Source organism: Erythrolamprus reginae, unplaced genomic scaffold (assembly GCF_031021105.1).
Source record: "Erythrolamprus reginae isolate rEryReg1 unplaced genomic scaffold, rEryReg1.hap1 H_1, whole genome shotgun sequence".
In the NCBI taxonomy this organism is placed as follows: domain Eukaryota; kingdom Metazoa; phylum Chordata; class Lepidosauria; order Squamata; family Dipsadidae; genus Erythrolamprus; species Erythrolamprus reginae.
The window spans coordinates 1,685,667-1,757,755 of NW_027248462.1; the positions used below are offsets into that span (position 1 = coordinate 1,685,667).

A 72,089-nucleotide genomic window follows, 5' to 3' on the forward strand; every position below is an offset into this window, starting at 1 on the left:
TGCAGAGAATAATGCATTTCATATAACATTTAATGTAGCATTAAACATAATGAAATCAATTCCATGATCAATTTGTCCATTTCTGCGCATTCAAGTATTTTCCTAATTACAGTTTATCTGAGGGCATGTTGCTTTGTTTCCAATTTTGTGTGAATGTGGTTCTATCTGCAGTGAGTATATGTAATGTAAGGTATTGAAGTTTTTTATTCATTTTTGAGTCCAGTATTCCTAACAAGAACAATTCTGATTTCAAATCTGGTTTTTGTTTTGTGAATTCTTTCAGCCATTTCTGAATTTTGCACCAGTATTTTCTTGTGGTGGGACACATCCACTACATGTGGTAGTATGTTCCAGATTTATGATTGTATCTCCAAGATTTGGGAGATAAATTTGGAAACATTTTTGCCAATCCCACTGGGAGAAAATGTCAACATTTTATAGAGGTTTTCTTTGTAGGTTACTGCTGTCATATATCCTTTCCCATAGTTTATCCCACTGTTCTAACTCTTTGACTGAAGTTTCTGGCCCAACTAATCATTGTCTTCTTTGCAATCTCTTCCTCCATTTTATATCTTAGTAAAAAGTTATATTGTTTATAATAATTCCTCTCCCCTCCAATCCTAATAAAATTTTATCCGGCTCCAATTGTTTCACATGAATGCCATATTGTTCTTGATCTTTTTTGAATCTTGTTTTAATTTGTAGGTAGGGCCACCAATCTATATTTATTCCTTGCTTTTCCAATGCTTTAATTGATTTTAATTCTCATTTTTTCTCTAACAATTCTGAATATCTTACCATTTTACTGCGGCAATACTATTTGAGTATGTAATTGCTTCCATTTTTGATAACGAGCTTTGAATTTTTGTGTAATGATTATTTTTAATTTTTACCTAGACTTTTTAAAAAAAGTCCCTTAATATGTGTATTTTTCCCAGAGAAAATCATGCCAAACTAGTTGGAGGTCATGACTTTCTAGCTATAATGTTCTTTTATTTTTGAGTTGAATCCAGTCCCTGAACCATGTCAAGGTGGCTGTCTGGTTGTAAAACTCCCAGTCCGGGACTCCAAAGTCACCTTTGTTTCTATTGTCTTGCAAAAGTTTAAATTTGATATATGGTATATATATGAGCCGGGGTGGCGCAGCAGGTAGAGTGCTGTACTGCAGGCCACTGAAGCTGACTTGTAGATCTGAAGATCAGCGGTTCAAATCTCATCACCGGCTCAAGGTTGACTCAGCCTTCCATCCTTCCGAGGTGGGTAAAATGAGGACCCGGATTGTGGGGGCAATAGCCTAGCTCTGTTTAAAAAGTGCTATTGCTAACATGTTGTAAGCCGCCCTGAGTCTAAGGAGAAGGGCGGCATAAAAATTGAATAAATAAATAAATAAAATAATTTTCCCCTGCCCATGTAATTTGGATGTTAGTAATTTATTTGTTCAAAAACATTCTTCTCTAATTTTGCCAGTATCGTTTGAAAAAGGTACAGCAACTGGGGTAATATGTTTATTTTTTAGTTAATGATATCTGTAATTTGTTCCAGTTTTCCAAATCTTTTTGTATTTGTCTTAACAGTTTATTATAATTATCTTCTGGGACAATGGCAAAACTTTTGAAGAAAAAGATTGAAGAAAAAATTTCAAAACTATTTGGAAAATAGGTGTTATTTTAATTGATAATGATAATAATAATAATAATAATAAACTTTATTGTCACTGTATGCACAGTATACACAAACAACGAAAGTCACATAACACCCAGAAATCAGTCCAAACACACATAACAATCGAAACCCCACCCCCAAAGCCAACTATGCCCCATCAACCACAGATTCCCCACCCTGAACCACCCAAACATCTACCAAGTGATACTGTTCCAACAGCTCACTAGTGGTGACCCTTTGATTCATTGTTAAGCATGAGTATAGCTCTGGAATAAAAACTATTCAGGAAACATGTGGTCTGAGTTTTAACATTTTAAAAGATTGTAAGCAGGATAAGAAGAATGTCTGGGAATGTTATGCACCTTCCTTGAACAGCAAGATGTGAAGATATCATCCAGGGCAGGTAGCTGTAGCCCAATGATATTCTGGACAATTTTAATAATTCTCTATAGAGCTCTTTTTATTCACTGCAGAGCTGCTCCCATACCATGCAAGAAGCCCGAATGTCAGGACACTCAATGGTGCCGTAGGACAGCAGTAGATGCTGAGATAAATTTATCTTCCTGAGCATTCTCAGGAAGTAAAGCCTCCTTTGTTTCTTTTCCTGGGTAATCTGCTTTACAGAATAAGAAAAGCAATAATTTATATTCTGTTTCTAAATAGGCCACAGATCTTTTAATTCTTTGAATTAAATCTCTCAAGATGTTCTACAAATAGTAAACATTGCTTTTATTGTTATGATAAATCCGAGGGAAATTTTACAATGATAGATATACTTTGCTCCAGGAGCAGCATAAAATAATATATAAGGAAAAATATCCAGTAGTAATACAGTAAGAAACAAAATCACCTATTAAAATAAGTTAGAAGAGAGAAACAAAGGGATGGGAATTAAGTACAACAATTAAAGGAAATTATTAAATTACAAGTTTTATACTAAACAGGATTCCAGTTAAATGCTGGCCTCTGACAGCAATAGCTATTCCTTTCCTGAAAAACTCACTTAGTAAAAGAAGACTTGGAGATTTTCATTTCAGTTGAGGGATAGAACATTTCTTTAAACAGAGCCAGGAAGCACCCTTTTGAAGATTTCAAAAATCTTATCTTGTTCTTTTTGTTGGAAAATTAAGTGATGTTGGAAATACATTTTGATGAGGAGAGTGGAAACTTTCTTGTGGGTGAGGAAGAGCAATAACATGCTATATGATATTAGGAGAAGGAAGAGTAGTACCACAGTCAGAAATCACAACAGAAAGGGAAAAGACAGTTTAGCACTGGCAGGTGGCCTTTGAAGGTTATGGAAAGCTGCTGTCAAGGTATTCCTGGGTTTGGTACTATGCAGTTCTTATCATGATTCCCAGCCAAAGTCTGAAAAATGGTCAGCATTATTTAAATAATTTTATTATTGATTTAAAACTAATTAGAACGTTAATGCTAATCTGCCTCCAGTTTAGAGAAAGTATAGATTTCTATGTAGAATTGTACCGGAAGCATTTTTTGTAAAAAAGATTTGACCTGGGGACATAGGTGAGCTGAAGTAAGTATCTAAGTATCTCAGAGGAAGATCAATTTGACAGATATCAGAAAAAGCACAGTATTGTGCTCTACACTAAAAGCAGAGGTATTGTGCCCTACACTAAAAGCAGAAGTTTCGTGCCCTTCCCTATTACTTTCATGTGTACACTCTGAAAATTTTATGTGGGGTAACTGCAGCTGGATCCAATCAGCATAGTGTGCTACAGAAGTATAGACACCAGGTAGACCTGCTATGCCGCAGCCTAACCCCCAGCTCACAATCCCAGTCAAGAGCCAATTTTCACTTCCATCACATTTGCAAACCATAGGTCCTCCAGAATCGCCCTGGAGAGAGAAAGATGTATGTTATCACATGTTTATAGGAAGGCTGCTTCATTCCGATTTTGAGAAATTGAAATGTAAATTTCCTTGCATCAAACTATTTGTTTCTTTAACTAAACACCTCAACTTTAATCTGGGAATTTTCAGTAAGTAAGTTTACAGTTTTGGAGTAAATGCAATGTATTGATTGATAATTCAGTAAAATGAGTCAGAATTTGCACCATACACTAACTCCTACAACCCTCTTCCCCTGAAAAAGCTAACCCTATTTAATATTGTTAACAAACAGCAGGATATTAACTGTCCTGCAAAACATAAGCACATCCATGCCGATAATGATATTTCCTTTGTCATGAGACCGATCAATGGTATCACTATGTCATTTGGAAAATGGGGGAAACCACTATTGACACCCATCATTTTACTACTGACTACTTGTAATTTTCATTTTAATCACATCGTCTTGTACAGAAATTGATTAAATATAATCTGAAGAACCATAAGGATGACACAATATTTTAATTAAACATGTGAAGTTTGCATTTGATGCCTTGTGGGAGAAAGAAAAATACTGTTTCTAAGATGGTAAATACTGCTACAACTATGTTGATCATTTTAAATATATTTTTGCTCTAAGTTCCATATTTACTTTGTCTTCTAAATGAACATACATACACTATTCTTTCCTTAGCTGGACGACAGCTAGTGTTCTGCAGCAATTTGCATTCAGGATTATGATTTTAGGCAGTCATGGGAGGGGGATATAGTGAGGGTAGCGAAAATGGAGTTGAGGGAAGGGTAGAAAGGAAGGGAAGGGAGGGGAGGAAAGGGAAGGAGGAAAGAAATTGAACAGGAGAAAAGAAAGGAAAAAAAGAAAGGGGAAGAGAAAGGAAGGAAGGAAATAGAAGGAAAGGAAAGGAGGAAAGGAATGGAACAGAGGAAAGGAAGGAAGAGAGAGAAAGAGAAAAAGAAAGAAAGAAAACTTATGACCACAATTGAGCCCAAAATTTGGTTGCTAAGAAAGAGCAAGAGTGAGATTGGCAAGAGTGAGATTCACCACATTTTAATCCATGACATTTCCTAGCTCTAACAGTGATGTGCAAGCTAGAGAAGTACATCTGCAGGCATGTGCAAAGTTCTAATGTGCTTACGGTTAAATGTGTGGCAGAAAGTGGACTCGGTATGTTTTCCTTATCACAGTAAATGAAGTTGAATGTGTATAATTTTAGAAGAGCTCTCTCTCTCTCTGTACATATAGTAGGTAATATATATTTTTGAGTGCCTGTGTATAATATATATGTACCGTATTTTTTGATGTATAAGACACAATTTTTTACCTCAAAAAAGTGGGGCAAAAAGTGGATGCATCTTATACATTGAATGTGGTTTGGGGGGGAGTTGGGTGGTGGTCAGCAGTGGTGGCAGCAGCCCTCCCGTAATCCTGCAGTGACGACTTTTCATGTGGTTTGGGAGCTGGTGCCGGGCACCACTGCCAAATTGTGCTAGAAGCCACTACAGGAAAGCTGCTGCCGCCGCTGCTGACCACCACCACTGCAGTATGTGAGAAGCCGCCATGGCCAGACTATGGGAAGCAGCTTCTCTCAGCAGTCAGCAGTGGTGGTAGCGGCTTTCCCATAGTCCGGTGGTGGCAAGCTGCCTCTCTGCAACCCCTTCTTAGAGACCCCTGGACCCGCTTGCAGGCTCCTCTTCCCAGGGATACAAATAAAAAAAGACCCATGCTGAATTCAGCAAGGAATTCAGCAGCGATTCCTCCCGGCGAGCCATGGGATAGTTAGGGCTGCAGATCAGTCTTTCACCACAACCACCACCATCCCAAAAGACCCACAAACTGACACTCGCTGAGCTGACTTAGGTGCCAACTCGTTCCCACGGTAACGTTTGGCGCGCGAAGCTCCCAATCTTACAGCTGCCGCTTCCTCGAATCCTGTCTCCTATGTGAGTTGTGGGGGCCAGTGGTGGCGGCAGCGGCTTTTCTGAGCACACGAGGCTCCCAATGGGGAGGGCAACCAAGATGGCTCTCATTGCAAGTGCCACGCTGCTCTCTTCGGCAACCAGGAGGGGGAAGGAAAGGTGGGTGCTCTCGATCTCTCCACGCGAGACAAACCTACCAAGGGAGAGAGGCACCCATGCGATGTAGGACAGAAACTCAGCTTATCCCCATGCCTGCCAAGTTTCACGGCATGGGGGAAAACCGAGCTTCTGTCCTCTGTCGCATGGGCGCCTTTGTCCCTTGGTAGGTTTGTCTCGTGTGGAGAGATCGAGAGCGCCCACCTTTCCTTCCCCCTCCCGGCCACCGAAGACAGCAGCGTGGCACTTGCAATGAGAGCTATCTCAGTTGCCCTCCCCACACACTTGCAAGCCACCACCACCGGCTTGCAAAACAGGAAAGCCGCTACCGCTGCTGCTGACCACTCAGAAAAGTCGCTGCTGGCCACTGCTGGAAGAAGCCTTTATCTGAGGAGTCACCACTGCTTTCCCTGCCTGGAGCAAGCTGCCTGACAGGTTTGAAGACCAACTTCCAAGTTGGAAGACCCCTGAGTTAGGAGTGCAAGGGTCTACAAACCTGGCAAGTGTAAGGCTTGTGACTGAAGGACTGAAGCTGTCAAGTTTGAAATCCCCTGATTCAGGGGTTAGGAGTACAAGGGTCTTCAAACCTGGTAGGTTTAAGGCTTGTGGACTTCAACTCCCATTCCTGAGGTAGCATGACTGAAAAAGGAATTCTGGGAGTTGAAATCCACAAGTCTTAAAGCTGTCAAGTTTGAAAACCCCTGAGTTAGGGGTTAGGAGTGTAGGGGTCTTCAAACCTGGTAAGTTTAAGGCTTGTGGACTTCAACTCCCATCCCTAAAGTAGTATGATTGAAGGAGGGATTCTAGCAGTTAAACTCCATAAGTCTTGAAGCTGTCAAGCTTGAACTTTGTAAAAAGTATACATGGTTTTAAAAAGTGTACATGGTTTTAAACAGCATACATCGTTGTAAAACGTATTCTGCTACATTGGTATTTTATTAAACAATATAATATTACACCATTTGATTCAGAATACTTTTTTCCTTGTTTTCCTCCTCTAAAATCTAGGTGCGCCTTCTACACTGGTGCGTGTTATACGCCGAAAAATACAGTATACATATGGCATATATACATATAGGATTAAATGTATAAAGATTATAGTTTGGATTTTCAGTAAGAATAAATGTATCTCTTTGAGGCAAGGAGAAGCCAGGCACCCAAACCCAAACTCTTGACGTGAGTGATGTCAAGTTGGTCACCTTTAAGCCAGTCACATGAACTTTAAGCCACCCCAGTCACATGATCGTCAAGCCAATGCTACCTGGTCACATAGCTGGCAAGCCACTCCTACCCAGTCACATGGTTGACAAGCAACTCCCACCAAGTCACATGACCATCAAGCCACACACACAAAATAAGCCATGCCTGCAGCGTGGTAATAAATTTTTTGTGGCCCTTCATTGAGTTTAGCCCTACTCATAACATCTTAAAGAAGTCACATCTTTTCCCTGAATCATCTGACTATCCTAGGTGCTCTGAAAGTCATATCCAAAATGAAATCCAAAGTGCTACATAGTCATATTGAAGGCCATATGAATATATTACTATTCCTTAAATCCTCTTCAGAACTAATCAAAAGAAGCAGATATGGACATCCCTCTTAACTGTTTTGGACTTTAAATCTGGTTAGGGATTTATATTCATTGGAATATGAATTCATAGGAATTCATGTCCAAAATGTTTGGACAACAAGAAGTTGAGCCAGTAATGCATTTTAAAGGTTTGATCTCTTAGCCTATAGCTGAGCAATCTTATGCGGGGCAGTTGGGTATGTTATTTTGCCCCATGTCCTTTAAAATTATTGGAGATGGTAGATCAGAAAATGTTTGGCCGAATTTTTAAATACTTTTTCAAGTTTTGTGCAGTTGTTTCATTAAGTTTCTGAGAGACCTAGTCCATATTTTCCTTTGTCAGAAAAATTCAGAAGCAATCACCTAACTGATTGAAAATCCCCATGAAGCTTTCCATAAAATTTCAGGAGCTGAATCTTGAGGAACTATTATGGACACTATAAGGCCTCTTGCTGATGTTTGTCCTTACTTATCTTGGGAGTTTGAAGAACACTGAACACATACTGTACTTCCCTGAGTAAAGAAAGCTGGGGGAGAACTCTACATCCTTTATGATCAGGTTCATAGGTTTTCCATGTCAACATTGATACAGTTGGTACAACAAACTTAATTTGACTGACTGATTGATTAATTAAGTAATACTCATTCTCAATACATGGAATCATAAACTAACATTGAGTGTTAGTTTTATATAGCTCATCAGGTCCTTAGCAACCACCCCACTATCCAACCAAGATTAAAATTAATCCAGTTTAATACATTTCACAAATTCAATCACTACAATTTTAACGGTCTTGTGTCATAGAAACTTAGCTAAGTTTTTGACCACCATACCTGACAGGAATCTTTGCCCCCTTCTAAGCTACCTGCACAGATCATATCAGGCTCGACAGTGGAATGGGGAAATATTGCAATATTGAGCTGGTTGTAGAGAAAATTGCATAAATTTGAATTGATGATAGACACTTCCACTTCTTGAAGGGTTTTAGGAGGCTCCAGTTCCACTACAAATAAAAGAAAGTTTGCATTATAAAATGAAGAAAACAAGTAACTGAGTTTATTTTTGCTGTAACTTTTGTGCAAAACCTTCAATATTCCTCTATTTCATTTTAAAGAACAAATTTAGTTTTTCTTCTTGTGATTTGCCAGAAGGCAGTCGCAAAACAGATTTATGATTTTAGGGGAGCAAATATTAGTGTTGTGGCAGACCTGCCACAGTGCAATCCCTTAGGAAAGAGAGAACCTTGACTCATTTGATGGCAAGCTGCCAGCAAGCTGCCAAGCTGAAGATGGCAGATCGAACAGGGTTGTTTCCCATAAATTTTTACTGTTCTTATCTCTCAAAACACAAGACAGGAAAGAAACATACCTATGTCACACAGGCACATTAATTGTCTGTTGAAAGTAAATTATGATGGACAAGAAGACTAAAATTTTCCGAGTGCTATGTTCACATAATTATATATACAACAATATGAGATTACAGCTGCCAGTTCTCAGCTGATGTGTTAGAAATTTGACTAATGGATGAGTACTGGATGAATGCTTATATCTGCTCTTCAAGTTGTCTAATTGATGGAAACCAAAACAAACTATTCTGAATAGTGGTGGGCGAACCGAACCCGCACAATTCGGGTCCGTACTGAATTTTGCGGTGTTTGGTAAGCTGAGCATGAACCTGAAATGTTTTCAAACTTCGGGCAAAGTTCGGGGTCGTGTTCGGCGTTCGGAGCTTTGACGTCACATGCAGGTTGCTAAGGATGCCAAGGTGATCACTTCCTGGATTCCATGACATTATATGTAATCCAGGAAGTGATCACCTTGGCATCCTTAGCAACATGCCGGTGACGTCAAAGCTCCGCCCCTGGAATCTCTTTGTGGGAGGGATTCCCCGTTCGGATTTGGGTTCGGGTTTGGTTTGGGTTCGGCTTAATTTTGCGTAAAGTTCGTCCGAACTTGCCGAACCCAAACACTGTTGGGTTCGCCCATCACTAATTCTGAACTGAAAAACATATGAAATATAAAGGGTAGTCCCTAAAATAGGAATGTTACTTTTAAAAAAGAGAAAATTTATTTATTTATTAGATTTGTATGCCTCCCCTCTTCGTAGACTCCGTAGAAAATCTCTCACACTCCTTCAAACCAGCCTGTATGGTTTAACCTGCTTTGTTGCCCTCAATCCCTCATATTATGTGCAGATCCTTACTATGAAAAGAATGACAATTGAGTACCCAAAGGCATTACATCTTTACTTGCACCCTGTTGTTTCACAGCTATTGGTGGATTTAGAAAATCAGAGACAATTCAGTTCAGGTCAATGATTCAATTCTGGTTTGTGACCTCATTCATATTTGCAATTTGGTTTGTTTCTGATTTAATTCGGAATCCAAACCTCTTTAAGGTAATCAGGCCTCTGTGAAGAAGCATGAATTAATTGAAATTGAAGATTTGAAATTTGGTGTGTCTCAGTTCAAATTTACAAAATAAAGTTTGGGAGCAAACTGATTCATTCTGGAGCTCTGGAATGATTAAAAACACTTGGAGTTCACCTAATTTGTGTTGCTGCTTCCTATCAGGTCCCTTATTTCTTCTGCAATTTTGTTTTGATGGGGTGATTCAATTGATCTTTCTGGAATCAAAACACCCCTTCAGATATATTAATGCCATTTTCTGCCAATGGAAAAAAGGGGTCCATTTGATATCTGGGACCTGACTCAGATTTAGCTTTGCTGGTGCTATTATCTAGAATAGAATAGAATAGAATTTTACTGGCCAAGTGTGATTGGACACACAAGGAATTTGTCTTGGTGCATATGTTCTCAACGTACATAAAATAAAATATACATTTGTCAAGAATCATGTGGTACAACACTTAATGACTGTCATAGGGGTCAAATAATGAAGAAGCAATATTAACAAAAATCTTATGATATACGCAACAAGTTACAGTCATACAGTCAACATGGGAGGAAATGGGTGATAGGAATGATGAGAAAAACTAGTAGAATAGAAGTGCAGATTTAGTAGAAAGTCTGACAGTGTTGAGGGAATTATTTGTTATTTGTTATTTTAGTGGCAATATGTTCCACTAGCTACTGTCGCTATTCTGAGCTTGCTGCTAATTCTTAAACTTTAAAAAGAACCTTAAGAAAAAGAAGAATCCTACTACTTTTAAGTAAGCCAAGATGATTTTTAAACCCACACAATGCTCTGCTTTGCTTCTTTTTCCATACTCTCAACCTGGTCTCATCCCACTTTAAATTCTACTTCATTTTCATATACTCCATGCTTCTAACATAGGTTTATGCTATTTAATAACATTTACTATATGAAAAGGGTCCTTTCAGATTCATTCTGATTTATAACTCTGTAACTTTTTGCAGAATTTTATGCAAAACTCTAGTTTGGTTTCAGTGTCAATGCAGAATAATGGCCTTGTCCTCTAATGTTTGTATATGGAACATTCTCCAGCATCTTCCTGGATGAAACTGTGTTCCATTAGTCTTTAAAGTAACTTCAAGTTACTTTGGTGTAATAAGCAAATAGTAACTAAATTAAGATGCAAAGGATGAAAAAGTGTCAGATCAAACACACAGCCCATTTTCCTTGCTCACCATTAGATTTTGTTCTTCCCCATCCAGTGACCCAGCAGCTTGTATTGTCAGGAAATTTTACAGAAGACTCTGGGAGACACACAGGCAAGATGTATTTAGTGAACTCCACAGTATTGTTTAGCTCCACCAAAGCGATGTCATACATAGTGTCATTAACTGTGAAGTTGGGATGAATAATAATCTGTTGGATGGCAAATTTATCTGAGTTATTTGAAGGGTTCATGAGTTGGTGGTCACCTAACCCCACAAAAATGTCATCAAAATCTTCAGCGATCCTGTAACAGAAAATTAAAAAAAAGTCAAAGACCTCCTAAGAGTACTGCAGGATTTTAACATTTGCTGAAATTTTAACATTTGCTGAACATCTGCTGAAAAAAATCCTGAAGTTTGTTTCCAGAGGCATGGGATCTTGTCTGCATTTTATTTCAGCATGTGTCCTCATATCCAGCTCTGCCAACAACTTTGTTGTAGTTTGACAAGAAAGAACAATATTTTATTTCTATTGTTCAGGAATACATAGGCTTCACTTCTCACCAATGTGGAGTTTTGCATTTTTAGAATGATTCAGAAACTATTGGCATTGGCACCCAGAAGCCAGTGCCTATTTAGCTTTAATAACACAGACATCCATGCCTATACCATATTATTAAAACATTCATAATGATATAGGTCTATACAAAGTATCATAAACATATATCTTTAGTGAGCTACTTTTATTTTTTATCTCCAGTCTGCTTTCCTTTTTCATTTCATACTACTCTTCCTCTATCTCCCTATCTTCTCTCTATCTTCTTCCTCCCTCTCTACCTCTTTCCTACTTCCCGTTTTTCCCTTTCCGCTCCCCTTCCTTTCTACTTCCTCTTTGTCCTTCTTATCCATCACTATGTATCTCATCATAATCGATTTCATGATTAGCAGACTAGCAATTCGAGAATCCTAACCCCATTCCAATGTTGAAGCTATTTCTTAAACTTATATCTTTTCCTTTATCTATATTTATATATTTAATATAATATATATACTGTATAATAATATATAATATTTGTTTTCATAGATATAATATAATATAATGTAATATAATATAATATAATTAATATAATATAATATAATATAATATAATATAAGAACAAGGGGACACAATCTGAAGTTAGTTGGGGGTAAGATCAAAAGCAACATGAGAAAATATTATTTTACTGAAAGAGTAGTAGATCCTTGGAACAAACTTCCAGCAGACGTGGTAGATAAATCCACAGTAACTGAATTTAAACATGCCTGGGATAAACATATATCCATCCTAAGATAAAATACAGAAAATAGTATAAGGGCAGACTAGATGGACCATGGGGTCTTTTTCTGCCGTCAGACTTCTATGTTTCTATATAATACTGTATAATATAATATAATAATACAATACAATACAATATCAGGTATATCTACTATTATTTTAATTCGGCCTCCTGCCTCCTATTTTTGTCACCTCGGTCTACCATCTCTAATTTTCAACTTTTTTCCAAATTAGCCACTATAGCTTAACTTCCAAAAATATTTATTATCTCTCACACCTCTTAATTTTAAGCCGTATTACTCCCTCTCTCAATTGATATCTTTGCTCATCATTTCTTCTCTTTTTATCATTTCTAAGTGCCCTAGATTTCTAATTTTTCATCCTTTCATATCATCCTTCCAACTTTCTACTCAATTTTTTTCTATTTTCATTCATTCTCTATATTTAAACAAATACTATTGATTATGTTGGTTATGACCTATAAAGCCCTTCATGGCATTGGACCAGAATATCTCTGAGACCACCTTCTGCCGCACGAATCCCAGCGACTAGTTAGGTCCCACAGAGTCGTCCTTCTCTGGGTCCCGTCGACCAAACAATGTCATTTGGTGGGACCCAGGGGAAGAGCCTTCTCTGTGGTGGCCCCAACCCTCTGGAACCAGCTCCCCCCAGAGATCAGAATTGCCCCCACCCTCCTTGCCTTTCGTAAGCTCCTTAAAACCCACCTCTGTCGTCAGGCATGGGGGAATTGAGATATTTCTTTCCCCCAGGCCCATACAATTTATGGTTGGTATACTTGTGTGCATGTTTGGTTTTTATTAAGGGTTTTTAGTTATTTTAAATATTAGATTTGTTATATGTTGTTTTATTATTATTGTTAGCCACCCCAAGTCTACGGAGACAATAAACAAACAAACAAACAAACAAACAAACAAACAAACGAATGAATACTATTCTTATTACTTTTCCATCCATTTGATAACATTCTGAATTCTCCACAATACAAAATTCAACTTATTAACTATATAATCTTATATAAAGACCTTGTAGTAGTATTAATTATTAAAATATTATATCATTCTAATAGCATCAATAATCATCAAATCCTTTCAATATTACACAAGGTTTGTAAATTATTCAAATCTTATATCTAACAAATCTTACATAATCTTAAATCTATTTCTGAAAGACAAAAATGTCTGGATATACAGTAGTAGTTTCTGGAGGTAGCAGAAGAGAAGAGAAAGGAGATCACTAAATCACTAAATACAAAAACCTGAAAATAGAGATGGAATGAGAGGCAAAATAAAGCAAAGATAGCACCAATAGTAACAGCCACCGTTTGTGCAATCTCAAGGTATCTGGAGGGCTTTACTTCTACATCTTGCAACAATGCCTTTAACACCATCAAACCACAGCTGCTTATTCCATATTCTTGGGAAAGACTTGATGGGTGGATAAAAATGCCAAATCCAGTCTAAATACAGTATCTGGCTATGTGACAAGCGATAATACGCTATTTCCAGGAAACTCTAGTTTATTAAAAAGAACGGCATCATAGTAATAGTCAGTTATTTATTTTTCTCACTTAATGTTATGTCCAGTAACTTACCAGTTGAAGCAATGAGCGGCCGTCAGTACCCATTTCTTGTCTATGAGAGTGCCACCACAAAAAGTTATGTTGAGTACTGAAAGGCCTGCTTGCCATGGCCATGACCCCTCAGAGGCTGGTTCGCCTCCAACAATTCTTGAAGAGATTAGTGACTTTTTACAGCCTGCCAAGAAAGAGCAGAATAGAAGAGATGAGGGAGAGAAAGAATGAGAGGGAGAAGGAGTTTGGTGTAATGGTTAAGGCACCACACTAGAAACTGGGAGACTATGAGTTCTAGTTGTATCTTAGACAGGAAGCTATTGGATAGCTTGGCCAGTCATTGTCTTTCAATCACTTTCAAAATATTGCCTGAACATTACAGGGACTAATCCAGGCAATTGCCTGGAGTCAACCCTGACTGGAAAAGGAAAAAAAGAAAAAATATTTGTTTTAGATTTTGGATTATGATAAGAACAAAAGGGAAGTTTCCCCCGTACTTCTGAAACTCAACAACTGAAACTCCAAAAGAAATAAACTCTCTCTTTTTGAATGAATTTGTATATGGCTTTCAGAAGAAAGTTTCAAATGATTTTGTATCTCCTGAGAAACAAGTTAATTTTTAACATGCATATCTATATAACTTGTCATCTCAGTATGTGATCCACTCCTGTGCTTAAATCAGCAATAGGCTTCATTCATATGTCGATTTTGACCTAGTCCCAAGCAAAAGCCTGATTTCTTTTTTAATAGGAATAGGATAACTAAGAGGATAAATGGTCAAATAATGAATTGTCAAGGAAACAAAACCTTGTAAGATATTTTAACCTTTGTCGTCATTTTTTCTATGTACATTGTCAGAGTTCTAAGTAACATCCTTAATGAAAAGAAACTCTGAGGCTTGTATTTCCTCAAAGTTCCATTTTATTAGAGATGTCATGTTGGCAAATCTGGAAAAATCTGAATCTGAAGACTTGCAGATTTTCCCCACCCAAAAGAAAGCCCAAGTCCCTGTCCCAGCAACTACACGTCCATCACACTGTCTAGTCACTGCACCTTCGCATCTGGAGATGCGTCCTAAACACACGCCTCCTGGTGCAGGGCAGAGTGGTCTTGAGTCTCAGAGAAAGGAATATTATTTTGATTATATATCTCCCAGCTCCATACAATCCCCACTCTCAGTTTCCCATAGCAGTAAATGTGGCAGGCCTGATGATCCAATGCCCAAAATAGCTTCCAGAGATGACATATGTATTAAAAATGAAGTTCTGATGCCCACTCTCAAAAGGATATATATATACTCACACACATACACCATGTCCTGGAAATCACTTATACGCCAGGTCCTATATAGAAGGTACTGAACTTGCAATATTTTCTGCTGTCCTTACCACTCTCTGCACCACCTTTCTGCTCAAAATAAGCAATACCTCCAAGTCAAACACTAATGCAATATGAGAAGATGCTTTTATTAGTCCCTCCGTAGAAAGTGGTAAGGACAGGGGAATGAAGGATGTGATCTTCTCATATGATGTAGAAAATGAAGATACTGCCATGCCCATTCCTCTATGCCTCGCTGTTGAGTGACCCAGCTAACCTACTTGTTATTTCATATTATATCTATATTGGTGTGTGTGTGAAATATTATTATATTATAACACATTTATAACATTTCTTTGTCTATCTCGTTAACAATAAGAAAGTAACAAAATGCAACTGGAGTTGCAGCAAAGGTTCTGAAGATTATATTGTGCTAGAAACAACAAACAGCATTCCTTTTCACCATTCAGTGTCAATTTGTGCAGAAAGTTTCTAGTGTTCTTGGAAATTCCTACCTATTCCCAGGTCAGCAACACCTATTTTTCAAATAATTTTTTTTTTTAAAAAACCAAAGGATTTTTTAAAAAGGGCTATTCTGGCTACAGTGCTGGGATATTGTAAAACTGATAGATCTGTCTCATTTCCCCCCCCCCCCCCATGTCACTTCTTTTGTTTGCATGCAATGGTTTAGGAAGCTTTGTGGTTCAGTACCCTATGCTACTGCAAGGCAAGGGGTGGAGTTTCCCCATGTGCCCCACAGTGGTTTCTTCAAAAACCCCTAACCCCAATCCTTGTTCTTTAGGACTTCCAAACAATAATATAGAAAGTAATCTTATTTAATACCTATTTATAATACTTTGCAGTTATCTGTTTGTCTGAAATGATATAGGGTTTCCAGCCTGAGTAGCATATTGGTTTAGAAGACTTCCAAGGTCCCTTCAAACTCTCTTATTCTGTTATAAATTGCTTGCCCATGTTTCTATGTATGTCAGCCTCACGCCTTCATGTTATTAGCTTGATGGAAAACACATTCCCTTTTAAGAGAATACAGGGGGAAGCTATGAAAAATATGAAATCCAAAAAGATGAGAGCCACATCCCCAACAATCTAGAAACTTGTGAGATGAAGAGAATATTTATTTAACAATCTTGAAAGCTGCAGACAAAGAGGTGTTCTAAAGATCAAGATTAAAATAATAGATTTGTTTGCTCACTTGGCTTAGTTTATAACACCACTTGTAAAGATCTCAAAAGTAGGTTCATCCAGCTCGCAGAAATGATGTTCAGCTATCATTGGAGCTACCAAGAAGAATTTGAAAGAAGAGAAATTAAACATTGAACACCCAGCCCTCCTCCTCATTCACCTTGTGCTGCAGACAGATACAGTAGACAGTAGAGTCCCAGTAAGATGGATGGAAAGCCCATGGTTGCCACTTCTTTGTCTCTTTTCTTCTAATGTGTTGCTTGAATAATTGTGCTCCAGGCAGTTTCAAATCAAACAGCTTGACTCCAATCTTGTTATTTGTACCATAAACTTTAATATCAATGGCGAAAGGGTGGAGCATAGGGCATTTCCTCCTTTCTGAATGGAGAATGCAACCAAGAAGTTCTCATTCTCAGAAGTATCTCACCTTTAGAAATTCCCAAATCAATATCCTTGCCCACTCTTTTGTGATCTCTCCTATCACCTCCTAACTGCCCCAATCTTAGTACCACCATCAGTCATTCAGGCAGAGCTCCCTATTTTCACAATAGCAGAAAATATTTTCCAGATCTAATACCAGGGATAGGGAAAGATTTTCAATCAGGGCAACTCTGTTTTGTTATACTGTACTACAAGATTGTCAATTAAAGAGATTTTGGCAGCAGATCACCTCGTTAAACTTGAATGTTTTTGCAATGGATGCAAAAAAAGAAGTTTCAAAAGTCACAGTCACTTAATGTTATTTGAAAATGCTTTTCTAGTGTGGACCTTTAATCTCTTAGGGATAGCTTTCTTTAATACTTAGGGATAGCTCTTCCTCTACCCTTGCCCTTAGCTATGTTGTGTCTAAATGACACTTTAGCAGATCCTATTCTCAAACCAGAGCTAAAATCGTATGGAGCAGATGATGGAACAGCTCCACTGTCTTTGGTTGCCCTTACTGTAAGATTTCTTACCGAACATCAAAAATAATTGCCATCTTTCTGAATTCGGGGATACATCCCAAATGTTCTGTATCCCTGAATCTTATTACTGAATCCTCAGAAACATCCCAAATCCAGATTTTCTCTCTTGTCTAATTACAAGGTCAAATTGCAAGTAAAGCTCAGGTGACTTTAATACAAGTTAAAGAAATATGAAAGGAGCAGGGTGGGGTTCTCATTTACCCTGCTACCGGTTTGCTTTCTCCTCTTGGATGCATGCATGCTTTGTGTGTGTGCATATGTGCAGTGCAAACAAAATCATTTAAAAAAAAAGAAGCCAAAAACAAAATGGCGACATATATGCAATGCTGGAAACTCAGCTTCTGCGGATGCACAGAAGAAGAAAAAAACCAGGGGGAAAAACAGATTTTTTTAAGGTGGCAGCACCCATAGATTGGCAGTGCGCCAATCAGATGTTCAGATGTTTTACCATGTAAAAATAGTGATTTAATTTAATTTAATTTAATTTAATTTATTAGATCTGTGAACTGCCCAACTTCTTTTGGATTCTGGGCAGCGTACAATCAATAAAAATGATATAAAAATAATATAAAACCCCATTAATAATAACATTTGTACTTCTGGGGGCAGAGCTAGATATTATTGCTCACGGCACCCAGGTCTGCTGGCAAAGCCAGGTTTTTAAGGCTTTCTGGAAGGCCAGGAGGATGGCAGTAGTGCGGCTCTTCGGATGTAGTTGGTTCCAAGAACTGGAGCCAAGAACTGGAGCCATCACAGAGAAGGCCCTTCCCCATGGTCCCACCAAGTTGCACTGTTTGGCTGACGAGACCCGAAGAAGGCTGACCCTGTGGGATCTAACCAGTCTATGGAAAGTGGGAGGCAGAAGATGGTCCTGTAAATAATCTGGCCCTAAGCCATGCAGGGCTTTATAGGTGATAACCAATGCATTAAATTGTGTCCAGTGACTGATTCATAGCCAGTATTTCTATAAAAGATGGGTAAACATCACTCACACCCACTATTAACATTTTATTATGAGCAACCAACAGTTTATGCTGTTGCTATATAGACATATTAGTCTATCTTTCCTCCTTTTTCATTATGTTACAGGACATTATGTGACCTGTTCAGTTATACAAAAGAAGAACAAAACTAATGCATCTCTTTGCTCGCCAGCTAAATGAATGACAATGGTGGTAATGCAAAGATTTAGTTCTCAGATCATTTGACTCCACTGGTTGTCTTTTTCTTTCTATTTGGTGCCACTGAGGAGGCTATGGGTGTGCCATTAAGTCAGTGACCATAAAGACAGTTTTTTTATTAGTTGGAGAGTCTCAAGAAAAAAAGAGAGAAGAGAAAAATAAGAGAAAAAAGCAGAGCTAAGACTCCTCAAAAGTCAGAGGTCGACTCTTATAGGTTATGACCTATAAAGCCCTTCATGGCATCGGACCAGAATATCTCCGAAACCGCCTTCTGCCGCACGAATCCCAGCGACCTGTTAGGTCCCACAGAGTTGGCCTTCTCCGGGTCCCGTCAATGAAACAATGTCATCTGGTGGGACCCAGGGGAAGAGCCTTCTCTGTGGCGGTTCTGACCCTCTGTAATCAACTCCCCCCGGAGATTAGGACTGCCCCCACCCTCCTTGCCTTTCGCAAACTCTTAAAAACCATCTTTGCCACCAGGCATGGGGAAATTGATTCCCTGGGCTGTTCCATTTTATGTATGGTTTGTTTGGGTTGTATGATTGTTTTTAATTAAGGGTTTTTAACTGTTTTGCTTTTTAATCATTGGATTTGTATTTTGTATTGCTGTTGTGAGCTGTTCTGAGTCTTCGGAGAGGGGCGGCATACAAATCTAATAAATTATTATTAATTATTATTATTTCCTAGCATGAAAGATACCTGTTTTAAATCTCTTTATAAATGTTGGGGTGACTTTGGACAGATAAAGTGTGGTAAACATTCTATGAGTGGATTACAATAACAGGTAACAGGGAATTTTGAGATTTTAATTTTGTTTATTATTTTTTATTCATTAAACATGAAACTCAGTCAACTGGACATTTAAAAATGTGTCACAAATACCATTGAATTGTAGCAGGACAAGAGCTACTTGTTGCCAATAAGGGAGCAGAGACCACATGGACATCGAGATGCACAGGTTTATTGCATGCGGTTCAGAACGATTCAAAGAGCATCTGAACGACCCCAAAATTGTTTCTGGGGATTTTATACATTTTTCAAAAATGGATAACAGGATAACCAATCATATATCAAAGAAGCAAAGTTATATGATGTAAAAATACAGAAACAAAATTTAAGAAACGAAAGTACCTGTGGTAAGGCTAAGGAAGAACTTGTGGTTAATATGTGGTTATATTCATGTCAAGCTATATGCCAGTCTATATGCCTAGAGAGCAGGTGACAACTTATCTTACACCATAAAATATATATTTCCTGAGTACATTTCTTGGTTACATTTTTAACACTGCAGCTGTACCCCGTCCGGGATACAGAGGAAGCGAGACTATGTGAACAGATATTGTCAGCAGAAAATGTAAAATGTCAAGTCTGTAAGTAGGACAGAGGTCAAATATCAAAAGAGCATAGTTAAGAGCATAATTCAGGCAGGTATCGCAATGGTAAGGAAAAGTATATATCAGCCTTTAGCCCAGCTTCCTCAGAATGGTGCTAATGGTTGATATGGGTTGCTACCATCGTCCTAGGTAGCAACCAAGTATCTTCTTAAAATATATGATGTTCCAAGTAGCACAGTTTTTTTTGCAATTCCACTGGTGTTATTACAGGAAGCTGCAATTTCTTGATGTGTTTTGTAAAATTCTTGGACATGGTACCAAGTGGCCCAATGACAATGGGCATTACTTTTACATGTTTTGGCCATAATTGTGTAGTTTCGACAGCCAGGTCATGATGTTTTGTGATTTTTTCCAGTTCTTTGTGTCTGACTCTGGTGTCTCCTGGAACAGTGATATCAATAAATTGTATGCTTTTGCCCTCAATAACCACAATATCTGGCATGTGGTGTTCCAAATGATGATCCGTCTGTATTTGAAACTCCCACAAAATCTTCATCGTCTCATTTTTGGCAACTCTTTCCACTTTATGTTCCTATGAGTTTTCAGATATAGGTAGGGCATATTTTTTTACATAATGACCAACGGATTAATTTAGTAACTTGATAACATCTAGCCTTGTAACCAGCTTGTGCAATTTTGTTACACTCACATATTAAATGTGAAACAGTTTCAATTTTGGCTTTGCAAAATTGGAAGTTTGGATTTCAGAGAGTTTTTGTATCTTCGTTTTCAGGGCATTAGTTTGTAGTGCTTGTTCTTGGGCAGCAAGTATTAAACCTTCTGCTTCTTTCTTGATGTTTCCTCTCTTAAGCCATGCCCATATCCAATTGTTATCACATTTTCCTTCAATGTTTTTCAAGAGCTTTGCTTTTCTTTCTTTTTTTTTTTTGGATTTTTTTCTGTTTTTATTGTTGTTAAGAGCTTTGCTTTTCTATCCATTTAATCTGTCATCCAGCTATTTTCCCTTATATTCTGCTTTGGTTTCTGAAAGTAAGTTAAGCACAGGACAACATGTACTAATTGATTATAATAGTGAACATGTGACACACAGAGAGAGATGCTGAGGTCATAAATGTAGACATTGGTCACAAAATTACTTTTTTTTATCAATGTTGTAACTGCAGTGCATTATTGGTAGAAAATGAAGCTGTTATTCAGGGGCAAAATCAGAACAACTAAAAATTAACATTTCCTCTCAGAACTATGTTATGAGCATTTTGGGGCAGAAGCTCATTGTTTCATGCCCTTCTTTAGCTATGATAGGTTTTTATTCCCATATGGTGATTTATATAACTATGGAGTATGGGTAATTCTTCAGAGAGGGGCAGCATACAAATCTAATAAATCTTAATCTTAAATTTTAATTGGATTGTCAGAAAAATAGCTGCCAAAGTGAAGCCTGTAATTTCTGGTTACCAGCCCAGCAAGTTGAAGAGGGAAGGCACTCAGATCATAAATTTATATCAATAGGCACATAAGATAGAAAGAACCACATGAGTAAAATTTAATACATGCAAATGAGCCTAATGTCCAATTCTATATCCTCTTCATGGCAGCCAGGCATAGGTAAATTTTTTCCTCACAATCTCCGGCTTGGCTTGGGATGGAAATATGATAATCATATACGGATGATAGCTCCAGACCTGTGGATATGAGTCCCCATGTTTTTATAACAGATATTAAATATTTATTTAAGTATTTGACTTCTATGCCACCCAATCCAGAAGGAGAGATGATCAAACTTGTGGAATATCACAATGGAGTAACCAGGGCCTCATTGTTCTCATGATTGGTTTATCGCCAGGGCCTGCAACCTTAAACACTCAAAGAGCTATTTGGACCCATTTTCCACAGAAAAGAAAACACTAGGAGCCACAAAACCTGACTGGACATGGTCAATTTAATATCACTCACACCCAGTCACATGACCACCCCCCAGCCACACCTATCTAGATTATATGGCTCCTGGTGTCTTCTAGTCCAACCCCCTGCTTGGGCAGAAAACCCTACATTACTTCAGGCAAATGGTTATCCAACATCTTCTTTAAAACTTGTTGGAGCATTCACAACTTCTGGAGGCAAGCTGTTCCACTGTTTAATTGTTCTGTCAGGGAAGTTTTCTTTAGTTCAAAGTGCATAGGTGCACCTAAGTGCCTTTCGTCCCCTGTCCTTATGTTTCTCTTTTACTAGTATTAGGTATATAAATATTATTATATCTTTGTGGTCCATAAATATGTATGAGAAAAACAAATAAATAAATAAAATTAAAAAGTTGCTTCTTTCCTCTTTTAGTTTCAACCCATTGCTTCTTCTTCTACCTACAGGTGCTTTGGATAATAGTTTGACTACCTTTTCCTTGTGGCAACCTCTGAGATATTGGAACATTGCTCTCCTGTCTCCTCTAGTACTTCTTTTCATTAAACTAGACACACCCAATTCCTGCAACTGTTCTTCATATGTTTTAGCCTCCAGTCTCCTAATAATCTTTGTAGCTCTTCTCTGCACTCTTTCTAGAGTCTCATCATCCTTAAGAAAATAAAAAAGCAAGAATTTACATCCTGCTTCTAAATATCAAGGTTACACATCTTTTAATTGTAAGAATTAAATCTCTGAAGGTGTTTGCAAATGGTAAACAATGCTTTTATTGTTATGATATATCAGAATGAAATTTTACAATGATAGATATACTTTGCTCCAGGAGCAGCATTAAATAATATCCAGGAGTAATACAATAACAAACAAAATTACTTACTAAAATATGTTAGAAGGGAGAAAGAAAGGGATGGGAATTAAGTACAACAATTAAAGAAAAATATAAATTACAAAATTTACAATAAACAGGATTCCAGTTAAATCCATTGGTTTCTGTCAGCAGTAGCTACAGCAAAGTCATTCCTTTTCTAAAAAACTCAGTAAAAGAAGATTTGGAGATTTTCATTTTAGTTGAGTTGTAGAACATTTCTGCACTTTGGTCTCTTCAAACAGGGCCAGGAAGCTCCCTTCTGGAAAATTCAAAAATCTTATTCCAATGAGTGTCAGGTTGTTTGATGCAGTTGGTCAAAAGTTCTCATCTTTGCAGCCATTCGGACATTGAAATTATGTCTAAAATCAGGACACCAACTAGCAACATCCTCTTCTTTTATGAATTTATATTGATAGGAGTGTTACTTGTAGGTCAATGTTACCAAAGAAGGTTCAGATCAGAAACAGTGCACAGCTGAGTACTGAAGAAAACAAAACATGGAGAAAACACTCCACCCTTCAGGTGAACATTGCAGCCTCTTCACTGTTTTAAAGATACATGCCTTTTCATAGTGATTTCAGAAATTATTTGAAAATCTCTGATTATGTTCCTTGAATTAAGATTTTCTGCCAGCCCAATATTGTTGTAATATTTGTTGGCAGGTTAAGTGATGTTGGAAATACATTTTGGTGGGGAGAGTGGAAACTTTCTTGTGGGCAAGGAAGAGCAACAACATGCTATATGATATTAGTACCATAGTCAGAAATCACAACAGAAAAGGAAAAGACAGTTTAGCACTGGCAGGTGGCCTTTGAAGGTTATGGAAAACTCCTGTCAAGGTGTCCCCTGGTTGCGTAGAATGCAGTTGTTATCATGATTCCCAGCCAAAGCCTGAAGAATGATTAGTATTATCTTCATTCTTGTGGTAAGTCACAGGCCTTAAATTATTTTGTCATTGATTGAAGACTAATTAGAATTGTAATGCTAATCTGCCTCCAGTTTGAAGAATGTATAGATTTCTATATAGAACTGCACTAGCAGTATTTTGTGTAAAAAAAAAATCACCTGGGGACATAGGTAACCTGAAGGAGGAATATCTAAGTATCTCAGAAGAAGATCAATTTGACAGATATCAGAAAAAGCACAGTCTTGTGCCCTACACTAAAAGTACAGGTATTGTGTCCTACATTAAATGCAGTAGTATTGGGTCCTACGCTAAAAGCAGTGGTATTGTGCCCTGCGCTAAAAGCAGAGTTATTGTGCCCTGCACTAAAAGCAGAGGTATTGGGTCCTACGCTAAAAGCAGTGGTATTGTGCCCTGTGCTTAAAGCAGAGGTATTGGGCCCTACAGTAAAAGCAGGGATATTGTTATCTACACTATTACTTTCACGTGTGCACTCTGAAAATTCTATGTGGGGTAACTGCAGCTGGATCCAATCAGCATAGTGTGCTACTGAAGTGTAGACACCAGGCAGACCTTCTAGGCCACAGCCTAACCCCCAGCTCACAATCCCAGTCAAGAGCCAATTTTCACTTCCATCACATTTGCAAACCATAGGTCCTCCAGAATCGCCCTGGAGAGAGAAAGATGTATGTTATCACAGGTTTATAGGAAGGCTGCTTCATTCTGATTTTGAGAAATTGAAATGTAAATTTCTTTGCATCAAACTATTTGTTTCTTTAACTAAACACCTCAACTTTGGTCTGGAAATTTTCAGTAAGTTTACCAAACTTAATTATCACTGTTTTGGAGTTAATGCAATAAATCAATTGATAATTTAGTAAAATGAGTCCTACAACCCTCTTCCCCTCAAAAGCTAACCCTATTTAATATTGTTAACAAACAGAAAAACATAAGCACAACCATGCAAAATAATGATATTTCTTTTGCTATGTCATGAGACCAATCAATGGCCTAAAAAAAAAAAATACTGCTTCTAAGATGGTAAATCCTGCATCTATGTTGATCATTTTAAACATATAAGTGCTCTAAATTCCATATTTACTTTTGCCTTCCAAATAAACATACATGCACTATTCTTTGCTTAGCTGGATGACAGCTAGGGTTGTGCAGCAATTTGAACTCACTCTCCCAATTTTGGGGCATTCGGGAGTATGAAATTAGCCCTACTCATAACTTCTTAAAACAGTCACACCTTTTCCCAGACTATTCTAGGCTCTCTGAAACTCATATCCAAAATGAAATCCAAAGTGCTACACAGTTTTGAAAGGCATATGAATTTAATACTATTCCTTAAATCCTCTTCAGAACTAGTCAAAAGAAACAGATATGGACATAAGATCTGTTTAAGGATTTATATTCACAGGAATATCAGTTCATAGGAATTCATGTCCAAAATGTTTGGCCAACAACGACTTCAGCCAGTAATTCATTTTAATGAGAAATAAACCATGGTGGTACAGTGGTCAGGGTTAGGGTTAGCTGAATCTTGAAGAGCTTTTCAAGAAGCCTCTATGTAAAGCCTCTTGCTAATGACTGCTCATACTTATCTTTAGAGTTTGAACAGCACACATACTTCCCTGATTAAAGTAAGCTCTGGGAGAACTCCCTATCTTTTATGAGCAAGTTTATAAGTTTCCCATGTCAACATTGTCAGGGTTGGAACAATGAACGCAAATTGATTAATTAATTAATATTGCTCAACATATGGAAACATATGGGGGTGGGCGGAAAATTATAGTGTCTGAGCGGCAGTCCCTTCGGGACTGGGCGGCACAAAAATAATAAACAAACAAACAAATAAACAAATAAAAAACCCACCCTGTTTTGCCTCAGAGAATTTCAAAATAAAATACTGTACTGTGTGTCTATAACAGTGAGCTCATAATAGGGCAACTCTATCAATATCAAAATGCCACTTAAATAGTTGAACTAGTTTCAAACTAGATTTTGATTTTCTTTCTCTCTTCCTTACTTCCATTCTTTTTCTTTCTCTTTTCTTTCCTCTCTTTTTTCTATCTGTTTCTCTCTCTTCCTCTCTTCCTCTCTTCCTCTCTCTCTCCTTCCCTCTCACTCTTTCCCTCTCGGCTTCGGGCAGGTTTGGAAAACTCTGAGTTGATGATGATTTTTAAGTGAGCGATTGCTCACTGCTCAGCTTAGAGGGAACTATGACATTAAGTGTTAATGTCATATAACTCATCAGATCCTTAGCAACCCCGCTATCCAATCAAGATTAAAAAGTAATCCAGTTTAATACATTGCACAAATTAAATCACTACAATTTTAACTGTCTTGTGTCATAGAAACTTAGGTTTAAGTTTTTGAGGACCATACCTGACAGGAATCTTTGCCCCCTTCTAAGCTACCTGCGCAGATCATACCGGCCCTGATAGGGGAATAGGGCAATACTGTAATATTGAGCTCGTTGTAATTAGAGTTGCATATATCTGTGTTGATGATAGACACTTCCACTTCTTGAAGAGTTTTGGGAGGCTTCAGATTCACTACAGAGAAAGGAAAAGGTTGCATTATAAAATGCAGAGAACAAGTAGCTGAATTAATGTTCACTGTAACTTTTTTGCCAAATCTTCAACATTCCTCAACTTCAACTTCATTTTGAAGAACAAATTTGGTTGGGGTTTTTTTTGCGATTTGCCAAAATACAGAGTCACTAACCAGAGTCATGATTTTAGGGAAGTAAATATTAGTGTTGTGATTCCTTAGGAAAGACAGATCCTTGACTCCAATTGGTTGAAGTAATAGGTTCACATTCTGGCCAAAATTGGTTCCAAACTCTCCTGCTCTCTGATAAGCTGTCATTTCCCCCTCTCAATTTCCTATTACATATACATGCAGGTTGATTGCTCATTTGTTTCTCCTCCCAGGTCATGGTCTTCCATACTATCCTTTGATGGCAGGATGCCAGCAAGGTGCCAAGCTGAAGATGGCAGATATAACAGAGTTGTTTCCCATAAATTTTTACTGATCTTCTCTCCCAAAACATAATAGAACAGGACAGGAAAGAAACATACCTATGTCACATAGGCACATTAGTTGTCTGTCGAAAGTAAATTATGACATGGAAGACTAAAACTTTCCAACTATTATGGTCTGCATATAATTACACATACAACAATGTGAGATCACAGCTCTTAGCTGATATGCTAGAATTTTGACTAATGGATGAGTAAGATGCAGTCTTTAATTATATCTGCTTTCCAAGCTGTCTGGAAGATGGAAACCAAAATAAACTATTTTGAACTGGAGACCGTATGAAATATAAAGAGTAGTCCCTAAAATAGGCATGTTACTTTAAAAAAAGAGAAAAAATCTCTGCCACTCCTCCTTCAAACTAGCCTAATAACTGTATTGTTTAACCTGCTTTGTGGCCCTCTATCCCACTCCATCCTTCATATTGTGTGGAGATAATAGAACAGAAAAGAACAGAACAGAATAGAATTCTTTATTGGCCAAGTGTGACTGGACACACAAAGAATTTTTCTTTGGTGCATATGCTCTCAGTGTACATAAAAGAAAAGATTAAAAATTTCCAACGATTACGTTCTACATATAATTACACATACAACAATGTGAGTTCACCGCTCTTAGCTGATGTGTTAGAAATTTGACTAATGGATGAGTAATGCTTATATCTGCTCTCCAAGTTGTCTAATTGATGGAAACCAAAATAAACTATTCTGAACTGAAGAACATATGAAATATAAAGGGCAGTCCCTAAAATAGGAATGTTACTTTTAAAAAAGACAAAATCTCTCACACTCCTCCTTCAAACCAGCCTAACCACTGACTGTATGGTTTAACGTGCTTTGTTGCCCTCCGTCCCTCATATTATGTGTAGATCTTTACTATGAAAAGAATGACAATTGAGAACCCAAAGGCATTACATCTTTACTTGCTCCCTGTTGTTTTGCAACTACTGGTGTGTGAATAAAATCACAGACAATTCAGTTCAAGTCAATGATTCAATTCTAGTTTGTGACCTGATTAAGATTTGCATTTTGCTTTGATTCTGATTTGATTTGTAATCGAAACCTCTTTAAGATCATCTGGCCTCTGTGAAGAATCCTGAATTAATTGAAATTGAAGATTTGAAATTTGATGTGACCCAATTCAAATTTACAAATTAAAGTTTGGAAGCAAACTGATTCAGTCTGGACCTCTGGAAAGATTAAAAAACACTTGGAAATCTATGTTGCTGCTTCCTAGCAAGTTCCTGATTTCTTCTGTAATTTTGCCATTTTGTAATTTTGCCATTTTCTGCCATTGGAAAAAAGGGTTCCCTTTGATTTCTTGGTCCTGGCTCAGATTAAGTTTTGCTGGTGCTATTGTGGATTTTAGCTACTGTCACTATTCTAACTTGCTACTAATTCTTGAACTTTAAAAAGAAAAGAAAAAGAATGCTGCTACTACATTTAAATAAACCCAAATGATTTTTCAGCTCACACAATGCTCTGCTCTGTCAAAGCCCACTGCAATAACATTGCCAAAAAGGCTTCAAGAGTTGTTAACCTAATCTTATGTAGCTTTTTCTCTGGTGATATCGCACTAATAACTAGAATATACAAAACTTTCACCAGAACAATCTTTGAATACAGCTCATCTGTCTGGAACCCATGCCTCATATCAGACATAAATACATTGGAAAGTGTCCTGAGATACTTTGCCAGAAGAGCCCTCCACTCCTCTACTCGCAAGAGAATACCTTAACACAATTTACACAACAGATTTGAAATCCTGGGCTTAGAAACCTTAGAATTATGTTGCTTTAGGCACAACCTAAACATAGCTCATAAAATCATCTGCTACAGCTTCCTTTCTGCCAGCAACTATTTCAGCTTCAACAACAACAATACATGAGCAGACAACAGATACAAATTCAAACTGAACTGCTCCAAACCTGTAGAAAATACTACTTTAGCAACTGAATGGTTAATGCCTGGAATTCACTACCTGACTCTGTAGTTTTGTCACCAAACCTCCAAAGCTTTAAACTGTCTACTGTTGACCTCACCCAATTCCTAAGAGGTCAGTAAAGGGCATGCAAAAACACATTGATGTGCCTACTGTCCCTGTCCTAATATTCAATTTTACCAGAATCCATCTTATGTATACAAACTATGTTGAATCTATGTATACAGTGTTCCCTCGATTTCCGGGGGGGGGGGGGTGTTCCGAGACCACCCGCGAAAGTCGAATTTCCACGAAGTAGAGATGTGGAAGTAAATACACAATTTTTGGCTATGGACCGAATCCCTTAACACATTAAATCCCTAAATTACCATTTCCCATTCCCTTAACAACCATTTACTCACCATTATAACTGGTACTCACCATTGAATAAGACACTTAGTGATCCTGATATTTATAAACATAATTATTTATTAACAATAATTATTTTTTTTTGCTATTTGCAAAAATTATTAGTTTGGCGATGACGTATGACGTCATCGGATGAAAAAAAACGTGGTATCGGAAAAAACCCGCGAAGTATTTTTTAATTAATATTTTTTGAAAAACCGTGGTATAGGCTATCCGTGAAGTTCGAACCCGCGAAAATCGAGGGAACACTGTACTTGACAAATATAAATAAATAATAAACGAATGAATGAATGAATGAATAATGGTCTTGTCCTCTCAGGTTTGTATCTGGAATATTCTCCAGCATCTTCGTGGGTTAAACTATGTCCCATTAGTCCTTAAAATAACTTCAAGTTACTTTGGTATAATAAGCAAATAACTGAATCTTTAAACATATCAAATTGCATAAATTAAGATGCAAAGGATAAAAAAATGTCAGATCAAACATACATCCCATTTTCCTCACTCACCCTTAGATTTTATTCTTCCCCATCCAGTGACCCAGCAGCTGGTATTGTCAGGGAACTTCACAGAAGATTCTGGGAGACACATGGGCCAGATGTATTCGGTGAACTCCACAGTGGTGTTTAGCTCCAGCAAAGCAATGTCATACATAGTGTCATTAGCTGTGTAGTTAGGATGAACAATAATCTGTTCGATGGCAAATTTCTCTGAGTTATCTGAAGGGTTCATGAGTTCGTGGTCACCTAACCCCACAAAGATTTCGTTAAAGCCTTCAGGGATCCTGTAAGGTACAATTAAAAAAATGTCAACAGTAATTTATGATGTGGACCTCTTAAGAGTACTGCAGGATTTTAACATTTGCTGAACATCTGCTGAAAAAAAATCCTGAAGTTTATTTCCAGAGGCATGGGATTTTGTCTGCATTTAATTTCAGCATTTTTCTTCATACCCAGCTCTGCCATATTTAAAAATACCAACAGCCTTGTTGTAGTTTCGCAGGAAAGAACAATATTTATTAATTTCTATCAGTGCTGGTTCAGGAATACATGGTATCCCTAGGCTACATTGGCCAATGGCTTCACTTCTTGCCAATGTGGAAATTTGCATTTTTAGAATGATTCGGAGCTATTGGCATTGGCACCCAAAAGCCAGTGCCTATTTAGCTTTAAACCAAATCCAGCTGTATTTCCACATACAGTATCCACAATGTACATTAAGTGATGTGCAAATGAGAAAGTACTTTCTATTGAAACTCTGCAGAGTAATGCAATCTTTCATTAATATATAACTGAAGCAGGGTCTGAAGTTTTGGTCAAAAAGAAAAAGCATTGTGTGTCCCTTGGGGCAGGCAGTCCCCAACATATAAATAGCTTGTTTGGAGACTATTCGAAGTTACAATGTATGGAGAAAAGTAATTTAGGACCATTTTTCACACTTATATCAGGTTTGCAGCATTCCTATAGTAACAGCCACCTTGTGTGGAATCTCAAAGTATCTGGAGGGTTATTTGAATACCACTGGCATTGACAAAATCACCATTAGTCAATTGCAAAAAGATAGCTTTACTTCTACATCTTGCAGCAATATCTTTAGCACCATCGAACAGCACCTGCCTATTCCATGTCCTTGGGAAAGACTTGATAGGTGGATAAAAAATGCCAAACCCAGTCTATGCCATAGTATGCTGTTTCCTGGAAACACTAGTTTATTGAAAAGAACAGCATCATTATAATAATAATCAGCTATTTTTCTTACTTAATTTTACAGTCCAGTAACTTACCAGTTGAAGCAATGAGCTGCTGTCAGGACCCATTTCTCGTCTATGAGAGTGCCACCACAAAAGGTTATGTTGAATACTGAAAGGCCTGCTTGCCAGGGCCAAGACCCCTCAGAGGCTGGTTGGCCTCCAACAATTCTTGTAGAGAGTTTTGGTAGTGACTTCATACAACCTGCCAAGAAAGAGCAGAATAGAAGAGATGGGGGAAAGAAAGAATGAGAGGGAAAAGGCACCAGGCTAGAAACTAGGAGACTATGAGTTCTAGTTGTATCTTAGACATGAAGCTACTGATCAGCTTGGCCAGTCATTGTCTTTCAACCACTTTCAAAATATTGCCTGAACATTACAACCCTGACTGGAAAAGGAAAAAAGAAAAAAGTTAGATTGTTGTAGATTTTGGATTATGATAAGAACAAAAGAGAACTTTTCCCCATACCTCTGAAGCTCAACAACTGAAACTCTGAAATAAATAAACTCTCTCTTTTTGAATGAATTTGTATATAACTTTCAGAAGAAAGTTTCTAATGATTTTGTGTCTCCTAGGAATTTTTGCATTTTTAATATGCATATCTATTTAACTTATCAACTCAGTATGTGATCCACTCCTGTGTTTAAGTCAGCAATAGACTTCATTCATCTGTCGATTTTGACCCAGTCCCAAGGAAAAGCCTAGTTTCTTTCTTAACAAGAATAGCTTAATTGGACCATGGTTGAATAATGAATTGTTTTTCAAGGAGCAAAGCATTATAAGATGACTTTTGTTGTCATCTTTTTTCTATGTACACTGTTAGGGTTCCAAGTAACACCTCCAGAAAAGAGGCTCTGAGGCTTGTATTTCCTCAAAGTTCCATTTTATTAGAGATATCATATTGGCACATGGGAAAACTCTAATCTGAAGACTTGCAGTTTTCCCAACCTAAAAGAAAGTCCAACTCCCTGCCCCAGCACCCGCAAGTCCATCACATGGTCCAATCAATGCACTGGCTTATCCAGGTACAGAGCAGAGTGGCCTTGATTCACAGAGAAAGGAATGTTATTTTGACTATATATCTCCTAGTTCCATACACTCTCCTCTCCCAGTTTCCCACAGCAGTAAATTTGGCGGGTCTGAAGATCCAATGCCCAAAATGGGTTCCAGGCCTGACATATATATCAAAATGAAATTCTGATGCCTGCTCTCAGAAGAATACACACCTGCACACACTATGTCCTGGATATTTATATGCCAGATCCTGGATAGAAGGTACTGAACTTATAATAACTTTTCTGCTGTCTTTACCACTCTCTGCACCAACTTCTTGTCCAAAACACTAATACTTCCAAACCAAACCCTAATATAATATGAGAAGATGCTTTCAGTAGTCCCTCTGTAGAAAGTGGCAAGGACAGGGAAAGAAAGATGTGGTCTTCTCATATGATGTAGAAAATTCATTTGGTACTCTGCCCGCTATTGAGTCACGAAGCCAGCCTACTCGTTATTTCATATTATATCTTATTTATAACATTTCTTTGTCCAATTTGTTAAGTTGCAGCAATGGTTCTGAAGGTTATATGGTGCTTAAAGCAACAAAACAGCATATTTAAGATTTTGTAAAAGGCAAATGGGTTTCCTTTTCACCATTCAATGCCAATTCGTGCAGACAATTTCAAGGGCACATAGAAATTCCTACCTATTTCTTCTTCAACAGCACCTGTTGGAAAAAAAAAAGACAGGTAAGTTTAAATTTCCAAATAAGATTAAAGAAAACCTCAAGGGATTTTAAAAAGGGGGTAAAATGTAATAAGAGATTCTGGTATATTCCGTCATGGAGTACAGTGATCCCTCGAGTTTCGCGATCTCGATGTTCGCTAAACGCTATATCGCGAGTTTTCAACCCGGAAGTAAACTCCACCATCTGCGCATGCGTGCCCTTCCACGCATGCGTAGATGGTGGAGTTTCCCCGCCGGGCAGAGGCTTCCCTGGGTCTTCCCCCACTTGCCCCGGTAAGACAGCGGCGGTGCGAGCAACGGGGCGGGCGGGCGGCACGCGCGGGGGAAACCCCTGCTCCGCTTTCCAGCTGAGAAGCGGAGCTAGGGTGTCCCCAAGCGCGCGCGCGCGCTTCGGGACACCCCCGGCTCTGCTTCTCAGCTGGGAAGCGGAGCTGGCAATGGTGGACGCCGCGCGCGAGCGCGGGGATACCCCAGCTCTGCTTCCCAGCTGAGAAGCGGAGCTAGGGTGTCCCCAAGCGCGCGCGCGCGCTTCGGGACACCCCCGGCTCCGCTTCTCAGCTGGGAAGCGGAGCTGGCAATGGTGGACGCCGCGCGCGAGCGCGGGGATACCCCAGCTCTGCTTCCCAGCTGAGAAGCGGAGCTAGGGTGTCCCCAAGCGCGCGCGCGCTTCGGGACACCCCCGGCTCCGCTTCTCAGCTGGGAAGCGGAGCTGGCAATGGCGGGCGAAGGGCGGGCGGCGGTGGAAGTAAAAACACCATCTGCGCATGCGCAGATGGTGTTTTTACTTCCGCACCGCTACTTCGCGAAAAATCGATCATCGCGAGGGGTCCTGGAACGGAACCCTCGCGATGATCGAGGGATCAGTGTATTGTAAAACTGATATATCTTACAAGTTTATGCAGATTGCTAACATGTCATTCACTTCGTAGATGAAGTCCAGGATCCTTACCACCTCAAGAAAGTTGGCTGGTTAATGAGGACAAGTGGGCTAAAATGGCACAGTGGTTAAAGTGCATTATTGCAGACTACTTCAGGTGAGTGCTAGCTGCAATTCAGCAGTTCAAGTATCATCAGCTTAAAGTTGACTCAGCCTTCCATAATGGGTGGGTAAAATGTGGACCAGATTGTTGGGGGCAATATGCTGACTCTTCAAGTCACTTAGAGAGGGTGGTAAAAACACTACAATGTTGTATAAGTGCTATTGCTATTGTTAGTCCTACCTAGTTTATGCTGCCCATTTCAGTATCTTTTCTTTTAACTTCAAGAAGCATTTCAAAACCAAGGGAAGAGCTGACCCTGAAGCTATCAATGAACTCCTCAAGTCATAACTACAATTGGGACCAGAATTTCTGCGGCTAAACAAGTGGGTTATTAAGTGAGCCATACCTGATTTTACAACCTTTCTTGCAATGATTATTAAGTGAATCACTGCAGTTGTTAAGTTGATCAAATGGTCATTAAGCGAATCTAACTCACCCACTGACTTTTGTTGTTAGAATCTCTCTGGGAAGATCACAAATGGTGATCAGATGATCCCTTATATAGCAACTGCAATAAATACATGCCAGTTGCAAAGTGGCTAAATTTTGATCATCTGACCATTAGGATGTTGTAACAATTTGGACACTGGTTGTTAGACCCTTTTTAAAGTGATGTTGTAACTTTAAATGGTCACTAAACAATTATAAGTCAAACACAACCTGTATTTTTTTCTCATTTTGTTATTTTACTTGAAGACAGCTGTTATTGTTTTCTGTTTGTTGATGCTTTCTTCTGTGGATTAAGGGAGAGTCTGGATTGTTTGGCTTTATAGTGTTTCACATTTTGGGTGAACGCAGGGCTGTGTTTGCCCTAGCGCAAGGACAAAAGCACCAGCCTGAAGACGATGAGCGGGATCTCATCGAAACGTCGCCAGAAATCTCTGAAACTTACATGGAAAGAAACCCGAATATACCAAGACCTTCATACCTGTACCCGTGAAAATCTACGAAAACAAATATATATATATTTGGTTGAGTGAATGAATGGTAATGAATGTTTTTTTTTTAAAAAAAAAAATTATATTAGAGTCTTTAAGTCTTTTTAGCTATATTAATAGGATTTTTAGATCTATTGTTATGTTGTTCTGATATGTTGTGAGCCGCCCTGAATCCTCGGAGAGGGGCGGCATACAAATCCAATTAATAAATAAAATTACACACACGCACACACACACGCACACACTGTATGTATTACACACACACACATATATATGTATATAGAACTTATTTACAGGGGGGTTGGTTGGGGTTTTTTTTTCCATGTATGGGAGACTCTTCTGCTCCCTGACTGTGGGGCAGGGACTTCGTACTGCACCAGTGCTGCCACTGCAAGGTAGGAGGTGGACCTACCTCATGCACCTGTCTTATATCATAATCCCCATAGCCATGCCACCCACATCCTGACACCTGCTTCATCTCACATTGGTGGCACTGTGAGCACCCAGACAGAATGGGCAGCCAGCTAGCTGTGCAGGCTCTTAAGTAGGGCTAACTTTGTGGGGAGGGGGGGAGTAAGGCCTATACTAGGTTTTATTTTCAATATAGGTTTTATTTTTGGGTAAACAGAATAAGCACACATACATACACATTCTATTTTGGGTAAACAGAATACGCACACATACATACACATAATTAATAGATAAAATTAAATATATCTTTAATTATTTAATTGTTAAAAGTTGGAAGAAAGATCTTAATTCTGAAAATATATGATTGGGAACTTAAACCTGAATAATGTACAGCAATCAAAAATCTAACAGCACATAACTAATGGCTCATACATGCGTAGCTTGTCAGCTGTAAAACTGACAGCCCAAGTTTGAGACTGAAACACCATGCAACAGGATGAGCTCCTGTCCACCTAGAAGTTTGAAAGCAAAAAATACAAGTAGATAAATAGGTGGGAAGGTAACAGTGTTCTGTAACCACATGACCACAGCATTATTTTTTTTATATTGCTGGCTCCCTTGGCTAAGAAATGGAGATGAGCATCCCCCCTAGAGTTGGACACATCTGGATAGAGGACACCTTTAGTTTTAGTCTCATAAAATGTTATTGAGAATGGAAATAAGTGGTGCATTTTTAATGTAACTTTGTTAGCTTAATAGAGTGAGTGATCAAGTATTTATCATTCTCTCATTCCCAGTGCAATTGAATCTAAAACCATCCATCCTCATTCCTTCCTGTTCCCCTTGCCTGGGAAATGATAATTGTTTTTGCTCATTTCTGTTTACAATAGATATTGTCACAACACACCATGGTTTAATAGCATATGTCATTTTGGTTGAAGCTAATTAGGTCTAGGTTTGATGAGTGTGAAAAAAAGAAATTTATAGGAAGAAATGCTGTGATGAAATTGCAATCTTATCATTTTATGCATTATTAAATGCATATCCTGATCTTCTGTTTGTATAAGTGCTCATGATATATTTTTATGTTTAACAATAAAAGAACATAAATAAAAGTATTATAACAATTATATAGTTAAAACAAAGACCATAAATTAAAATCAGGACCATTAAAATATTTAAGAATTAAAAGTATGTTAAAAGAGCAGGTGTGTCTGAGGTTGGGGGATCAAATAGTCAAGATTACAGGTATGGAAATATAATCAAAGACCCATTCTTTTTTTCTTTTTACACACATCAAGGTGTGGCTTCAATTACATGGTTGTATTACCAACTTGACTTACCAACATGATTTTCCTTTGTGAATTTCTACCACATCATGTATTTATTATTTACCTCACACCCATTTTTATTTCCTTTGAAAGCCATGGAGGAATTAAAAGAGGGGGATTTACGCATCTTTAAATATGATCTCCCCCAAATACCTCCCCAATATCTTTCCTCACCTTGCAAAGTAGTCAGAGGAAGAAACCAGACAATGAGTAGAATAGTGGAAAAAGTCATAGTGATCTTCTGCTGTAATCTGAAAGGTCTCCAAAGTAGTTCAGTTCCAGTCACTTTGGGACAATCTTTTGGTATTGGTTTACTAGCTGTAACATAGAGAATAAAGGCATTAACATCTACAAATGTCCATTTTTTACAGGCTCAAGATCAAGGCAGGGAGTCTAAGGGGCAATCTGATGATATCTGCATAGTGGCGGTATGTATAATATAACCAAAATGAGTAGACTCTATCACGTGTGAAAGACAAGTCCACATATAAAGGTTCAATTAAATTGATTTATTGCTAAAAGCCTATGTGCAGTACTATATCCTCTCAGGATGATGGAGAATTCCACCACAGCTCCCGATTGGCTAAGATGGGAGCTGATGCTGAGTGGGAGATTCTAGGCTCCCTATTGGTCACTGCATCTGACAGATGTGGATGAGGTTTGGCTGCATTTTAAAAGCTATTATTTGGTTGTATTGCTGTTGCCTCCCCATCAGCCTTAATAAATACTTGTTTTGGTTGAAGCCTCATATCGCCTCAATTATTGCCACCTTGCCTCAGATTTAATACTGGCGATGAGGATGGGATGCTGAGCTGCGAATGAATTTGAGCCTCACAAACTGAACTGAAGCCATACGAGCTACCTGTCACTTTCTCGGCCTCAGCCCATCCTTCTCAGGATGGCCAGCAACAGCAGTAACCCAACCACTTTTGAGGCTTACAGTCCAGCCTCCGAAACATGGGATACATACATGAAGAGGTTCAAATGCTTCCTCCAAGCAAACACCCTGACCCAAACTCTCCAGTGCTTGGAAAAGAGCCTACTTCCTAAATGCTTGTGGACACTAGATGTTTTCCACTGCACAGGCCTGGTCACTTCTAAGCTCATATAAATAGTGCCTTGGGAGGATCTCCTCAGAAAACTAAGGAACTATTTCTTCCTTATGCTTTTACGCATAGCACGCCATTTTACCTTCAGGCAAGAAACACAAAAGGAAGGGGAGGCCATTAACCAGTACATGGCCTGCCTCCAAGACGCTGCCCCTAGATTCCCTGATATAGATGACTTACTGCTAGGCAGCTGGTGTGCAGCATGAAAGATATTTGATTGCAACGCTGCCTTCTACCATGAAAATAATTGATTCTCAAGGTGGCTCTAGACCAGTGGTCCCCAAACTACGGCCCGTGGGCCACATGCGGCCTACTGAGGCCATTTATCCAGCCCACCAGTGAGTGACAAGAGCACAGGGAAAAGAGTGAGAGAAAGAAAGAAAAGGGAAAGAGAGGGAGGGAAGGAGAAGTGGAAAGGAATGAAGGAGGAAAGGAAGGAAGGAAAGAAGGAGAAATGGAGGGAACAAGGAAGAAAGGAAGGAAAGAAAGAAGAAGAAGAAGGAAGGACTGTTTTTTTGGGGGGGTATTTTTAAAAAAGATTTCTCTCAACATACATTCAAACAACACAGTGTACCATCTAATTTTCCATTAATAAAATGTGGTATTTTGTTAGTAACTAATATCAATCATCAAAAAAGTTGCAAAAGGTTTTTTTTCTAATTTTGTCATCCAGTTACATTCATTTTCTTTTAATTAAATTCCCTCCTAAATGTTCCTTCAAAAAGTGCAACACCAATTATATTACTAACTTATTAACCATTATGCTAAAGTGCTTCCTTCTTTCTTTATATATTTTTCATAAGCCAAGAAAACCTTGTATAGCCAATCAGATGTTAACAAAAGAAAATTAAAAACAAAACATAAACATATATGAATTTCAGATCTTCTCCCCCCTCTAAATAGTACGTTCCCATTTTGTTTTTTACTTTAAAACAAGGTATGTGCAGTGTGCATAGGGATTTGTTCATAGTTTTTTTTAATAGTCCGGCCCTCCAACAGTCCGAGGGACAGTGAACTGGCCCCCTGTGTAAAAAAGTTTGGGGACCCCTGCTCTAGACAAAGCCAGAGCATAAGAGATACAGTGATCCCCCGCTCGTTGCGAGGGTTCCGTTCCAGGACCCCCCGCAATGAGCGGGTTTTCGCGAAGTAGCGCTGCGGAAGTAAAAACACCATCTGCAGCGCTAGCGAGGAGCCGAAGATTGGGGGGCGGCGCGGCCGCCGACATGGGGGGCTCGCTAGCACCCCCCGAACCCCCAACCCGGGTTTGGGGGGGTGCTAGCAAGCCCCCCATGTCGGCTGGGATGTTTTAAAACACCCCCGCGGCTTTCCAATGAGTCCCGAAGACAAACGCGGAAGTTTGCCGTTTGTCTTCGGGACTCATTGGAAAGCTCTGATCGTTTTAAAACAGTTGCGCCGTTCTCCGCTGACTCCTGGCGAACTTCCCCGCTTTAGGAGTCAGCGGAGAACAGCGCGCCTGCTTGGCTTCCCTCGCCAGCGCAGCAATGTCGCCGCCGCTGCAGCCAACGCGCGCTACGATCTTCCGGGCGAGCCAGGCTCAGTGACGGAAGGCAGCCGCTTGGCCCGGGATGCTGGGCCGAGAGGAGCCGGCCTTGATCCGCTGAGCCTGGCTGGGCCGGAAGATCGTAGCGCGCGTTGGCTGCAGCGGCGAGGGAAGTCAAGCCAGCAGCAATGTCTCCGCCACTGCAGCCAACGCACGCTACGATCTTCCGGCCCAGCCAGGCTCAGCGGATCAAGGCCGGCTCCTCTCGGCCCAGCATCCCGGGCCAAGCGGCTGCCTTCCGTCACTGAGCCTGGCTCGCCCGGAAGATCGTAGCGCGTGTTGGCTGCAGCGGCGGCGACATTGCTGCCGGCTTGGCTTCCCTCGCCGCTGCAGCCAACGCGCGCTACGATCTTCCGGGCGAGCCAGGCTCAGTCACGGAAGGCAGCTGCTTGGCCCGGGATGCTGGGCCGAGAGGAGCCGGGCTTGAAGATCGCAGCGCGCGTTGGCTGCGGTGGCGAGGGCTTGCGATGGAGGGTGGAGGAAGCGGCCATGGGAGGGCGAGTTGCCTCAGGGACCAGGTGGGGGCTGGAATTTCTCCCCTGGGAAGAAGCGGCCAGGGCGAAGGGCGGGCGAGCGGGTGCTGGGGAGGGCTTCTCGCCCTCCCGCCAGCAAGAGGGGGAGCGAACGGCGTGGGCGGGCGAAGGGCGGGCGAGCGGCAGCGAGGAGTTTGCGTGGGCGGTGGGGAAACTCCTTGATGCCAGCAAGAGGGGGAAGACCCAGGGAATCCGCCCAGCAGCTGATCTGCCGGGCACCATCTACGCATGCGTGCCCATAGAAAAAAAGGGCACGCATGCGTAGATGGTATTTTGACTTCCGGGTTCAAAATTCGCAAATTACCCTGTTCGCAATGGTTGGGGACGCAATAACCGGGGGATCACTGTATCTAACAACTCCACAACTTGGATCCAAAATCCCAGGGACACCGCCTCCACATGGATCTCGACCACGTGCACCCCTTATACTCACCTGACAGCCCAAACCATCTAATCAGCTAGCCCCAGCAGTTTAAGGAGGGCAACATCCACAACTATGAAGAGGAATCATATTGGCTGCCAGAGACAATCATCTGCATAACCGGCCCCTGCTCTTACAGGATTGAAATGACTGATGGTCTGATCTGGTGGCATCATGTAGACCAGATAACAGGCTGATGTCCTCATGAGAATGCACACTCGCCAATTGCCACAATCCCAGACATGACCCCCAGGCCATGAGCAGACATTGACCACCATACCCCTCAGTCCACCGAGCCGCCTTTTGACTTACCGGTAGGCCCGTCCACCTCCGCTGTTCGTCCCTCGCCGCCTCCCAGTCCAGGGAACCCGCCAGCCGAGTCTCCAGCTCAGCACCTTCTGCCTCCTGCACCCCGAGCAGAAGTTCCAGAACTACACTGTTCGACAAGGGCGCACAAGCGCCCTGTCTATCTGGACAACTACATCTGTGCCTGCCAGGAGGGGAGGGGTGCTATGACCCCTCAGGATGCTGGAGAACTCCACCAAAGCTCCTGATTGGCTAAGATGGGAACTGCTGCTGAGCAGGAGATTCCAGGCTCCCTATGGTCACCGTGTCTGGCAGCCGGCTATAAAAGAGCTGTCAGACGCGGCTGAGGTTTGACTACATTTTAAGAGCTGGTTTTGGTTGTATTGATGTTGCCTCCCTATCAGCCTTAACAAAGGCTTGTTTTGACTGAAGCTTCATCTTGCCTCAGTTATTGTGCCTCACCTCAGACTTAATACACAGAAATCTTTTCAATTAATGTTCAGTGCCTGATTAGAGTTAGAAAAGTGAAAATAGCAAACAAGTGGAGTTGAGTGAGGTGGACTTTATTAGTGGCTGTGTAGGGATCTAGGCTGATACCTCTTTTCACTCCTCCACCCAACTCTGCCATTCCTTCTCCTAATAATCAAAACAAATTACGGTAAAGATGGCAAAATGGCTTGAAACCTATATGGACCAAGGCTGCATACCTTCTGAATACATATCCTGAATCTTTATTTAGAATCCTGCAGCTATCTTTTCAATTACATGAGTGCTAGTCTCTTAAATACAATTTGGATAACAATGGAAGAAACACAATAGGAAAAAGGACAATAATCTTAGAGATTTATTTTTCTTTAGATTTACATATTTAGAGAAAACATATTTTCTTGGAAGAAAGAAAGAAAGACAACCTGAAAAGCTGATAAATCTGAAGAGGATGAAATAAACTTTATATAACTTTGCTTCATAAAAGAAAATTCAGTAGCAAAACCAATAAAATAAATAATTAAATGAAATAAATTTGAAGACTGCTATCTGCAATGTAGGATAGATCTTTATAAAAAGATATGATCCCTGTATTTATATGGTACTTTTCCTCTAAGAGCTCAAGATGATACGGCTTGTCATGCTTAAATCAATTTCTTTCCATAAGAATTTGGGGAAATTGTTGCTTTCACATCAATCTGGATTTCTGCAGAGTTACTATATCACACAGGATCTCAAATAGATGTCATCTACTGTTAATTTTAGTGATGTGATTTAAGGGTGGCTGTGGGCTGTTACCATCACTATACAGTGTCTTCTAGCTTTGTTTTTTTGCAGTTTTATTATCTCTGACTGATTGTTATTCACTCTTTTCTTAAATGACTCCAGCGAAAAACAGCTCCTGACTCTTGAGGCTGTTTTACCATTAAACAGCTCAATAATTAAAAGTTATTTTTGAGATTTAAGTGAAACTTAACTTTTGTACCATTTTTATCTGTTGGTTCCACTTTCTTGTATCTGATAATTTTTCAGTTATTTGATGAACACTTTTATGGACCCCATTCCATTTGTTCTTTCAAGTTCAAACAAATTCAAATCTTGTGACTTTCATCATCAACCTTTGGTGCTTCGGATAAGGCATATTGCATATTGTCTAATTACTCTAACTTGTTAACTAAATATATAGCTAAATTACTAAATTAACTCTTTAGGATTTTCACAACACATTGCTTGTATACTGGAAAGATTAGTAGAAGGTCTAAATCTGTGGTGAAAATTAACCAATCATTTCTTTTGAAAGAGGGGGTCTATTTTCAGTTGATGACTTCTTTCTTTTGTAACCTACCTCAGTTTTTATACAATTTCTTCTTCCCTTTTTTGGGAATTAGACACAAAGATAGAACTGATGTTACTTGGAAGGATTAGATTCACATGCTGAAACTACTTCTAAAAGAAGAAAATCAAGGCCCTCCCATCTAATGACTATTTTGCTCCTTTGGACATCTCATTATTCTTTAACAATGTCACTCTCCAAATACATCAATGCCTCTTCTTACCTGCTTCCTTCAGGATCTAGTAGAAATGAAGATATTGCCAGCAATTTGCTCTGGGTTATAAACATCCAGAATCGCCAGTACATACCAAAACTTATGGTAGCGTTACATATTACTCACCCCAAAAACAGTGCCCTCCTGTTTGAACAATGAGATAGCATATTTTGATATTGTTCAACTGGCTCAACATTGGAGATTTATTCTTCACACCTGAATTAATGTGCTTTGCACCATTTCTTGACTTGATAGAAAAATATGCAGGTATAAACTGTTCTGCCCTGATGGCCGAAACTTATTCTGCCTTTGAATTGTGACAAATTAAGGAAAATCCTGCATAAAAATGTAATAGCTGAACATCGTTTTGAGAAGATGAAAGTCATAGCTAGAGTCATATTCCTCCCCCCCCCTTCACTTTAACTTTACATGTTAGTATTTGGTGACACTGTATTTGTAGAACTCTGAACAGGAAGGATAATAAAATAAGGGATTATTAAAATTATAGCTTCTTCCTTTGATTCTGAGGCACATAACACTTGGTGAAGGAAAATAAGGTTAATTTAGGTAATAGATATGAGAAAATATATGGATTAAAAAGGAAGACTGTGTTTTAGTTTGCTCTTGAATTCTTTTAAAATATTTGAAATGACTATAAATAAATGTTACATTAGGATTAGGAAGAATATAAAAGAACTCTTGTTGAAGCCAGTTTACCTCTCTAAAATGGACAACTCTTGCTTATGGTTCAGATGGCTTAACTACATGTTTCTTTCCTGCTCATGGTTCAGAAAATCCGATTAAACAAATAATGTGCAAGCCGCGACATGAAAATATGTTAGTTACTTATATGAATTCTTTGCCATACTAAAGTAACAACAGAATATTTGGATATTGTTTTTGTCTGTAAAAGAAAAATATATTTTTCCCCTCAGAGACTGATTTAAAGAAAAATGTTATGTATTTAAGATTCCAGACCATAATGTTCTCAGGGAGGATAATATACTTTAAACATTAAGTATTTTGATGAAATAATTGCCAAAGTAAAACAAAGATACATAAGCAGAGTTTTTAATATACAGATGTATCACTCATAGGACCTGGTTTCTCTAGACTGGAAAGTAAAGAAGAAATGAATTTTGGAAGAAGGCAGTGACAGCAATTTCTCCATAGTGGCCAAGAAAACCACACCCAGGTATTTCCATAAAATCACAAAGATTAAATTCAATTTAAAGGAGATTTTACTTGTGAAATACATTCATTGAAATTAAACAGAAAATACAGACCTGACCTGAATTCAACTCACACTTTACTATTTGAAGAAATTTTTATTTGTTTATTTGTTTATTTTGTCCGATACACCACAATACACAATGAAGGTTATAGAGGTTATACTTGAGTAAAATATATTAGAGAAAGAATATAAAGAATAAAGTAGTCATTGACAGGCAGGACGTTGCAGCATATGATCTTGTGGGCAATACTTAGATCATGTTTAAGGTGTCATAGTTTCTAGACCCAGGATAGTGAGTCTAGTTTCGTAGGGTATTCTGTTTTGGGTGGAGGAATGAAGGGCTCTTCTGGTGAAGTATCTTTGGACATTTTCGAGGGTGTTAATGTCTGAGATGTGGTATGGGTTCCAAACAGATGAGCTGTATTCTACGATGGATCTGGCGAAGGTTTTGTAAGCTCTGGTAAGTAGTGTGAGATTGCCAGAGCAGAAGCTACATAGGATTAGAATGATAAACAACTCTTGAAGCTTTCTTGGTGATGTTGTTACAGTGGGCTTTGGCGCTTAGGTCTTTTGTTATTAGTACTCCAAGGTCCTTAACCGAGTGGGGATTATCTGTGATAATTTGTTTGTTCAATTTGTATTTCTGGTTCTGATTCTGATTTGTGATTTGTGATTTCTGATTTGTGGTTCTGATTTCCTGATGTATAGGACAGAGCATTTTCTGGTTGAGATTTGGAGTTGCCATTTGTTAGACCACTCAGAAACAGAGTCTAGATCTTTTTGGAGAGTAGTTATGTTATCAGTGGTGTTGAAAAGTTTAACAACATCTGCAAAGAGATACATTTTCCCATACAGTGGTACCTCATGATACGAACCCCTCATCTTACAAAAAATCCAAGATATGAATCCGGGGTTCTCTTCTTCTTACGAACCCACCGCTACAAAGCCCCGCCGCCCGGCTGTCACTTTTTGAAACAGCCGGGGGGCTTCCCAGCGTCCTCCTGAACCCGAACGCCAAACCCGAACTTCCGGGTTTGGTGTTCGGGTGGCCTCCGAGAAGCCCCCCAGCTGTTTTAAAAGGTGACAACCGGGCGGCGGGGCTTCCCAGCGGCCTCCCGAACATGGAACCCAGAGGTTCGGCAAAAGTTTGGGTTCGGGAGGCTGCTGGGAAGCCCCGCCGCCTGGCTGTCATCTTTTAAAACAGCTGGGGGGCTTCCCAGCAGCCTCCTGAACCTGAACACCAAACCCGAACTTCCAGGTTCGGCGTTCAGGAGGCCTCCGAGAAGCCCCCTGGCTGTTTTAAAAGGTGGCAGCTGGGCGGCGGGGCTTCCCAGTGGCTTCCCGAACGCCGAACCCGGACGTTTGGCAAAAGTTCGGGTTCGGGAGGCCACTGGGAAGCTCCGCCGCCCGGCTGTCACCTTTTAAAACAGCCGGGGGGCTTCTTGGCAGCCTCCCAAATGCCGAACCCGGAAGTTCGGGTTTGGCGTTTGGGTTCAGGAGGACGCTGGGAAGCCCCCCGGCTGTTTCAAAAGGTGACAGACGGGTGGCGGCGATTTTTGCAGGTTTTTTTCGTTGCACGGATTAATTGATTTTACATTGTTTCCTATGGGAAACAATGTTTCGTCTTATGAACTTTTCATCTTACGAACCTCCCCCTGGAACGAATTAGGTTCGTAAGATGAGGTATTACTGTATGTGTCTACTGTGACCTCTTCCAGATCTCTCCAACCCAAAAAGGGAGATGAAATATGCTGCTCAAAAAAACAAAGGGAACACTGAAATAACACATTCTAGATTTGAATGAATGAAATATTCACATTGAATACTTTGTGCTGTACAAAGTTGAATGTGCACAACAGCATGTGAAATTGATTGTCAATCAGTGTTGCTTCCTAAGAGGACAGTAGAGTTATCATTTAGGAATGGAATTGGAATGATAAATAGGAGCTGCTTCATGGCTTAAAAAATAATATTTATGATTCCTAAATACACAGGAGTAAATCCTTAGTATATTTAAAAATGGAACATTAGGAAATTTTTATGTTGCTTGGTATATTACAATAATGAGAATACCACCAGTTCTGAGCTTCTTCCCTGAAAGTCAGTTTGGGTTTATGTTGTTTAAAAATCTTTCCTGTATCCATATTTAAATAAATCCATATTTCATTGGATTCCTGCCTTTAGGTAAAGACAGCTTCCTGGATCTGTCTGTGATCTTGAATACCTTTCTATTGTATATATAAAATTATATTTATTTGTTTTCATAGATTTTCATGAGTACAGGTATGAAAGTCTTGGCATATTTGGGTTTCTTCCCATGTAAGTTTCAGAGATTCCTGGCGATGTCTGAAACTTACATGGGAAGAAACCCAAATATGTCAAGACCTTCAATTTATATATTTATATATTTACGTATTTACGTATTTACGTATTTACGTATTTACGTATTTACGTATTTACGTATTTACGTATTTACGTATTTACGTATTTACGTATTTACGTATTTACGTATTTACATATTATTTACGTATTTACGTATTTACGTATTTACGTATTTACGTATTTACGTATTTACGTATTTACATACTTACATACTTACATATTTATATATTTATACATTTATACATTTATTTTATTTATATGTCACCCAACTCACAAAGGACACCAGGCGGCTTAACAACAGAATAAAATATTAAAAATACCGAAAGCATTAAAACAATTAAAACCCATACATATCATTCGATGGCCAAATCTCACTGTGAGCTCAATGGCCCCAGACCTGCTGGAAAAGCCAGGTCTTAACTGCTTTTTGGCAGGCCAATAGGGTGAGGGCAGTCCTGACCTAACTGGTTCCAGAATTCCAGGGCAGCCACAGAGAAGGCCCTCCCCCATGGGCCCGCCAGCCAACACTATTTAGCTGATGGGTTCGGATAGTGTTCAGAAACTTCAGATCGTGCAGAATGCAATTGCGAGAGCAATCATGGGTTTTCCCAGATATGCCCATGTCACATCAACACTCCGCAGCCTGCATTGGTTGCCGATCAGTGTCTGATCACAATTCAAAGTGTTGGTTATGACTTATAAAGCCCTTCATGGCACTGGACCAGAATATCTCCGGGGCCACCTTTTGCCGCACAAATCCCAGTGACCGATTAGGTCCCACAGAGTTGGCCTTCTCCAGGTCCCGTTAACGAAACATGTCATCTGGAGGGACCCAGGGGAAGAGCCTTCTCTGTGGTGGCCCCGACCCTCTGAAATCAACTCCCCTCCTGGAGATCAGGTCTGCCCCCACCCTTCTTGCCTTTCGCAAACTCCTAAAACCCTACCTCTGCCACCAGGCATGGGGAAATTGATTCCCCCTGGCCATTCCGTTTTATGTATGGTATGTATGGTTTAATTGGGATGTATGACTGTTTTATATTAAGGGTTTTAACCATTTTAATCATTGGATTTGTACTGTGCGTTGCTGTTGTGAGCCGCTCTGAGTCTTCGGAGAGGACCGGCATACAAATCTAAATAACAACAACAACAATAATAACAAGAACAAGAACAACAACAACAATAACAATAACAATAATAATAATAATAATAATAATAATGAGACCTGGAGGAGAAAAACTCTGTGGGATTTCACCAGTTGCTAGGACTGTGTGGCAGAAGGGATGATAACCTGGTCCTAACCTATCAGCTAAATAGTGTTGGCTGGCGAGCCCATGTAGGTCTTTAAAGGTAATCACCAACATCTTGAATTGTGCCCTCAGACCAATAGGGAGCCAGTGCAGCTCACGGGGGATTGGTGTAATGTGGATGTACCTAGGTGCACCCACAACAGCTTACACAACTGCATTCTGGACCAGTTGTAGTCTCTGAGCACTCTTCCAGGGTAGCCCCTGTAGATCGTGTTGCAATAATCCAATCATGAGGTGAAAAGGGCATGACTGATTGCAATGAATGCCTCTCCATCTGGATAGGATCGCAGTTGGTGCACTAGAAGAACTTGGGCAAAGGTTCCTCTAGCAACATCTGTGAAATGTTGATCTAGTTTTAGCTGTGAGTCTGGGAGGATCCCCAAATTTTGAACCTGTTCTGAGGGGGGCAATTTCTCCACCCCAAGAGCCAAGGATGGATAGTTGACATAGTTTTTAGGAGGACTGATCTTTTTTTAATTAATGGAACTTCTGCATGTTAATGAAGAGATTGAGCTCATGGCCAAGAAAGGATTTATCTTCTTGTTGCTTCTGATGTCATTCCAAGGAACTGTGACTATGAGTAATGCTTCATGCTGTTTTTGTTTCTCTATGGTTGATCATTGCCCAAGTTTCCCCATATCTATAAAGTAAACATAGCACAAAATTCAAATGAAATAAAACAAATTGAGAAAAAAATCAGATGATCCTGAGAGCAATTTTACCTGTCCTAAGTATTTGCACCTAATCTGGTGCACCTTTCTAATTTTAGATATTTGAGGAAGTGTTATATGCAGAAGTGTATTTCCTTTTTAAAAATTTGCAATTTGCATTTTTATTCAGTTATAATGTATTCCCCTTATCTGTTTATACAGTTAAAATGAAAACCAATATATCTAGGTCAATTTTTTAAATGAAAAAGCTAAAAAAATAAGTGAAGGAACTGGGAATCAAAGCGTCTAAATGTACAGAAGATGGACAGATGGATGGAAGTTTGACCCTTTCAGAGTTTTGATTTTTATACAGTATGTATCACTGGGTAACCTTGAATTTCAATTCAGAAATTCTGTGATGTTACATAAACCATCTTTAAATATATCATCCTGGCAACATCACTAATGAAGTCTTCTTCTGCACCTTCATGTCTTTACCATTCTGTTTTAAAACTAACTGACTAACTAGCTAATTAGCTAAAGATAAGTAGCTAACTAACTTACTCTCACAAAGTGTGATGTTTAATATGGGAATGTCACCAGCTCGGGTTGATTCTTACCAGGTGTTCTAATCGTCCCAGTATTACAATCACACACAGCTATCAGAGTGCTGATTGCGATACAGACCACTCCTTGGTGTGCAGCAGAATAAAATTGCAAACAAAGAGATTGCATCACTCAAAGAAGGAGGGAAGATCATAAATTGACATCAGCAAGACTTGCAACCAGGGCAAAGTGGAAGAATTTGCACAAGCACTAGGGAAAATGTTGCCAGGCTCGGCTGAAGCAAACACATCTGAAAAATGGGAATATTGCAAAAATGCTGTCTATAACATCACCTTTTCAGGAGATCAGAAAGACAGCAGATTAATTTGAAGCCCATTTGGGGATGCCAAAAGGGGATATATACATGCGCTAGCATGCATGGCTGTACCCACACCCATTCCCTTCCCCCTACGTACATGCATCCCCCATGCTGCCCCCTGTGCATGTGCACAACCCCCACCCCTACATATATGCATAGGCCTCACTGAAGCCTGGGATGGTGAAAAAAACCCCAGCCCAATAGGTAAATCGGAAGTTTGGAAAAATGGACTTCCAGTCTGGCCACTGTGCTGTATTTCGCACCCCGGAGGCTTCAGGAAAGCTTCATGAAGCTCAAAAGTGTGAAAAATGGCCCAATGGGCAAACTGGAAGTTCAAAAATATTGGGCTATTTTTCATACCCCGGGATTTCAGGAAACTTCCCTGAAGCCTTCACAGTGTGAAAGTACTAATTCCAGCTCTTAACTTCAATCCAGCCCCTTGAAATCAATAGACACTGTAGTCTCATTGTAGAAGACCAGACTCATTGCAATTTGGCATGTGGAAAGCACATTGTTGTTGATTCTACATGATCGTTAGCACATATTCTTAAAAATAAAAATTGTGGAAAAATATCGTGATTGAAAAAAAACCCACCAGTCTTTTTGATCCTGGAAAAAGTAAATCCGGGTCCCCGGAGAGGGGCGGCATACAAGTCCAATAAATAATAATAATAATAATAATAATAATAATAATAATAATAATAACAACAACAATAATATAAATTGTGTCTTTTAACCATTTGTCCATCTTTCCAATTGTTCATGTCTTCTTTTATCTATTTAGCTATCTAGAAACCTAATTTGGGTTTTCATTATGATTTGGAAAGTTGATTTGATCTATATTCAGAAATCAATAATTTTAATAATTCTATTTGGAATTTGGAATTCATTTGCGAAAAAGTACATTTGGCTATCTGTTAGCATTGCCAAATCACTGAAATAGGGATAACTATTTCAGAATCAATTCAGAGATGTTTGATTTCAATTTATTCAGAAATTCTCTAAATACTGCACACCCCTAATGGTTAAAAAGAAGTAAATATCATGGAGTTCTATGTTTACTCTGCAGGGAATAAATACAATCTTCTGCACCTTTATTCAAAAGTGTAACTGTAGTTTAATGATTATTGCACTTAAGAAAGTGTGAAATGGATGCCAACTTAGTTGAAGAAAAGTACTTTAGAAATGTTTCTTTATTATGTTTCTTTCTCCAGTTTCATCTTACCTCAATGTAAATTCTTTCCTAGGACAGATATATTATTTAAAAGTAATGAAATCATACATTCGTAGGCTGTATCCTTCACCCAATTCAATAGCAATTGATCACTTAATTAATATTTATCTTCTCAATATGTACTGGAAGTTAGGTCAAGATTTTGATTTTGCTCAACTCTAATAAGGAAATATGTACAAAATTGCCTTAGTCATACTTTGTTATCAGTTAATAAATGCATGGCTTTCTTGGTGTTGGACCTGATTCAAGGAGACAACAGTTCAAATCTCCATTCACCCATAAAAAATCACAAAATGGCTTTGGAATTAGTTTTGAATTCCATCTTGATTTTTTTTTAAAAAAAAAACCCTTCTAAATGATTTTATATATTCCTTAGAAAGAGCAAAAAGTTAAATAAATGAAATAAATATATGGCAAATACTAATACATTTGAGGGTTGGATTAGCGCTTAAATAACTAATTTATTAGTTGTTGGCTTCTAAAATGATTATGTTAATTTCTGATTTAGAAAAATAACTTGGGTACACTTTATATAAAGAGCAAAATATATGGATCATAAAGGAATTTCTGACTGTAATGTTGTTGATTTTTTTCACCTCAGTAAATTATAAAAAACTCAGCAATCAAATACTTATTCATAAACTACTTTAAGGAGGGTGGATACAAATAATTACTAATTTTTAAAAAGTTAATGCATGGCAAATTATATCTGTCACAATATAAAACACTCTTGAATAATGAGCCAGATTATTGTTAAGTGTAGTTTATGACAGATCATCTGATAGATTTTCAGAGCTGCTGCAGAAACCTTATATGTTGCAGTGGGATTAGTATTGGCAAGCTGCAGAAGGTGTAGAATTGTTCTGTGCAACCTTGTTATTTATACAGTAATAGTGAGATGAGGCTGGGATGCATGTGTTGGTAATGCAAGCAGTAGAGGTGTCTGTTGTTCCTTTAAGTTCAGAGTCGCAGATGCATTGTCTCTCCCAATGGAGAATTTTTCTGTATCAGTCTTCAAGTGCAGGGCATGTACCAGAATCAAGGTGGTTAGGCACTTTTGAGGTTAGTTAGGTACGCCATTGGTGAGATTGGTAACTGTTGGATTTTCTGGCAATAAATGTGGGGATTCTCTTTTTTTCCCCCACCAAGGTTAAGATCCAGATATTTTTGGAATGTTCCAGAAGTTTTCAAAATATTTCTAGAGTCACTGTCAGTGTTCCCTGTAAGCTGTGTGTGTACGCGCGCGCCCCAAAATACCCCCCGCACCCTTTTTCACAGGCGCGCACTCCCCATCCCCCTGCCAGCCTGCGGGGGGGGGGGGAGGCGCCGGCAGTAGAAGGGAAGGGAGCTGCGGCCGCCCCTGCCTCCCCATGGTGCCTCCGGCCCCCTTGGCCTTTTGGCGCTGCCCCCCACCCACCTAATCCGCCTCCTCTGCTCCTCTGCCGCCTCCTGCCTTGGGGTGCGGCCCCTCCCGCACCAGGAACGCATGCCCTGCCCATCTCACAGTCCCTTTGCCGAGAGCACTTTCGTCCCGGGTTCTCAGCAAGGGGGTTGCAGGAGAGGCGGGGCAGGCGTTCTCACAGCGGAGGCCGGCAAAGGTGATATTCAATGTTGGGGGTGCGTGGGAGGTTGCGCGCACTCCCTATCCCCCTGCCAGCAGGCTGGCAGGGGGATGGGGAGCGCACACAACCACCCACGCGGCCCCGACATTGAATATCACCTTCGCTGGCCTCCGCTGTGAGAAGAACGGAAAGAGAACGAGAGAGAGTGAGAGCAACAGACAGCAAGATAGAGAGAAAGTGAGAAAGAGAGAGAGAGAGAGAGAAAGGGGGAGAGAAAGAGATAGCAAGAGAGAGAGAACAAGAGAGAGAAAGAGTGAGAAAGAAAACGAGAGAAAGAGTGTGAGAGAGAAAGCAAGAGAGAGAAAGAAAACAAGAGAGAAAGTGAGAAAAAGAGAGAGAGAGCAAGAGGGGGAGAGAGAGAGAAAGAGAGAGAGAGAAAGAAAGCGAGATGAGAGGAAGAAAGCAAGAGAGAGAGAGAGAGACAGAAAGCAAGAGAGAGAGAGAAGAGTGGAAGGAAGAGATAGAGAGAAATGATAGAAAAAAGGGGAGAAAAAAAAGAGAAATGAGAAAATGATTGAGACAGAGAATGACAGGAAAGAGAGAGAAACAGAGAGAGAAGTGACTCTTGATTTAAAGCATATGGTAAAAGCACTTAAATAATAACAGAGAAAAAAAACCCCAGCCCTCACCTGTTTTTATTAATAGTTATGTTTTTGGTTTTGCTCATTGATTTAGTTTTAATAGTAATGTATTTTGGTTTTTTAAATTATCAATTTCTTTTAATAAAAAAGAAGGGATTTATTTATTCATTCATTCATTCATTCATTCATTCATTCATTCATTCATTTATTTATTTATTTATTTATTTGCCGTCCAGTCCCAAGGGGACTGCCGCTCAGACACTATACTTTTCTGCCCACACTGAAAAAAAATTAGAGGGAACATTGGTCACTGTTAGAACTTCCTGTTCCTTCCATTTTGTTTATATACATTTTTGTACTGTATATTACAGTACATGTACTGTATATTACAGAGTGTTCAGATTTATCTGAATCCAATTTGAATATCAGTTTGAATATTAGTTTGTGTTAACTTTTATCTTCTTGCTTAAAGTTTTAATAAAATTACACACACACACACACACACACACACACACATATACACAAACATGATATGTGAATATGGTCCCATTCATATGCATATCCCTTTTGAACTGCACAACAGTTAATCACTATAGCATCTGGCTGCAAATTAAATCCAATACAGTAAAAGGATAAATTCATTTAAAAAATCAGCTATGATCAACTGGCAGATGCAAAACACGTTACTATGCTTATGTCTCAACAGTAAGATCATGAATTCCTTTAATCTGCTGGCAGCTCCCACCTTCTAATTCAGTCAAAGTCTAATCACATCATTTACACAAAAATCCCTTTAATGCATTGGCTCTAGAATCTGCTCTGAAGATGGTTCCTGTAAATCAGAAATGAAAGTATGAATACTACTAACAATTATTCAGACAAGAACATCTGCCGATCCCAGATTCTTGGGAAAGACTCAGTGGATGAACAATTATGCCAAATCCAATAAACTTCAGACTCATTGCGCAACCATCCATAATATTGATCTAATAATAGCTCAAAACTACCAGAAATCTCACAAAGTTACCAAGTTACATAAGACTTTAGTAATCTTTCCATCTAGGATTTCATATAAGAATGAAATTTTATGAGGTTTTTAAAATTTTAAATGTTTAAAATTTGAATTTGCAGTGCTGCAATTGACAGAGCTCATTGCCATTTTTATTGGTTTATTTATATTTATGATAGAAGGACACAGCTCATAGTGCTTGCAAATCCTATATTTGATTGAAAGGCATCTGGAAATTAGGACACCCTTATTACGTTTGATACCTCCAAAAGTACTGGAGCACAACTGTGAGTTGTGGGAGTTTCCAGTGCCTCTAGAGTAGGGGTGCAAATTTGTGTTATCACAGCGTTGTCACATGACATATCGGAACTTTCCCCCCTTTGCTAAATGATTATGTGGGCAGCTCCAGTATTGATGCATCTGGCCAGGGGGCTGTGAGTTTGACAGCCTTTGTCTAGAGAATATCAAATTGGGAATGTTGAACTAGGGGACAGAGTTCCAAGGGGCAATGACCTTTCTTCAACTAATTTACCATATCATCTTTTCATTGGGTTTCTTTTTGTTATTTGTTTTTTAAGAACTTCCTTTGCTCTATATCCCAACATTCTGCTTTCTATAGTGGTAGTCAAACTTGATGTAAATGCAGCTGTTCTAATTACCTTAGAATGTGACACATTAGTGATTTTTGAATCTTTGTAGAAAAAAAATGAGGACATTAAAAAAAAATACAGCAAATGCCTTCTTGGGTAATTCTTGGAAAATAAAATGTTGAATTGAGAAAGTAAACTAGAAAAACTGCTGAAATCTGTTCTGTAATGGTAGAAGAAAAATAAATTTCCCTTTATGAACTAGAAAAATATAAAACAAACTTATTCATTGTTTATAGTAGTTATACAAAGTTTTCCACTGATTGCCCAATGAATGGCATGACATTTTATACCAAAATTCTATGCCTTTCCTTGTCTTCAAGGAAAATTGATAAAGCAGGTATCACATTTCCGCATTCAGTCTAGCACTAATTGATATTCTCTTGCTTCTTTGGAAGCAGCACCTTGTTCTGAGAAATGGTACATAATTCTTGCTCAATCTTAGGTAAGTGTGACTCCCAAGACTGACCAGGCTAGCAAGGGATAGAAGACCAGTAAGGTGTGTTTATCGGAGGGGACGGCAGAAAAAAGATCAGGTGGGCAGACCTGTTGGATCACATTTTTCCAGGAAGCTGCCAGGAAGTGGCTGCCTTGTTCAAAAATCATTTTGCATGCTCCTAGATTTTATCTGAAGCAAAACTGGAGTGTTACAGGCTGGAATCCACCTTCTTCCTTGGAGTCGAAGCAGTATGAAAAGAACTGCCTCTATTTTCTTTAGCTTTGTCATGTTTTCTCTAACACAGGGTAAGTAAGTTGGCCCTTGGTGTGTTTGTGTATTGCGGTATTCTTTATCGGCCAATAATGATTGTACATATAATGAATTTTTTTATGGTGCATTAACTCTCAGTATGTGTGTTTAAGATCTCGTTTCTCTGAATTAAAAAAGGAGGTTGCTGATTTACAGAGGATATCTAAGAATAGGCCTTTTCATGAGAAAGGACTCAGACTATAGTAGTGCAATTCCTATTCTTGAATTTTATTCTTATGGCTAAGAAGATCGAGTAAGAGCTAGTGATCAGACCATCTCTTCCACGTCAAGCAGTATTTCTTTAAGATCATTTTGCATTTGCACATATATTGTTAGGATGGTTGCCAACCAGCTCAGGAATGTGGTCTAGCAATTGAAAGACAAATAAGGGATATTTGTGGCTTTTCTTTCATCTTTTCCAGAGATACGTCCATGAATATTTTAACAGAGTATAAAATTCTTATCCATTTGCGTTTTCATTTGGCATGAGATTGAAACAAAAGTAGGCAATGGAAGTGTGTCACTGCTTGCAAAGCCTGTTCCACCAGGGTCTGTATTAGAGTCACATGGGTTTCTTTGATATGAAATAAGGTATATTTATGCATACTGAAATAGGTAAAATCCAGTAAGGAAACTGATGATGGTGACATTCTTGGGTTCCAATCACTACATTCTTGATCTAAATCTAAACTTTTTATCTCCGCAAATAGCCCACCACAGCATGCCTCATAATGATTGCCATTTCTCCTTTCAGTAGTTGACTTGCATTGCATATTGGAATCAAGTTGTTTTAAAATGGGAATAGACAGCTCTCTTGTTTCTCTTTCACCCTGTACCATTGGAAAATTTATTTTGCTCACGCAGGCAAAGACCTCTGAGTTTATGAGAATGTGTATGTAATAATTGCCTTTTTTTGTTATAAAATTCTTTGGAATCCTCTCATCTATAAAGGTGAAGCTACTTCCATTTCAGGGGTTTCATGTTGATCTTTCATTTTTTAATTAAGTCAAATGAACCCATGACTTTTATGAAATCCTCAGCTTAATAGAATTGCCCTTCGACAACGAGAAATCAATGAGTATCTATGATTAGTGAAGATTAGGGGTGGTTATTTTTAATTCTTTCACATTTGAACTGAGGCCTACCCACTTTTAACAACAACAAAAAAAAGCTTCATGGAGAGTTTATTGGATCCTGATTATTTACCATGATTTAATTGTTTTTTTATATGTTCCTTCTTCTCTATTTTAGCTACCAAGAAAAAAGCAACAGCTCTCCTCATTCTTTGCAAAATATATCAGCCATGGATGTTGTATAAAACTTAGAATAAATCAGGGATATAACAAATTGTAGGCAAAGTAATTAACTTATGGAATTGAGAGTTCCTATGGCTGAATATGCCATCCTGTCAAGTTAAACACATGACTCATAGAAAAGTAGTATATTAGTGAAACTGATTGTGCCTTAGCCTTTTCTGTACCTTAGTTAACAATTTTTTGAAATATAAGACATAAAAGTGCACTTTATTATCCTTCCATCCCAATTTTTCAGATATCATAATTTATTAAGGAAAATATTTATTTATCTCTGAAAAAAATGCCTTGGGTTGAGATTACAATGTAGTTCACCACTAATCTTACCAAAACCAATGTCACAGACATTAATGAGATTTACCTCTACACATCCCTGTGTAGAATTATGTTACTATTTGCATTGAAATCTATAGGACTGATGTTCTGGTTAATTTTTAGAACTGAATTCAGTTAATTCTAATTTTTGTTTGTTGTTATATTTGGGTGTTTTTACTTAAGAGCATCTTGTTTGCTAGGTTTTTTTTTTTTTGGTTGAAATGACAAAAAGCCCTTTCTGGATTTTATGAGTTAAATTCCACACCTGTTCACATTTATTTATTTATTTATTGGATTTGTATGCCGTCCCTCTCCATAGACTCGGGGCAGGTAACAACAGTGACAAAAACAGAATGTAAAAATCCAATACTAAAACAGCTAAAAACCCTTGTTATAAAACCAATCATACATGACAAGACGACTAAACGATCAAGAAGATACTAAATTCTATGAAACATGGAACAATGTATATAAATGGATAGATAAGAAAAAATAAGAGATGTATCTGTTTTTATTTAGGTAATAACAATATTAATATTAGTTTAAATGTATTTGTTGACGATCATGATATAATAGCTTATCTACAAGCGACATATTAAGAATTTTGGTTTATGTATGTTTAGTAGTTGAGAGTTGTTTAAATGCTTGATTAGATGAATACGTTATAGTAGCATAGTAGCTAAGATTATAATTTGATTTGATGAATATGTTATATTAGTTTACATATAAGCAACATATTAAGAATTTTTACCTATATTTACATTGCATTTAAGATTTGAAAAACTTTTACTAGACCTTTTAACATTTAACAAATATTTGATTATGTATTCTTTTCTTTATTTGAATGTACACTTTCAAAAGAAGCGGGGAAACACATCCCCACTTTATGTTTAATGTTTGTATGTCTGTATGTTTATTTTATGAAAAATAATAAAAAAATTAAAAAAAAATATAAAACCAATCATACATACATACATACAAACCATGCATAAATTGTAGAAGCCTAGGGGGAAAGATTATCTTAGTTCCCCCATGCCTGATGGCAGAGGTGGGTTTTGAGGAGCTTACAAAAGGCAAGGAGGGTGGGGGCTATTCTAATCTCTGTGGGGAGTTGGTTCCAGAGGGCCGGGGCTGCCACAGAGAAGGCTCTTCCCCTGGGTCCCGCCAACCGACATTGTTTAGTTGACGGGACTCAGAGAAGGCCCACTCTGAGGGACCTAACTGGTCGCTGGGATTTGTGCAGCAGAAGGCGGTCCCTGAGATAATCTGGCCCGGTGCCATGGGCTTTATAGGTCATAACCAACACTTTGAATTGTAACCGGAAACTGATCGGCAACCAATGCAGACTGCGGAGTGTTGGTGTGACATGGACATATTTAGGGAAGCCCATGATTGCTCTTGCAGCTGCATTCTGCACGACATTTACCAGACATGAGTCCAGATCAAAATTGTGTGTGTTCATATCTGCATGCATATAAGTATATCTTGATTGCAATGCATATGTGAACAAGTGGGTGCATGTTTCTGAAGTAAGCAAGATACTTCCCTGTACTCATTTCATACAGTTATCCCACATACCAGCAAGGCTGGTTCTGAAATGATGACTTAGCAGCTGCCAGCTCAATTGTTTTCAGTGTGTTTAAAAAGTGCTCAAGCCTATTCAATTCCAGATGAAGAGCTATTTGTAGAAAAAAAAATCTTATTGATTTGGAAAGAGAAAGATTTTGTTAATCTTTCCTGTTATTCAAAAGAATTATGGATAGTATAGAAATATTCCAGGTTATAAATGTAAGTTGGAAAGACTGAGGAGGAAGAACAGGGAATCTAACAGGATTAATTGTATATTTACAAGGCAAATATTCCATCAACAGCATAGACAGGTTTTTCAGAACTCTACAAATGAGAACAGAATTAATAAAGAGCAGAGGGACATCTGCAGAGAAAAGCAACAAACAATTCCACAATCCTTCTTCAAAGGATTTATGAACCATTCCTTGTTAATGGATAAGCTGCTGTTCAGTCTGTCTCCTTCATTCTAGCCTTTTATGGACAAACCAAAGATTAAAAGAAGTGGAACTTTCTGTCTCCACCCCCCATAAATCTCCCAGTGGTGAAATAATTTATGTCTCAGGGTCCTTGAGCCAAGTGACCTCCCGAGGAAGGTCAGGAGAAAGGGAAGAGTTTAACTTGGCAGCCTCATTTCTGGTGCCATCATTCTAACAGCAGATCTAGTCCTTCAGAAAGTTACTGCTGATGGATTATTAGACTTGGGAAGTTTCTATTTACCTTCCATTCAGCATATGGCTATGTGTGCCTGTAGTATGTATGGTATATCTTTTCCTCTCAGTAGCACTTTCCTCTTCTGAAACATTTTTGACATGGAACTGATTTTGTATGCTTGATTGACAGCCTGATTGAGGATAGACTCAAGGCTGGGTTCTGCTTAGCTCCGATTGGTCACTTTTGCAATTTTAAGGATTCCTCCTACACTCTAGTTGGTGGTATCTTCATTTTTCCTTTTGTTCCAGGAGAGACTTCACCGCCAAATCTCAACTAGCAAATGCTCTGTCCTACACATTGGGAAGAAGAATCTAAACTCCAAATACGAACTTTATAATCAAATTATCACAGATAATCCCCACTCGGTTAAAGACCTTGGTATACTAATAACAAAAGATTTAAGTGCCAAAGCCCACTGCAACAATATAGCCAAGAAGGCTTCAAGAGTTGTAAACCTAATCCTACGTAGCTTCTGCTCTGGCAATCTCACACCACTTACTAGAGCTTACAAAACTTTTGCCAGACCCATCCTCGAATACAGCTCATCTGTTTGGAACCCATATCGCATCTCAGACATTAACACCCTTGAAAATGTTCAAAGATACTTCACCAGAAGAGCCCTTCACTCCTCCACTCGAAATAGAATACCCTATGAGACTAGACTTTCAATCCTGGGCCTAGACAGTTTAGAACTAAGACGCCTTAAACAAAATCTAAGTATTGCCCACAAAATCATGTGCTGCAACGTCCTGCCTGTCGGCAACTACTTCAGCTTCAACCACAACAACACAAGAGCACACAACAGATTTAAACTTAATATTAACCGCTGCAAACTTGACTGTAAAAAATATGACTTCAGTAACCGAGTTGTCGAAGCGTGGAACTCATTACCAGACTCCATAGTGTCATCCCCAAACCCCCAACACTTTACCCTTAGATTATCTACGGTTGACCTATCCAGATTCCTAAGAGATCAGTAAGGGGCGAGTACAAGTGCACTAGAGTGCCTTCCGTCCCCTGTCCTATTACTCTCCTATATCTCCTATATCTCTTCTTCTATTCTTTCATTGATATATTCTATTCCTATATATGTGTGTATGTGTATGTATGTATGTGTGTGTGTGTGTGTATATATATATATATGTGTGTGTGTGTGTGTGTGTAGATTGTTCTGAGTTCGGGTTTTGCCCCGTGTAATATTTTGAGTGTCTGTGCGACGTTTCGGTGAAATCACATTCACCATCATCAGGCTGAAGTTTTAAGCTTCGTGTTGCTGTAAATATGGATAATTTTAAGAATAATTTGGACAGTCACTTATCTGGAATGGTATAGGGTCTCCTGCTTGAGCAGGTGGTTGGACTAGAAGACCTCCAAGGTTCCTTCCAATTCTGTTATTCTTAACTGCATGTTATTGGTTGGGTTAACAATCTGTGCAATTGCAGGTTTTCATTACTTCTGTGGATAAAGCAGTTTTGTCTGGTTGAATAGGTAGCACAGTTTTCTCACTCCACCAGCCACTGTGCTTCAGGATGTGTCTACCATAGCCACTTGCTGCCAATGCGGCTGTTCCCTTTCAGTACAAACTAAGGACAAAGCTCAGCTTTTAATATTCCTCTTCCTGCTTCACCCTATGTCCCAGTTCCATGTCTGTAATTATGAGCTGGCTGTGCGCTAGGCTACTTTGGGACAATAGCAACAGCACTTCACCTTATATGCTTTATAGACTATACAGCCCATTCTAAACAGTGTATGGTTTACAGAGTCAGCATGTTGCCCCCAACAATCTGGGTCCACATTTTACTGATTTTGGAAGAATGGAAAGTTGAGTCAACCTTGAGCAGATCAGTGGCAGTGGAATACAGAGTTAGCTTGCTTTACTACATTCCAACCACTGCTCTTTCCAGAAAAGCACTACATCTGTATTCAGGAATAAGGTAATTGTCAGATACTTGATTCAGATTACTGTTGTCTCTATGACATATTAATTATAAAAATAATAGCTAAAATGGTTGCTCTGTGTGTGTGTGTTTGTGTGTTTGTTTGCTTGCTTACTTACTTACTTAGTTACTTACTTACTTACTTACTTACCGTACTTACTTATATGCCATGCACTTCAAGAAGGATTCAGGGTGGCTAACAAAACTCATAAATACTGAGACAATAAAAGTACAGCAACAATAATCAACAGTGCAATAAAATATAAAATGTCTTAAAAACCATGCATATTTAAAGTCATTCCTAAATCCAGGCCTGCTAGAAAAGCCAGGCTAATGGCTTTCCGGAAGACCGGTAGAATCGAGGTAGTATGGATCTCTGGAGGTAGTTGATTCCAAAGGGTTGTAGCCACCACAGAGAAGGCTCTTCCCCGAGGTTCTGCCAGCTGATATTATTCGGTGGATGGAACCTGGAGAAGGCTGACTCTGTGGGCCCCTTCTGGCTGCAGCGAGGTATGAGGCCCACCCTTCTCTATTCCAATCTCACTATACATTGGGGACAACAATTTTGATGGTCAAATGGAACAGAAACAAAATTTGGTGAAGCTATCAAAATACAATGTCAGGCTTGGCAATTAGGACCATGAAACCTCCTACCTCCCAGGATATTTCTGGGTGTATAAAAAATCTTTGGTTAATAATGGCATTTGGGACCAGAGTTTCCATCAATAAGACATGCAGTTGTAAAATGCAACATGACAAGAAAATATTTAATGAAGGAAATTTGGGAATTTCTGGTTGCTGCCCTAAGTGACTGCCACAATGCCATTAACCATGATGTCACATGATAATCATTTCTGACTTCCCCATTGACCTTGCTTGCTAGAAGCTCGGAAGGTTACCAACAGTAATCACATAATTGTGGGATGCTGTGACCATTGTAATTATGAGCTGGCTGTAGAGCATCTGGACTATAATCAAGAATGCTGCAATATCTGGAATGAAGATTCCATAAATACCCTCATTCAGTGCTATCCTTTTTTGGGGGGAGAAGTGCAAGTGACAATGGCCTCCATAGATCTCTTTCCTGTCACTTTTTCCTAGAAAAGAAATTATTCTGGAAAGAAAATCAACAGTACTTCATAAATGTATGAAACCACTCTGAACTATATATAACATATATTTTTCTAGCCAGCAGTAGTAAATATTGCAAATATCCCAACTTCTAAAGTTGCCAACTCATTTGGGTTGTTTGTTCTTAATTTTCAGTATACACATTCATCAATGTATATACACATTCAGCCCCAGGTGGCATCAATGATGACAAGCTAAATGAGTGATTCTCTCCCACCCCCCACCCCCCGCCTTGCATTTGACGTCAATTCATTCATTCATTCATTCATTCATTCATTCATTCATTCATTCATTCATTCATACATACATTCACTTATGCATGTATGTATTTACTTACTTACTTACTTACTTACTTACTTACTTACTTACTTACTTACTTACTTACTTATTTATTAGATTTGTATGCCGCCCCTCTCCTAGGACTTGGAGCTGCTCACAGCAAAAGATAAACAGTACAAATCCAATATTTAAAAACAATTTAAAAACCCTTAACATAAAAACAATCATACCTCTCGTGCAGACCATACATAAAGTGGAAACAGCCCAGGGGAATCAATTTCCCCATGCCTGACGACAGAGGTGGGTTCTGAGGAGTTTGCGAAAGGCAAGGAGGGTGGGTGCAGTAACAGTTGTCACCTAAAAGTTAGTTTGTATAGTATTGGAACATTATTTTTTACAGGCATGTTAACCCTAAAAGTTAGTTTGCATAATATTGGAACATTATTTTTTACAACAGTCTAGATTTTCTTCCTAGTTCTTTTACCTAACTGTCCGGTTCTCCAACTTTACAGATGTTTTTATTTTCCTTCTTTGTACAGGTGCTCTGAAAAATGAAATTCAAAACAGTGAGTATCGGCTTAACCTATATAGCTGTCTAAGTGTTCATTTTCCAGCAAACATGCACCTTTTAAATTGTAACTGCTATGAAATTAACATGATTTCTCTGTGATATCCATGCTTCTGTTGCTATAATTAAAATTTTGGAAAGATTAAATTGATCTGATCAGTGCAAAAATATTTTACAGATAACTATTGATATAGTTATGAAGCCTTTTAGCTTTTGGGGTGATGGTGAATGACTGGGATAGGGGTCATTCCTCTATCTTGGTGCTTCTTGACCTCTCAGCTGCTTTTGATACCATCAACCATGGTATCCTTCTGCTTGTTTGGTTCTTTATGTATTATTTTTATAATCTGCAATCCAAGCTCAGAGACAGCAGTTAAAAAATCTTAAAAAAGCAAAGCAGGTCCTGACCTTCTTTGAACTTGGTTTGTAGAACCAACGCAAAATATAGAACTGTAGGAGGAGAAAAGGGCAAAATGCATCACAGAAGAAGGAAGTTAGTCTACCTTGTACCATTGCCAAATAAATGACATGAATGTATGATCTGAGTCAAGGTAGATAAGTGACCACCATTATGTAGATTTACATTGTGGTGGTCTCTAATCAGGAATGGGCAGCCAACTATTAGTGGATATGTGTCGTGACTCTCAATCTCCTTTTGCCCCCTTCCCAATAAGGCCCTTAAATACTGTTACTGAAATTTGGTGGTTAAATCTTATAACATACTACATTGGTATTGAAATAACATTTAATGCTTAACAAACTGATTGAAACTTTAGCTAGATCACCAGGGCACCTTCTCAGATCCTTAGAGGCCAATCTGTTTAGAATCCTTTCTTTAATACGGTTTAGAAAATAGGTTAAAGCTTAAATCCTTTGAAAATCTTTGAAAATTTGTTGCTGTTTCTATATGTATGTATTTAATATGAGCTCTTTATTATCTGTTACCTAGGGCCATTCACAAAGAGGCAGCATGTAGTTATATAAATTAATTAAGTAAAGTTAAACAAAAATGAAATAAAATATACTTCTTGCTTGCCCTGGCACAAAAAGTGGCAAAAAATGCTATTTTTTTTCTGGAATTAGCAAAAAAACCCATACAGCGTGATTGCCTTTTGACCCACTACTTTTAATTTTCTAAAGCTTTCCCTTAGCATGCCATAAGCATATTTTGTAAGGAAGCAAAGCCTGTTGGTCTGATTAGGAGATTCTAGATGCCAGACTGATAAAACTTGAAGCAAGTCCAGCAGGTTTTCTGATATTTATTTGCTACTTCTAACACTGCTGTTGACTACTGCTACTGCAGGGTAAAAGTGAGAAACGTTTTGCAACTGATACTGACTTGAAGGCACTCAAAAGAAGTGACAGGTTTTTTGGCTCTAAAGAACTGCAGAGAGTGGAGCCATTGATATAAACAAGGCAATCTCTTCAACCTGTTTTGGGTAGGTGGGTGCAACGACTAAATAATCCATTTTATTTCATTTTTATTTAGTGTATGGCAAATACATAGACTTATTGTAGTTCAAATGTTAATGTCCAGTCCATCCAGGCATTCAAAGAGAGGATGGTGTATGTTGAAAAAATCGGACATTGGGCTGGTATCTGATGATATTCAGACCCAATGTGATGGATATTTTGTTGAGGAGCACCACAGTCACACTGAGGGGTAGAGACAAGATCCCACTTAAACAATGAGTTCTAGCAGACTCCATGTTGGGTACGGATCCCGTTCAGAGTTTACCAATGCTGGTGAGAAAGGTCAAAATCTGGCACCTTTTGTGTAGGGTCAACATCAGTGATTTTCAACCTTTTTTGAGCTGCGGCACATTTTTTACATTTACAAAATCCTGGGGCACACCACCAACCAAAATGACACAAAATGACACTCTAAGACAGTATATATTATACATATAGTTAATAATATAGGCTCTCTCTCTCCCTCTTGCTTGCTTTCTCTCTCTCTCTTGCTTTCTTTCTCTTTCTCTCTCTTTCTCTCTCTCTTGCTTTCTTTCTCTCTCTGTCTCTTTCTCTCTGTCTTTCTCTCTTGCTTTCTTTCTCTCTCTCTCTTGCTTTCTCTCTCTCTCTTTCTCTCTCCCCCTCTCTCTCTTGCTCTTGCTCTCTCTCACTTGCTCTGGAGCTCCCGCTTGCAGCCAACTGCCCTGCCGCCGCCCCACGGCTACTGCCCGGTGCTGCTGCTGCCGGCGCCCTTCCGCTCCTAGTTTGACCCCCGCTTGGCAGCGCTACCTTCACCGCCTGCCCTGCTGCCCCATGCCTGGCAGAGATGCCCAGCCCCACTGCCTCTGCAGGCCCACCTCAGGCCTGAGCCCTTCCTGCCGCCTGAGAGCTGCAAAGCTCACCTTCCGTGCGTTTGCTCCAAACTTTGCCAGAAAAACTTTGCCAAAAAAACTTGGAAGGCGGGAAGAAGGAAGCTCAGCTTCCAGTCTCGCAACTTTTTGCTCTTTGCGCCCTCAGCAAAAAGTTGCGAGACCGGAAGTTGAGCTTCCTTCTTCGTGGCTCAAATCTCCTGCACTAATTTCCCCACGGCACACCTGACCATGTCTCGCGGCACACTAGTGTGCCACGGCACACTGGTTGAAAAACACTGATCTACATAACTGCTGTATGTAGATGACCCTACAAAAAAACTGTAGAATCATCTACAAAATAATCCATTAATTCTGCTCTTATATTCATCAATGGAAATCTAATCATTTCTTTAAAAATATGGATACATTAAGCCCTTGTGGGACATTTCATTCCTTAACATATTTCAGTCCTAACCCATCAAACAACCCTGAAATGACTTAACAGTTTTGAGCCTTCCCTTTTATTTGCATATTGTTCCGATTACCTACTTTATATACAGCATTATTGGGACTGGAATGTGGAAATGCAGCCTTGCCCTTGCCCTTGCCTGTGTATTAGTGATGTGGAACAAATATTAGTGGCATGGAATTTTTGATGATGCAGGGCATGGTGTGACACAGTGACATCAACAGATGGGTGCAGGTTGCTGTTATTATTATTTTTTTGCTGTCTTCTATTTAGAATTTTTAAATAGCAAAGTAGGCGTGCTATTTTAAATGGAGCTCAAATCTCCTATTTTGATAGAAGATTCAAAATTTAAAAAGTTGTCCCTTGCTGCTCAGTTCTAATGCAGAGTTTTGAGAAATTTGGGAACTACATCATATCCACACAAATATATGAATTCTGTGTTTAGCCACTCTTATTTAATTTGGCACCTTACCTACAAACTTATTAATTCACAGGAGAGTTAAAATACCTGGGTAGCAGCAATGACTGCATGATTGGATCTCTATTTTTTTTTTTAATGTATGTCATATATACAGCCCATGTTTTTTTTTTTTTAAAAACCCCAACCCAGAGCTGTAGTTATGTGTAAATTATATATAAATTTGTTACTATCTTGTCTTCTTTGACTTCTCTGATGGACACTCCTGTGATTAACAAACAAATAATCAAACTGAAATATTTGGCAGATTTGTAATTGGTTACATAAGTTTTACGATCAAAGTCACAGCCTTTGGTTTAAGATTAATAAGCAGGTTGTTTATCTGGGGTTGGTTTTCTTTATTTTAATCTCGGATTTAAATCAGAGAATTACATGCCAGTTTCTTTTGCTTCCTCATTTCTTTCTAGGAGATGACAACAACGGTATTCAGACAGGTAAGTGGCACTTAAACATGTAACCAGGGGAGGAACTTCCTCAATTGAATATGGGTTTCCTACAATTGAACACTATGAAAGGCAAGGAACATTCATCAGCTCAATAAAGGAAGGCATTGTAGGAATGGTTTCATTGAAAATAATTTAACATAAAACCTGTCCTGAATTGGCACATCTGGGCCCTCTCAGGTTTAACATCTGTGCTTGCATCCCATCTGCAAACTGGTTTTTTGTTTTTGGCAAGTACAAACTGTAGTTTCATGTTATCAAAGACTTGTGCTCTTTTCTGCCAGACAAAAGAACAAATAGCTGCCATATCTTCTTCATTAAAGATGCACCTTTTGTTTCAAGAATGGATAGATGATTATTTCCCCCTGCATGTAGTGATTTGTTAATCTTTAACATTTCGCAGCTTCTAAAGTGAGAGAAGGAGAGGATAGTAATGTGATTACATCATAGGGAGATTAGGGCTAAAAAAATATTAAGCACTTCTTTATTGTCAGGAATTGTCAGGCGGGAGCAACGAGACCTACACGTGCAGAGTTCAAGCTAACTAACCTTATTATGTTCTGCCTATAATTCAGGAATCTCCTCAGTCTGGCAGCCTATTCTTGGGAATAAATTGATAAGGCTCCAAACAACTTGAGGATAGGGTGTCTCAGAGTCATAGTGTGCAAAATTAATTATTTTACTTGTATACTCTGTCATGTTGGGACTCCATAAATTAGATTATTTTACTTGTATAATTTGTCATATTGCAACTCCATAAATTAAATTAGGGACCCATTAGAGAGGCGGGCAGGGAAATGGGGATTAATTAGAGGTCAAATTTGACAAAATTGCATAACTTAACACTATCAATTAAAATAAAAAAATAATTTTTATTATAATCTTTCAACCTGAAAAGAACAAAATAAAGTAAGAAAAAGAGAATCAAAAAATAATAATTAAAGAAGAAAACATACAATTGTATCAACTTCTGCATTTTTTTTCTGATTTCTAGTAAAGATCATCCATTTTATAAAGTAGATTTGCTTAACAAACATGGTATTCACTTAATAACCAAGGTGTTTATTTAATGACATAGTTTCAGCTAATAACTGTCCCCAAAATGCTGAAAAATCAGAACCAGTGTTGTGATGCTTTGATTTAAACATCAATGACTTACAATCATAATTCTGCACTCAATTATTATTACAATTTATGTTGTAAGTTGAGGACTTCCTATGGTGTAATCATAATAATAATCATCACCAATTATCACCAAATCCCCTCAAATTGTAAACAAATAGCACCTACCCCAGCTGCAGAAAAAAAAAGTCCTTTCTTCCTTTATTTTTCCTGGAACAGCTTGTCTCCAGAAGTTGTGAATGCTCAAACACTAGAAGTTTTAAAGATGTTGGATAACCATCTGTCTGAAATAGTGTAGGTTTCCCTGCCTAAGCAGGGGGTTGGACTAGAAGACCTCCAAGGTCCCTTCCAACTCTGTTGTTGTTTATTGTTTGATGTTTGTTATCTCTTGACCTCTATTCCTTATTCTGATAATTTACAATCCAGAAAACCCTATAAATTTGAGGCCATTTCCCATTTCTACAACTTTATGTTTTTTTCTCTTTCTTACACACATTTGTGTTTTGCCAGTGTGCGGACAGGTGGTAAATCAGAACCGTATTGTGGGAGGAGAAGATGCCTCTCTGAATGCTTGGCCATGGCAAGCCAGCCTCCAACACCAAGGGAAGCATGTCTGTGGAGCAACCCTCATCAGCTCTGAATGGCTACTGACAGCAGCCCATTGCTTCCCTAAGTGAGTAAGTTTGGAATTGCACAGACTTCACCTCTAGCTGCCTAAGCAGCCACTTAATGGCAGCATATAAAAGCAGCACATGCTTGTCTGTTAATTACTGCACCTTTTCCTTTTATGCACAAATATATATTTATTATACTATACATATACACCTCCTACGACCCTCTCGCACAATGTCGTAATACCTAAAAGCGTCTGCGCTATACGCAGATTTTCTTTTTTCCCTTCACATTTTCTTCCCCCCCCCCCTTTTTCCCATATTTTTACTTTCCTTCCCTTACCAATCCTTCTTCTTACTAATCTGGTACCTTTTGTCTTTACTTTTTACATTCATAAAATATTCTCATTTTCTATTACCTAATATATATAGATACACATGAATTTTAGAAATTGATAGATTATTGAAACGAGATGTAAGATTCATTACTAAAATTTAAGATAATCTTGATAATAGTTAAGATACCGTTTATTTATTCTTTATTTACATGGTTTAAGAAATACAATGATGATATTAAGAAATATATGTACTATGATTCACAATTTACAATGTATAATGTTACTACTTACTCAAACCTTTTGATTGTGTATTTCCCCTCCCCATCTTCCCTCTTATTTTCCCTTTTTTTCTGTTCATCCTTCCCTACTCCCCTATTTTCCCCTTTTCTCTTTCTTTATATTTATAAATAAAGTATATTTTTTTAAAAATAAAATAAAATTGTTCTTTAAAAAAGCAGTTGGTTCTGTGAGGTCTATCCATTGTGTATGCCATCCTACTCCAGCCTAAGTCCTCCAGAAGTGTTGAATCAAATTATTGGGAAGCCTGAAATTTGTAAGCCAACATATCAAAAAGGGAGCTTGATTAAGAAAGTCTGAGATACAGTAAAACAAGCAAACAACCTAGCTCAGAGCGCCAAGGATTCCACAATTCAACCCCAAGCTACAGATATTCTCTTTTATTGGAACAATCACTGGGAAATCCTGAATAACCAAGGGGGATGGGAAATGGGTGGAATGGCTAGATTTTTCAAACTCTCCACCTTCAAGTTTTGAACCAGGTAAATGAAAATGGATAGTTGAAGACAAGTGCTGCAGAATTCTCCCGAAGGGTCTAATTCTTAATTGTGGTTCCAAACAGGAATGCAGTACTCTCTAATTACAAAGCCAACTTGGGAAACTACCAGCTCTTGAATCCAGACCCAAATGCTGTGTGGTGGAGACTGTCTCGAGTGGCTGTGCATGAGAACTATTCCGGAGATGGAACCAGTGGGGATATAGCTCTGGCTCAGCTAGAGAAACCTGTCCGTTTCACCCAAGGCATCCTTCCAGCCTGCCTCCCAGATGCCAAAATCCAGTTTTCAAATGGCACCCTTTGCTGGGCGACAGGGTGGGGATCCCCTGCATATGGAGGTGAGGAAAGTCGTGAGAGGAAGACCTGAAGAAGAGAGGGTGGTTCCTCTTTAGCACAGAAAGCTCTTAGACTCTAATGAGATGAACCAAGAAAGGAAATGTGAACAAAATAGTTACATTGCACCCAGGGGTGGGTTCGAGTTACCGTTTCCTACCAGTGTGCATTAAAATGTTTCACACGCGTCCCATTGCATGATTTTACTTCCGCACATGCTCAGAAGGACGGTCCAGCCTGAAACACAGCTGAGGAGCTGCTCTGTTGTGCTTTGGATGAATAAATAAATGTTGGTATTACCCTGGGGGGCGGGCTGGAGGGCTTTTCTTCATGGTAGAGGATGAGAAAAAGCCATCCAATCCCCCCAAAATGCCGAATATTCCACAAAAAAGATGGCGGCGTGCATGGACCAACACAAACAGTACTGGAGCATCATCATCATCATTATCACATCATCACATACTGGTCCGCACTGGTAGGAATCCATTCCCTGGTAGGAATCCGCACTGGTAGGAATCTACCACTGATTGCACTGTATTTAAGAAACTAGCTAAGAGCCTTTCTAAAATTTGATGCTGTCTGTGTTTCCAAGACTACTCAGCATTTCAAAGTACAGTTGGTAGTTAAATAGGATCATAAGTAGCATGTAACTAAAATGAAGGGGTTTTTTTTAGAAGATTTTAATAAGATTTCAATATTTAGAAAGTGAAAGCAACATAAACCTTATACAGTAGTACCTCTAGATATGAGCTGCTCTACATGCGAGTATTTCAAGATACGAGCCACGAGGGGAGAGACATTTCTGTTCTAGTCCCGAGCTCAAATTCGGGATACGAGCCGAGCGTCCACTAGGTGGCGGAAGAATCCTTGCTTTTGGTTATCTCGGAGGGGAAAAACAACGTCTCAAGTTATTTGTTCCAGATACGAGTTGCCTCGACATACAAGCTCCCTTCTGGAACGAATTATGCTCGTATCTAGGGGTACTACTGTATAGATATGCTTTTAAAAACAACAATAATACCATTACCACACAAACATATCCTGTTTCCCCGAAAATAAGTCATCCCCAAAAGTAAGACATAGAAGAGGTTTTGTAGAATTGCCTAATATAAGACATCCTTGGGTTTACATTCTTGGATTGATTTACATTCTTGGATTGATGATAAGCAGGTTATTTTCCTGCTTATGAACTAGTTCTTTATTGAATGAATATTGCCAGCAGCTCGAATCTCATCGGTTCAAAGTTGACTCAGCCTTCCATCCTTCTGAGGTCTGTAAAATGAGGATCCAGATTGCTGGGGGAAATATGCTGATCCTGTAAACTGCTTAGAGTAGGGTCATAAAGCACTGTGTATATAGGTTTAAGTGCTACTGCTGTTGTTATCCTTTCACATGCCTTTCACTAAGAAATTAGCTCAGCGTATTGTAGCCTAAGTCCACACAGTGCCATTGCCACCAACTTTCCAAATGGAATAGATATTTATTTCATTTTTATTTGTATATAAACCTCTTTGTGAATCTGGCTATACCAAAAGCAGGTTATATTTAATTGTAATGCAGTAATAGCAATCACAGCAATCCATGAAGGAAAATGTATGTATTCTAGACCTGCCTTATGCACAAAACAAGCTGGGAGTCCTTGCACCAATCACAGTCCTAGGAAGGAAGCAATGGTAAATCATTTTGAGCAAATCTTGGCAAGAGAACTGCAGGGATTTTTCCAGGCTATCTCTCAGAATTTGACTCAGCAGAGGAAAATAATAGTAATAATATTAACAATAATTATGTATTTTTTTTTCTTCAAGCCACTCTGGGAGGTCTTAAAACATTGCAGCAGGTCCAGTTGCCATTGATAGACACCATGACCTGTGATGCCCTCTTTCACGTTGGTACAAATATCAATCCTGCCACCAGAGAAATCCACGATGACATGTTCTGTGCTGGCTATGCGGAGGGAAAAAAGGATGCTTGTTTGGTAAGAGAAGATTGTTTGGTAAGAGGACAAAGTATGGCATGGCATTTTCAAAGAATAGTCGAGAATGTAAAGGTCCTAAGGGTGAACTAAAGTGCCTAACCAAGTTGTCCTATTTGTCATGATATAACATTATTTTCGAGCAGAAAGGGATGCATCTATCTTTGAAGTGATTGAAAGTCTTGACTTTTTCTTTCTTTTCTCATAACACTATGGCATTCTCCATAGAGATTGCTGCATCTTTCCTGAACTCATTGGAACGGCCGTGTGTTTCTGTGATGTTATGAGACAGATGATTATTCCTGGAAGTATCAGAATTAGCATTTTAGCAAATGTATTGAAGAGTAGAACAAGAATTTTCTGATTGTATTCTCTAATAGGAATTTTAGTTCAGCCTATTTTAGATCTTTTCCCTTGATTGCTGATAGGTGTATCATTGCAGTGTTTCCAGAGCTGAGGAGTCTTCAAATCTTTGTAGGCAATATTGCAATATTGAAACTCATAAAGAGAATATTAATACCCTTAATATTCTTTTTATGAGTTTCTCCTGGCAGAGAATCCACCAGAAAGATGGTGGATTGTGTTGGTAAAATTATAGTATTATAATGTTTTGATGCTGGTCCAGGCTATGCACAAAAGGGAAGAAGTAACCTGTTATGGACAGAGTGATAACATAAACTCTTATTGCATATTTTTCTCAACCAGGGTGATTCCGGAGGTCCATTAGTCTGCCAAGCGGATGGTGCCTGGTTTGTTGCAGGCATTGTGAGCTGGGGTGATCTGTGTGGCGTCGCCAACCGCCCAGGAGTTTACACCCGTGTTAGTTTTTATCAAGACTGGATTAAGAATCACTACTCTGGGGTGCAATTTGGCCTTGTGAATGTCACTTATTACCGAGTTAGTTCATCTCAAACTGCCTCAAGCCAAGTCCTCAAACATTTCAATTTTGTTCTCCAGCTTCTGATTTCCTGCTTTATCATCATTTTCTGAGACAGATTGAGAATAAGACATTCTGTGCTTTTATTTACCAAGTTGATTTTTTAAATAGAAAAATAAACCTTAACCAAAGTATTCTCGGAACAGCAGCATCTTCCACTAAAATATATATATTTATGGACA

At 38.9% G+C, this 72,089-nt stretch overlaps 3 protein-coding genes across 6 annotated transcripts in view; 1 reads left to right on the forward strand and 2 right to left on the reverse strand.

Moving 5' to 3' along the window:
• Positions 1-2,122: 2,122 nt before the first annotated feature.
• On the reverse strand, positions 2,123-20,224 carry LOC139155273 (serine protease 27-like). The gene is made up of 6 exons (XM_070730395.1): positions 19,987-20,224; positions 13,690-13,852; positions 10,793-11,067; positions 8,013-8,182; positions 3,298-3,522; positions 2,123-2,275 (listed from the first exon to the last, which is right to left on the reverse strand). The coding sequence occupies exons 1-6, from the start codon at positions 20,222-20,224 to the stop codon at positions 2,123-2,125; spliced, it is 1,224 nt and encodes a 407-aa protein (XP_070586496.1).
• Positions 20,225-23,577: 3,353 nt separating this feature from the next.
• On the reverse strand, positions 23,578-36,215 carry LOC139155243 (mast cell tryptase-like). The gene is made up of 7 exons (XM_070730355.1): positions 36,158-36,215; positions 32,223-32,243; positions 30,556-30,724; positions 29,282-29,556; positions 25,767-25,936; positions 23,821-24,045; positions 23,578-23,619 (listed from the first exon to the last, which is right to left on the reverse strand). Exons 1-7 carry the CDS (start codon positions 36,213-36,215, stop codon positions 23,578-23,580), a joined length of 960 nt encoding a protein of 319 aa, XP_070586456.1.
• A 17,904-nt stretch (positions 36,216-54,119) lies between these two features.
• The window catches only part of LOC139155258 (serine protease 33-like), a 24,247-nt gene continuing 6,277 nt past the window's right edge, over positions 54,120-72,089 (forward strand). For all 4 annotated transcript variants that reach the window (XR_011557053.1, XR_011557054.1, XR_011557055.1 and 1 more), the window contains exons 1-7: positions 54,120-54,281; positions 62,080-62,106; positions 65,766-65,792; positions 67,434-67,596; positions 68,732-69,003; positions 70,804-70,973; positions 71,676-72,089. The exon at positions 71,676-72,089 is cut by the window's right edge. Coding sequence is in view for 1 of the 4 variants with exons in the window: in XM_070730369.1 (XP_070586470.1) it covers positions 54,227-54,281; positions 62,080-62,106; positions 65,766-65,792; positions 67,434-67,596; positions 68,732-69,003; positions 70,804-70,973; positions 71,676-71,960 (999 nt within the window). In the remaining 3 variants the exon portion in view is untranslated. The remainder of the gene's footprint in view (positions 54,282-62,079; positions 62,107-65,765; positions 65,793-67,433; positions 67,597-68,731; positions 69,004-70,803; positions 70,974-71,675) is intronic.

Excerpts from the sequence above, each read along its gene's own strand:
- LOC139155273 (XM_070730395.1), bottom strand. The coding sequence starts at position 20,224 with ATGAAGATTTTGTGGGAGTTTCAAATACAGACGGATCATCATTTGGAA. Across the intron at positions 11,068-13,689 it reads GCCGCTCATTGCTTCAACTG|GATCGCTGAAGATTTTGATG; the intron begins GTAAGTTACTGG and ends TTTCTGTTACAG. Across the intron at positions 3,523-8,012 it reads GGGGCAAAGATTCCTGTCAG|GGCGATTCTGGAGGACCTAT; the intron begins GTATGGTGGTCA and ends TTCTCTCTCCAG.
- LOC139155243 (XM_070730355.1), bottom strand. The coding sequence starts at position 36,215 with ATGACTTTTTCCACTATTCTACTCATTGTCTGGTTTCTTCCTCTGACT. Across the intron at positions 25,937-29,281 it reads GGGAAGAATAAAATCTAAGG|TGAATCTGAAGCCTCCCAAA; the intron begins GTGAGTGAGGAA and ends CTTTCTCTGTAG. Across the intron at positions 24,046-25,766 it reads GGGGCAAAGATTCCTGTCAG|GGCGATTCTGGAGGACCTAT; the intron begins GTATGGTCCTCA and ends TTCTCTCTCCAG.